This window comes from Rutilus rutilus, assembly GCF_951802725.1.
Source record: "Rutilus rutilus genome assembly, chromosome: 12".
Taxonomy (NCBI): Eukaryota; Metazoa; Chordata; class Actinopteri; order Cypriniformes; family Leuciscidae; genus Rutilus; species Rutilus rutilus.
In genome coordinates, this window is record NC_140217.1 from 13,929,295 (window position 1) to 14,001,383 (window position 72,089).

Here is a 72,089-nt window from a genome sequence, read left to right on the forward strand (position 1 = left end):
CTATAAAATAAGATCTTTATTTCTTAAGAATTTGATTTCTGTTCCACCTGTTATTTCCTTTTGGTATAATTTGTTTGTTAACCTTAATTGGAGAAAAATCTGGTCTTTACAGCAGAAATTCTTTCTCACAAATAAAGTGAAAGAAATTTCCTTTAAGCTCATACACAGGTTCTATCCTGTTAAGAAATTTATACAAAGATTTAAATCTGACATTGAGCTAACATGCTCTTTTTGTTTGAATTCTGATGAAACAGTGGTTCACTTATTTTGGTCGTGTCACTACACTCAGAAGCTTTGGAATGATATTGATGTATTTGTCAAGTGTAAGATTTGGCCAGGCTTCTCAATACATGAGAAACATTATATTTGGGTATTTTGACTCAGACCCCACAAACGAAAATATCTGTTTTGTTATTAATTGAATTATTTTCCTAAGCAAATTTTACATTCACAAATGCTAATTTTCAAACTGTAAACCTGTCTTCTCTGTCTTCTTAAAAGAAATTATCTAAATGTGATTTCAGTCTCTACTAATAAGAAAGCTATAAGGACTGTTAGAATTTGCACTGCCTTTAATCTCTTCATGTGAACATCTGTTTTTTTGTCCTATTTGCTGTTGTCTCCTTTATTATTGTTTTGGTTGATATTATGTGATGTATACTTTCTTTTTTGTATGTTCCTGTTCTCAGCATTAATAAAAAAATAAAAAAATAAAAAAAAACCTTGCACAAGAACAGTACTGGGGGGTCTGAGCACATACATTTGTGGTCAGAATTATTGGCACCCCAGTAAATATGATCAAAGATGGCTGTAAAAATAAATCTGCATCGTTTATCCTTTTGATCTTTCATAAAAAAAAAAAATTGCGAGGAAGTTATTGTGTCCTTTAGAGGAACAAAAATACAACATTTGTATTTGTAACTACTGGTGGCCAGCAGTTACTGTAATACAATAAATAGCAACTGCATTGATAGCCTTCATGGAATGCATGACTTACCTGTTGGTTTGTTGAAAAATCCAGATAATGGAAGCAACGCTTGACCGTCTGAGAATAGGCTGGACTCTTTCACCAGCCTCTCAATGATAGACCATGGTTTAATCACATGGTCTATGATGGTGACTCTTATTTCATCCATGACAACAGTTCTTACTCTCCTTTGAACAGCAGCACGCATTCTTACTCTTCTCCCTCTCTTTCTCCCTTGTCCTGGTCCAACTAGCCCTCTCCCTGGTCCAACTAGTCCTCTCCCTCGACCAGACATATTCTTTCTTTTTCTGCTCCTCTGTGTTGCTTTGAACAAACTAATCCAAAGAGTGCCTTTTTATTGTGTAAGTCTTCAACACTGGCTATGTCTCTGATTGAGATTGGAATCAGCTATTTCTTACTATAATGATCAGTAATTTAAAAATGCTTATCAGCTGTTTGAATATATTTGTTTCAATACTTTTGAGCTGATATTGTTGCAGAAGTAGAGACTTTATACTGTATCTATGGTTTGGAACATTAGGTCTTCATTTCTGGCAAGCTGCGTTAAAGCATTTGTAAAAAAAAAGACCATAAAGATCCATGCTTTTGGTATTGGGTATGCTTATATGTATAGAAAATGTAGGCATTCTAGAAACGTGTTAATTGACTGCATTTTGTGTGAAAACAACATGAATTGTGTTAATGGTATGGTCACAGCAGACAGATGTTGTGCTTATTGTGTTTGGAGTTTTGAAAATGGGACTACAGATTGGACAAAAGGATGTTAGCAATTGAAAAAAACTGTAAGTGGGCAGAAATTTTTCAGAATTCTTTAGCAAAGCCTTTTGAGTACCCAACACCTTGTCTTCTGGAGACTGAGACAGTTCTGGAAAATGGTGGCACAGGAGACTAAAGGGTTCCAGATGGTTTCACATCAAAATGTTCACCTTAATTCTTAAAAGTCCTTTGCAGTTAACCTGTAAGCCAGCACCCCACTTTTGAAAAATCCCCAGAAATGGCATACCCAAACTAAAACAGATACAGTTATGAACCCTTTGCACTAAAAGCACAAGTATGATCTCATTGGAAAGCTGACACTTGGCAGTTTATTGTAAAGTTAATTGGAAATTTTTGTAAGTAGAATAATAAAAAATAGTAGCTTAGAGTATACAGAGCAGTAAAAGAGCATTACATAAACAGGGCAGCACACAGCAGTACAATCAAGCTGAATGAAAAACAGAACTCAGAAAAACAGAACACAACTTAGAATGATAACATTCAGAAAACAAGTGAGTTTTGAGTAGCTATTTGTATTCAGATACATTATTAACACAACAGTGTGACCAAGGAAGATAATTCCATAGTTTGGGTGCAACCACGCTAATGATCTACCCCCCATTAAAGAGAACCTATACCAAGGGACAGAGAGAAGGCCAGAGTCAGAAGAGTTTATCACTTCCGTTCTCTCTCTCTCACACACACACACACACACACACACACACACACACACACACACACACACACACACACACACACACACACACACACACACACACACACACACACACACACACAGTCCACTTTATTAGATACTGTTCACCTTGTGTTAACACAAATCAGCCAATCACATGGCAGCAACTCAATACATTTAGGCATGTAGACAAAAAAAAAAAAAAAAAGCTGAAGTTCAAACTGAGTATCAGAATGTGACTTTGAATGTGGCATGGTTGTTGGTGCCAGACAGGCTGGTCAGAGTATTTCAGAAACTGCTGATTTACTGGGATTTGCACGCACAAGAATGGTCCGAAAAAGAGAAAATATCCAGTGAGCAGCAGTTCAGTGACCGAAAATACCTTGTTGATGCCAGTTTCACATGAAATAAAAGAGCACGTCAACGGAAATTGCCTGGCAATACTCTTTACATTCTCAATCGAATTACAATCTTTGTGTGCCCTTTGTCAGAACTGAACTTGGTAAAACCTTCAAATATGCTGATACCTCGGATTGGAATCTTCTCCAGACTGAGATGAAGCTAAAAAAATTGGTATCTTGTAGTCATTTTAAAATTGTATACGTAACCTTGAGAATAAATGAATGGTGTGTAAATGTTTTTAACTGGTTGTATGTTGCATGTTTTATGTTTAAAAGTTTTTTTGTTGGATAGTGTTGTAACTTTGATGTATAATTGTATATGCAAACTCGCCAGGACACTCCTGCAAAAGAGATTTTAATCTCAGTGAGTCTATTCTCCTGTTTAAATAAAGGTAAATAAATGTCCATAAAAGATAAATTAGTACAAAGTCACCTATAGAGCAAGAAGAAAACCACCTGGCTTAGACAAAATAATTGCAAAATAAAGGTAAACATAAAAAAAAAAAAAAAAAATTTAATAAAAAAAATCAGTTGTAACAGATAATATGGTAGTATGGTTATCATATAGTTTTTTTTTTTTTTTTTTACATTGTAAGAACAAAGCAGTGCTTGAAGGACAGGGTCTCAGAACATAAAAATGCTGTTAGAAAACAATAAGGACTATGGTGAGATATTTGCAAGTAGCCAGACAGTGTTATGGTGGCAGTAATTGAAACATTTTTGTATGTTGCACCACATAAGAGAGGATTCTTAGCCGAGACACAGGGGTCTGCTGCGGTCCATTATTATTATTATTTATATATTTAAGTGTATTGGATTATCTTTTTTAGATGGATCTCTCAATATACCTACATCCTATGTTATTTTTTTCATCTTCACTCTTGACTGAAATTTTGTAATGTTATAAAAAAAACAATATATGATTGGAACGGTAAAATAAAATGAAAGATTTTATTTTTTATACAAAATCTGAATACAACAAAATGGCATAAAACAGTCAATATACAGAGAAAAAATGGAAGGCTCAACACAAAAAGGAAATAAACAATAATAAAATTAAATTATAATAGTAAAAAAAAAAAAAAACTATAACAGATTGTATAATACAAACAAATTATAAAGTTTTATTGCATTTTGGTTTTTCATTTTACTGAGGGCATCTGAGAAGTATTTTAAATCGTTTCTGAATATAATAAACAAATAAAGGGGATTTAAAGAATCTAAATTTATGTATAAAGTATTTTGCCAATAATATAATGTTCTCTAAAAGGAACTAGAAAAATGACATGAGAAAAATATGTAATAACCAACATATAGACTGCCACAATTTTTCAAATAAGAGGGCGAACATCTCATTAAAAATTTTATTCCAGAGGGTATTGCATTAGTAACTGTAAAGAACTGTTTTTGATGACAGGCCAATCCGCTTTTTAAAGTGAAAGCATTGTAATCTAATATGTTACCATTCTCATTCATTAGGTCCAGCACAGACCAAATATTTCTACTTAACCAGTCCTCGTTTGTAAAATATATTTGTTATTCCATATAGGAGTATTGTAGGGGTGTAAAATGATGTGTGTGTGTCTGTGTGTGCCAATTTCCAAAATAATAAAACTTGTTGGTGGAATGCTGATAGTTTTACTGAGAGTTTGGGTAAATCATAGTCACATTTGAGAAGAAAGTGAATTCCACCCAATTTACAAAACAGAGCTGAAGGCACAACATACCAAAAGCTATCAGTGTTACATAAAAACATTTGAAGTCACTTAAGTTTTAACAAAATATTCATACTCGAATTCAATCACATTCAAACCACCTTGGTCATATGCCTTGATAATGTCTGATTTTTTTTATATAATGTTTTTTTTTTTTATGCCTCTAGATAAAGTCATGAATTGTTTTATTACTTGTTTTCATAGTAGCTAAAGAGGGAGCAAAAGCAGGATAAATCAATATAGATAAATATTCACCTTTGGATAAAATAATTCTTCCAAAAAAGTATAGCCTATATATCTCTCTGCAACCAGCATTTCAAGATTCTGTTGACTTTTTGCATTTTATTCTCAAAATTAAACTAAAACCAAACTAACCTTCAAATCTCTGGTAATTGAAATACCTAAATATTTCACAGTCTCTTTAACCGTGATGTTAAACAAAGAAGTAACTTAAATAAATTAAAGATGTCGGTTTTGAAACCAACGGATGACGTCATCAAAGCACGTCCAAAATAACTGAGCGACGGAAGTGCCTTTAGCAGAGTGTGTGTATGTATGTGTGTGTGTGCATCGTTTCTAAAGCGGGAACCGGTTTTATGGGAGTAAACAAATATTTCCGCGGCAGTTAGTGAGTTTAGATGGTTAAGATATTTTGATAGCATATTGCCAATAATTTAGATCTTGCCCAGGCCTATAAGTTAATTGTATTTCCTGAAGGCTATTATTAAAACCCATCGCACGGTTTGTGGTTTAATGCACGTGAACATGATAATATGCTTTTTATAACCTGGCTATGATATTCATTTCAGGCACTTTCAAAATAGTAGCCGTTTGTTAACGTTACCGTTTAATTGACTTGAATCGGTGTAACGTTAGGTATTGTAGATGATCTCTGTTGTCACGTGTTAATACTATATCGCATGTTCCCGTGTATAGGATCTGATTCATTGTTGTTTGATCCGCTCTTAACGGACTGAAATGAGTTTATTCGGGACGAACACGGGTTTTGGGTCCGCGGGAACAGGTGTATTTGGCACCACCACCACAGATAGTCATAATCCAATGAAGGTAAATACAGAAATATAATATCCGTACATATCTTATATTTATATTGTTATATGTGCATGTTAATTAAATTGATGTGTCGTTAATAGGATGTTGAAGTAACATCGCCACCCGATGACAGCATAAGCTGCTTGGCATTCAGTCCTCCTACGATGCCTGGGAACTTTCTCGTCGGAGGCTCGTGGGCCAATGACGTAAGCCGTTGACATAGTCATTTCTCTTATCCTAAATATACATTTTCACTTGTGTTTCTTTGTGTCAGCATTTTTATATTTGTACCACACTGACTGTAATTTCCACTTACAAATATGTTATTGCATCTTTGTAGTTGTTGAATAACCCTTCTTTCAGCTTGCAACTGATACATTTGCTTATGTATTGTTAACTAAGGTGCGGTGCTGGGAGGTTCAAGATAATGGTCAAACTGTCCCTAAAGCCCAGCAGATGCACACAGGCCCAGTTCTGGATGTGTGCTGGAGTGATGTAAGATCATGCGCACACATAATTATCAATGGGTTATTTTAACATCTTAAAGACTTCCAACATTCCAATCATCCAACATTATTCACCATAAAGTCTATTTTAAAGCAAATAAATGGGAATCTTACTCACTGGACACATTTTTGCAAATGCACAAATCGTTCTTGTACACAGTCTCAGAAAACAAGACATGCACTGATTTGCACAAAAACAAACTTCTCATGCTGGTTGCTCAGATTAGGCATTTCATTTACACAATACTGCATATTGACTTCCACAATACTGACTCAGATTAGACATTACATTTGCACAACTTAAAGGCATTAAAACTGCATCTGATCCTAGGCTGTTATGCTTGTTTGCTTTAATTCTGATTTTGGGTCAGAGCTGGCATAGAATTTTACACAGAATTAGTTTTTTCACTTAGCTCTAAACTGTTCTACTGAAATGCACAAGAATTGTTGTAATCCATTTAGGATTTCATAAATTGAATGGAGGTTCTTAATTATTCTAAATAATAAATGGATAGATTGTTTGACTTTTTTTTGGCTTGCATACAATTTGGTACTCCTGTCAGAATCTTGAACCAACAGAGTCCTATTTTCCCATATTCTTTTTATTTCTAACTGACATGATACATCCTCTCACCCAATTCTGCTTCTGTGCTTTGTATTAACAGGATGGCAGTAAAGTATTTACAGCATCCTGTGACAAAACTGCCAAAATGTGGGATCTGAACAGCAATCAGACCATTCAGATAGCGCAAGTAAGAAGTTAATTTGTTCATTTTATATTCTTATGCTTCTGCATAATGGGCTAATTAAAATAAATTATTACCAAAGCCCATACCATACCTTTTAGTATATGTATTTCAGTTGTGTTGGTTTACAGTATGATTAACAGGTTCTACAACTTTTTCCCTTGACCAGCATGAAGGCCCAATCAAGACAATTCACTGGATAAAAGCACCAAACTACAGCTGTATTATGACTGGCAGCTGGGACAAAACACTGAAGGTGCTGGAACCCATCTTTGATGTATTTAGGGCTGCACAGTTGAAATAGTCTAAATCCTCATATGGCCTAGTACAACTTATTACACCACAAAAAGCATGCCAGATTCACTTCTTCACATTCGCATATTTTTATAATTTATGGACCAAGATGTATTTAAACTACAATCCTTTGGTGGAACATTGTCCAGTGACAGTTCTTTTTGGTCAGTTCTGTTTGTCTTGGTTTGAAGATCATAAAAAAAATATTTTCATCAAATTGGGCTTGCAAGTGTGCTTGGATCTCTTTTAGTCCAATGTATCTTAAGTTGTAGTTGTTAGTTAATTGTATCACAGTTCAGTGTAAAATCAGATCAAAAGCACGCACATCCAAAGCAATATGTTGCTCAAATTGGGTGCTCGACAAGAAAATGAATAAAAAAGGAAAAAAAGTCGGCACACCATGGCTCCAAAAATGTGGAAATTTAGCCTAATAGTAGACTCACACAAGGGTGGTAACGTTTCGAGTGCGTAGGCTCTTCGTCAGACAATTAAGAGTTAAACACACCACGCCTTTATACTCACAGGTGACCCCCCCCCCCCCCCCCCCAAAAAAATAAAAAAATAAAAAATAATAATTATATAATAATAATAATACCAATGTCACCCAGAAAAACAAATAAAGGCAAAGGAAAAAATACAAAAGTAATGCATATTAAATGTGAGAATCAAAGTAAACATACAAAAGTACTATCCATTTAAATAATGATGCCTGCATAAACCAAAATAACAACATCAGGAACAAATCTTAGAGAAATGGACGAATATCATATTTTTCATTTAATCCCCTAGGTGCCATAGTATCTAATGTGTAAATCCAGAAGGTTTCGTGTTTTAGAAGTAAATTATTGATGTCCAATTGATGTGACAATTTCGTGCAAAACGGCTAATGTAATTTATATGCTGCGCTGCCCTTGTGGCCTTTGCTATGTGGGCAAAACGAGTAGATCTTTAAAAACCCGCATTTCAGAACATCGTTACATCCGGTTGCTCAGCATTTTGCTACTTTTAGACATTCTGTTTCTACCTTACAATACCTAGATATAGAATTGGTGAAGTGTCCATGGCGCAGAGGGGACATCAATAATTTACTTCTTAAACGTCTAATAATTATTAATAATTACTTCTAATAATTTACTTTATTGTGAGTATAAAGGCATGGTGTGTTTAACTCTTAATTGTCTGACGAAGAGCCTACGCGCTCGAAACGTTACCACCTGTGTGTGAGTCTATTATTAAATTTTCACATTTTTGGAGCCATGGTGTGCCGACTTTTTTTCCTTTTTTTATCACAGTTCAGTGTGCAGTATCTGACAAAATCACAGTCTCAGTGTCATTAGCAAACTGTTTCTCTACCTCTGTTTATTTTTTTGACAGTTTTGGGATACACGTTCCCCAAACCCCATGATGTCCCTGCAGATGCCAGAGAGGTGTTACTGTGCAGATGTGGTAAAGGAGTGCGATTTGAATGATTTGTTATAGTATCAATTTAGAAGGTTATCTGTTTCTTTCACTCTTCCATTGTAATTGATAGCTTGAGTTCATTTTGTGTGTGTGTACTTGACTAGCAAAGTGAACCTCTTTCTATTTTAACATCTGAGTACATGGTACATAAACTATATTTTTTCTGAAATTATTTCTTGAAATCATTTTATGCATATCTCTGTTGTTTTATAGGTATATCCAATGGCTGTTGTTGCTACAGCAGAACGTGGTCTTATTGTTTACCAGTTGGAAAATCAGCCTTCAGAGTTTCGACGTATAGATTCGCCTCTGAAGCATCAGGTCCGTATCAGTTAATTTCTAAACACTACATTTTTGAAGTAATTGATTAGAAAAATTCACGACCAAAAAAAACATCTGAGCAAAATAGTACAGTTAGTAAATAAAAATTACTTTGGTGCGTAAGCTCAAAAAACATATAAAAGTTCAACAAGGAGAGGAGCTCGGACACATAATAGAAGTTTTCTTATAAAAAAAATAAAAAAAACTTTTAGAAGCCAAATGCAAAGATGAAACATTTTCAATTTGAAAACACACGTGAATTAAAAAACGCTTCGTCTTTGCATTTGACCTCTAAATAAAGTATTTTTTGGTAAGAAATCTTCTATTATTATCCGTGCGAGCTGCTCCTTGTTGAAATGTATTACTGTAGCATAGAAATAATAATAAAAATCTTTTGTATTTTGTGACAATGTTATGTGAATATACAATAAATAAATACTGCAATAAATTATACTGCAATATATCTAAAAAGACTGTACATTGATTAGGTCATATGCCATAAATCATTTTTTTTTTCGGCAAATGCGATTTGCTTATGGCAATTCAATTAAAATATACTCTAAGAACTCACTGTGTGTGTGTGAAATGTAACAAATGCACAAAACATGAAATCCTGAAATCTGTATTTTCTGTAAAGTCAGTGTCATTTTAATGCTTTCTAACACCATTTAAGAAGTAACTAGGGCTGGGTAAAAAAATTAATAAATTTGTTTCTCGATTTTATTCGATTCTCATTTTTATGAACCAATATTGATTCTTTGGTCTGCCCGATCAGTTTAAGGTGAGAATGCTGATCCTTGGAAATTAACAATTACAATGCTTGAACCTCTAATGAGTGAATCATTACTCACCTTTTGGTTCTCTCATATCTTGTAACCACCTGTTACTTGCCAAGTTTGAAAATATTGAGAAAATATTCCATGATTTTTCTCCATATAATGGACTTCAATGGCAACCAACTATACCAATGTTCAAATAAGGTTCAAATGTCTGTCTCAATGCAGCTTCAAAGTCTCGACACGATCCCAGTTGAGAAATAAGGGTCTTATCTAGCGAAACAATCAGTCATTTTCTAAAATGTTATGTATGTATGTGTATATGTTTCAAATGCTCAATGCTCGTCGTGTACCATCTCTGAGATGTGATCACGTTGGAAAGGTCACGCTTCACGTCATCTATCTAAGTTATTTGCCTGTGTACTCCAGTTCAAAAAGGTAGGAAAGGGCGAAAAATTTTATCCTCCAACTTCAAAATCGTCCGACATCTTTGTTTTAATTTATTATTAGTATTATTATTATTATTTATTTATTTTTAGTGACCTTTCCAACGTGATGTAATACGTGGCGCATCTCAGAGATGGTACAAGACGGGCATTTGTGGTTAAAAAGTGTATAATTGTTTTTGTTTTTTTAGAAAATGACCGATTGTTTCGCTAGATAAGACCCTTATTTCTCGACTGGGATAGTGTCGAGACTTTGAAGCTGCATTGAGACGGACATTTGAACCTTATTTGAACATTGGAATAGTTGGTTGCCATTGAAGTCCATTCTGTGTAGTTAAATCCTGGAATGTTTTCCTGAAAAACCTTAATTTATTTTTGACTGAAGAAAGAAAGACATGGATATGTTGGATGACATCGGGGTGAGTAAATTATCAGCAAAAATTATTTTGAAAGTGAACTAATCCTTTAATTAAATTTGAGGATTTTAAGATTTTTGGTGGATAACTACTTTAGTTTTAGTTTTGTGTGAGGAATACTATTGTATGGCTTCAGATGACTTTGAATATAGCACATAAGCTTTATGGTCTACAGTACTTTTAAGTTTTTTTTTTTTCGTAACATTTTTCAGTTTTGGGCAGTCTCTTGCTTAAGTTAACCAACCTCTCTGTAGTTGCCCTGCATAACTTCTCTAAAATGTTTTTGTGTTGTTTTATTGCCCATTTCACCTTTTATATTGTTTCTTTCTTCTCTGCAAAATGCAGACACTGTTGCAAACAGTGTATTAAACTTGTGTGTTTTGTTTAACAGCACCGCTGTGTGGCTATCTTTAAGGACAAGCAGAGTAAACCTACTGGTTTTGCACTGGGCAGCATTGAGGGCCGAGTTGCCATTCACTACATAAACCCACCTAACCCGTAAGTCTGTATCTGATCTGGTTTATACATTTAACAGCTAATACAGTAACACAGAATATATTTTTATCTAATATATATCTTTTAACCCAGAGCCAAGGACAATTTCACCTTTAAGTGCCACAGGTCAAATGGAACCAATACTGCAACACCCCAAGATATTTATGCTGTAAGTTTTCTAGTTTTTGTGTACTTTTTTAAATTCAATGCAACTTTTGCTAGAGTATTTCAATTAGTCTAAGGTTGGCCAGTGTTGTATTAAAGACAATATTCAAAAAATAACACCTTTTGCCTAATTTTGCCTCCGTTTTCAAGAAAAATCTTAAGGAAAAATTGCTTTTAACATATACTTTTTGAACACTTTGTAAGTGTTATACTTGTGCTGGGATCGTCTGTTTGTTTGTAGTGTTTGTGTCTTGTTGTATTTATATATTTGTTTTATTTGTGTCTATGGATTGAGTTTTTTGTTTGTATATTATATGTTGTATGTTGTTATTGGGCCCCCTCTTAAAAGCTTTAATAGCTTCTTCGGGGATTCCCCCTTTTCACACAATAACCATTCTATAACTATAACTATTGTACTTTGTATTTGTCTTTAAAATTATGACGTGTGAAATAAATAAATAAATAAATTATTTGCCTGTTGTTCAGCTAACTGAAAATGGTCATGCTGTTTGTTTCTCTGTTGTAGGTAAATGCTATCTCCTTTCACCCTGTCCATGGCACTCTGGCAACAGTAGGCTCTGATGGGCGCTTCAGTTTCTGGGATAAAGATGCCCGCACTAAGCTGAAGACCTCTGAACAATTAGATCAACCAATAACAGCCTGTTGCTTCAATAACAATGGGAACATATTTGCCTACGCCTCCAGCTATGACTGGTCTAAGGTACATTCTCAATTAATATTTAACATTTGTATGTTATTAACATCAGAAATAATATGAGCGTTTTGGGCAGTAAAATAAAATAACTGATTTTTTTTTTTCTAACATCAGATAATTGACTTTAGATTTTAGGTTTGTTTGTTAAAGTATAAAATGTTTAGTATAGTATTATTGTCAGTTAGGATATCTGATAGATTAAGCTTCACTTAAGTTCCAATGGTCAATTTCATAGCAGTGTATTTTTAATATGAAGGGCAAATATACATTTATACAATATTTATGCTTAGGAACCATAATTTTTATGTAATGTCAAAAGTACAGTGCCTTTCTTAAGTTTGCCCCAGATTCTCTTAGTCTCATATGGTTGGATGCTTAACGTTGAAACAGGTTTTATAATATTGAATTCAACAACAGTGTGATGGTTTATCAGCTAGAAAGCAAACATTATTGCATTGGAGAAAGAACAGTAATGGTAAAGTGATCAGGAAAATATGGCATTCATGAAAGAGACTGCAAAGGATTTGCTTTTAATAGGTTTAAAATTGACTAGTCTATGGGTTGCCTGAATGAGTAGTTAACATAAGACACATTCTTGTATTCAAAAATAGCTTGACAGTGCAACGGAATCAAACAGAATCCAAGGATCTTTAGCCACATTTTTAGAAGTTGGTCTTTTGACTTGTTGGCACACTGCCCTAATGCAGCTTTCATGGTAGGACATTAAAGGGATGGTTCAGAGTAATTTCAACCTAGCTCGAGGTCATGGTGCAAAGGACCCTAGGTTGAAATTACTCTGAACCATCCCTTTAAGTGCAAGTAAGGCACAATGCAATGGCCAAAAAGATACGAAAAAAAATTTGTAATCAAGTTGACTATTGTACTTGCTCCTCATCTTTTAAGCATTTTGAGGACTAATCATATACAGAAAAAATTGAGTGATAAAATACAGCTGGACTTGTCAATCCCAGCATTTAGCATCATTGCCTTAGGAGGTGTTCACATCAATTACGATAACTATATTAGCGTCCACACCAATGTACAAGAATGTTTAGTTTATTAGTGTGTGCTACAGGCATGTCATCTGGGGGTATTCCAGATAGCAGGTTATGCGACATTCCCGGTTAAGTTTGTGGATAACCTTAACTTTTGTTCCAGAGTTAGTTTACTTATAACATCTTCTTTATTTTACTCCATAATTTATTTATTATATTCTCATCTCACACTTCAATGTGCATTCAAAATGTTTTTGAATAAAACGGGAGATTGTCTATATAATGTATTTCTATAATAAAATAGATATGTGATACATTTCACAACAAATGTGGAAGTAAAATGGCTAAACATAAAAAATATTTTTTTACAGCCATATCTTTGCAAGCACAGACTGTATTGATTTAGTTCAATCAATCTTACTTTTTTTATTTATATGTATATTTTATATACAGTGAGGAAAATAAGTATTTGAACACCCTGCTATTTTGCAAGTTCTCCCACTTGGAAATCATGGAGGGGTCTGAAATTGTCATCGTAGGTGCATGTCCACTGTGAGAGACATAATCTAAAAAAAAAAAATCCAGAAATCACAATATATGATTTTTAAACTATTTATTTGTATGATACAGCTGCAAATAAGTATTTGAACACCTGTCTATCAGCTAGAATTCTGACCCTCAAAGACCTGTTAGTCTGCCTTTAAAATGTCCACCTCCACTCCATTTATTATCCTAAATTAGATGCACCTGTTTGAGCTCGTTAGCTGCATAAAGACACCTGTCCACCCCATACAATCAGTAAGAATCCAACTACTAACATGGCCAAGACCAAAGAGCTGTCCAAAGACACTAGAGACAAAATTGTATACCTCCACAAGGCTGGAAAGGGCTACGGGGAAATTGCCAAGCAGCTTGGTGAAAAAAGGTCCACTGTTGGAGCAATCATTCGAAAATGGAAGAAGCTAAACATGACTCTCAATCTCCCTCGTACTGGGGCTCCATGCAAGATCTCACCTCGTGGGGTCTCAATGATCCTAAGAAAGGTGAGAAATCAGCCCAGAACTACATGGGAGGAGCTGGTCAATGACCTGAAAAGAGCTGGGACCACCGTTTCCAAGGTTACTGTTGGTAATACACTAAGACGTCATGGTTTGAAATCATGCATGGCACGGAAGGTTCCCCTGCTTAAACCAGCACATGTCAAGGCGCGTCTTAAGTTTGCCAATGACCATTTGGATGATCCAGAGGAGTCATGGGAGAAAGTCATGTGGTCAGATGAGACCAAAATAGAACTTTTTGGTCATAATTCCACTAAACGTGTTTGGAGGAAGAAGAATGATGAGTGCCATCCCAAGAACACCATCCCTACTGTGAAGCATGGGGGTGGTAGCATCATGCTTTGGGGGTGTTTTTCTGCACATGGGACAGGGCGACTGCACTGTATTAAGGAGAGGATGACCGGGGCCATGTATTGCGAGATTTTGGGGAACAACCTCCTTCCCTCAGTTAGAGCATTGAAGATGGGTCGAGGCTGGGTCTTCCAACATGACAATGACCCGAAGCACACAGCCAGGATAACCAAGGAGTGGCTCTGTAAGAAGCATATCAAGGTCCTGACGTGGCCTAGCCAGTCTCCAGACCTAAACCCAATAGAGAATCTTTGGAGGGAGCTCAAACTCTGTGTTTCTCAGCGACAGCCCAGAAACCTGACTGATCTAGAGAAGATCTGTGTGGAGGAGTGGGCCAAAATCCCTCCTGCAGTGTGTGCAAACCTGGTGAAAAACTACAGGAAACGTTTTACCTCTGTAATTGCAAACAAAGGCTACTGTACCAAATATTAACATTGATTTTCTCAAGTGTTCAAATACTTATTTGCAGCTGTATCATACAAATAAATAGTTAAAAAAATCATACATTGTGATTTCTGGATTTTTTTTTTTCGATTATGTCTCTCACAGTGGACATGCACCTACGATGACAATTTCAGACCCCTCCATGATTTCCAAGTGGGAGAACTTGCAAAATAGCAGGGTGTTCAAATACTTATTTTCCTCACTGTATTTAGCATTAAACAAACAATATAATTCGTTCACAGTAATAAAAAAAAAAACTGTTTTAAGAAAATCTTTTGCACAACCGCCCAGTAGGTGGGAATATGCAATAAGAATGCAAATTGCCATTAAATGGATAGCTCACCAAAAAATTTAAATTGTCATTTACTCACCCTCAAGTTGTTTCAAACCTGTATGAATTTCTTTCTTCTACTGAACACAAAAGTAAATATTTTTAAGAATGTTTGTAACCAAACAGTTGATGGGGCCCCATTGGCTTTTTTTTTCTTTTTTCTCCATACAATGGAAGTCAGTGTGGCCTGTTTGGTTACTCATATTCTTCAAAATATGGGTAGTTTCATTTTCCTGGTGTGAACTGTGAACGGGCCTTTAGAATGTTGATTTTATGATTTGGTGTTGTCTTTGTTACTTAGATACAGTTAGGATAAAGGATGAAAGTAAGTTCTATGTCTTTCTACTGAACTCGAGTGAAAACCAGTGTGACCTCTGCTCATTTTCCCCCCCCTCTGTTTTGTTTAACAGGGACACGAGTATTACAATCCCCAGAAAAAGAATTACATCTTCTTGAGGAATGCGGCTGAGGAACTGAAGCCTCGGAACAAGAAATGGTGAGAGCGGGATGTCCATTACTGTGGAGACTTTCTTTCACTGTGCAAGGGCCGGTGTGCTTTCTGACTTGCGCAGACTTTGTGCAGTTGTGATGCTTTCTGAGTTATATGGTATCTCATGATGGATAAATAAGTTGCCCTTGGCTTAGTGGATAAATTCTGAAGGAGCACAATTGTTTTTAAAATGGTGTACAGAAAGGAGATTTTACTTAAGTTCAAAATGAAATGTTCAGGATTGAAGTGTATTACGCATTGAGTATAATGGTGAATCATTTGTTTACTAGTGGAAAGCCACTATATAAATCAAAACCATGTTCGGAAAGTAACTATTTACTAGGAACAAATCTTTTTGTTTTGCAGTAATATTCATAAATCTAGCTGTGATGTTTCCATTCTATTTCATAATTCAGTTTATTTTAGTTGTTCTCAGGCAGAATGCCAGGGCTCCTAGGAGCCCTCGGCAAACTTCTAATTGAGACATAAGATAACTTGAATGATTTAAAACTATTTTTATTAAAATAAAAGAAGCTAGAAATTAGGATGTACAGCATGAGCTAACATATTTTATTTTAGCTGTCCACTCAATTGTTGTTTTACAGAAGAAAACTGTTCTTGAAACTTCTGGGGCCTGATGTTTAAGCATTGGGATAAAATACTCTTTATCGTCTCTAGGACTTAAATCTTATATAAATAATTGAAAAGTCATAAGATACAAAATGGAAAGATTTGTAATGGTTGCTTTACTTTAATGATTTTTCTTCTGGTCTTCTGTAGAGAAGTGTTATTAATGACTTTGGCTTCATGGCTTAATTTTTCTGGAAAAAGTTTTCAGTCGCAAAAATGTCATTACATCAATCTGTGTTGCACATGCTGCCGCACATGTTTGTGAGTCAATCAGACCATTGGTCTTAAGAAACGTCTGCTGTTGGCTGTCTGGATTGGTCTGATGACACTGTACAGCCACACACAGTTGTGCTGTTTTGTGGTAGCATGTCTAGATCTGTTCAGTGCATTGATCTGAAAAATACCATGAAATACGAAAAAGTCAGCAGTGTTTATGCTCAAGTAGGATGCAAAGGAAACTGTATTAGTTTTAGCATTTATAGTACTTTGCATGTTTAAATTTTTTTTAAGTTCTCCACTTTTTATGTTAGAAAACACATTTGTTTCCAGTAAAAATATTGCAATATATTTTTACTGTAATACCATACCAAGGCGGTGATTTAAGAAAATTACATTAACAGTCTCTGTGTTCCTTTTCTTGTGCTGATAAATTGACTACTATCAGGTGTTTGGATGATTGTGTGTGGATATTATATGCAGAGGAGGATATATATGAATTTTGGTCTCTGATCTACTTATTAGATAAATCTCTTAATACAAGAGAATGATCTGTAAAACTTGGAGCCATTGGAATTGGCCTGTCAGAGAATAAAGATGTAATAATTCAGCATTATGCCTCTCTTGACCATGTGAAAACTTTACTTTTGTTCATGGGGAACAGAAAACCAAAAATAAATTTGATTTGAAAAGCAGAATGCTGTATTGACTGACGCCTGCCCCTCCTTGTCTTTAGATTCGTCAAGCTCCACATCACATCTTGGAAGACCTGCATTAGTGTGTAAATATGGGAGAGAGACCTCAATTTGGCTAACACCTGGACCAAAGGCATGGCAATGCGTAATTTTTATGGACCAATCGGAAGGGCGCCAACTGCTCATAAGCAATGGTGATGTGAGCAGTGGCTTTTGATACGATTAAGGAAGCCATGCTTTAGCATTTCTGGTGTAATTGATGTACCTTTTTTCTTCTTCATGAAGTTCTTCATTACTTGCAGCTCTTATTTCTTGATACTGCCTTGCAAAGGAAATACATTTTCACTATTTGCTTTTCTTTCTCTTCTTGGTGTATAATCACATTATGTAACCAATAATAAATCTATCTCAAGCTTTCTCTGCATTTTGACATTGCACTTGTCTTATTGTCTTGCAGGTGGGAAAATGATGCAGACTTTCATAAATCTAATTTTGTAGTTTTGCATAAACTTACTTTTGAAGCAGTAATGTTAATTGTAAACAATTCAACTATTAAAACTTGTTAGTCAAGTGGTGCAACCAACATACTGGGGGGAAAACATCTTAGAATTCCCTGACACCCTCATGACTGTCAAGATCTGTTAAAGTGCCGCTATATCAAAGGTCAAAAAAACCCATGCATTGCACATCACCTAATTTCTTAAATAATCTGAAACCGGTTTGTTCAAAGATTCAGTCTCTCCAAACCCCTCCTTTCCACCAGCCTACTCTGCTCTGGGTCAGATGGCCCTGTCGTGATTGGTCTAACTCTTTCAGCATGTGTCAGAAAAGAAATGTCCATTACCATATCTGAATTTCACCTGGGGCGCTACCTCAACTCTTGCATACACAGTGATATGAACAGTAATGATGGCAACGTTTTTTTCTTATCAATTCCAGTGCGAGTCCTTATCCTTTTAAAGCGCATGCAAAGTGGATTTGCAGTGCTGAAAACAGTGACTAATTGACATAACACAGACCAAGCTCTTCCAGTCCTCAGTTGTACTACAGTGTTTGAGGGCGGGTCAAAGTAGATGTTCGTGGGCAACCATTGAAGACCATAGGCTGGCATTATGCAAATGTGTTACATTATTACGTAGATATGTAACACAGTAAGATTGGAATTGCTGATGACTTTTGCCAGTTCAGAATCGATTCTTTGTTTTAGGAGGCAATAACTTTATTTGTTGTGCACTTTGATCTTTAAATCTTTGCAGACCTTTTACATTCACAAACAGTTATATTACACATTATGTGAAAGGCAATATCTGAAAAAGCATAATATGGGCACTTAAAGGTAGCCTGGTAATACCAGACTCTGCTACTTCACTTTGCTTCGTAGACAGAGTCTGGAATAGCATAATAGAGAAGTGTTTTCTCTCTCGCGGGGGGGCGCTTGTCTGAAGTTTAAAATCATTGGTTACCCGTAAGCCAATCACATAACGTTTGGTTATGCGCACGTGTTATGCGCATGCTCAGCCACATCTAACTTCCACTGTAAACGCATGTATGATGCAAAAACTAAACCATCGAGCGAAATACCGGACTGAACATGGCTGTGAATGACTTTTGCAGATTATGTGAAGTAAATCTACGCATCCACGGTACAATCAGCGTCTACGTCACGGCTCTCAGCCCGCCCTCTGTTCGTTGATTGGCCCGGCTGTTTTCAGGCCGGTGGAAAACTGAAAGACAGGTCGATATCTCAGACTGACTACAGGAGAGAAATGAAATTAGCGGAAGTAGGAAGTCTGACGTAGTCAGGCTAACTTTAAGGCCCGTTCACACCAAAAGATGACTATAACGGCAACTATATCCACACCAACAAACTATATCATTGTTTATTATAAGCGAGCACTGCAGTTTTGTTGTCTTTTATCTTTGATTAGCTGGAAAAAAATCGTTCTGAAAGTTACGTCGCTTCACTGTTCACTGCCATTCACAATCCTCTTCCGTGGCCTTATGGGATAGTAAAGTGTCCATCGTACTCAAACTTCAGAATCTCGCCGGAAGTAGTTGGTCACCAGGGACGAGTACTCTTTTATGAGTACTGTGAATTCTGACCTACTACTTCTGACTTTTTGTCTAGTACTGTGAATGCGAACATATTACTTTTGTCACAAGCTGCGTCCTAAGTCAAGTCAAGTTTATTTATATAGCGCTTTTCACAATACAGATTGTATCAAAGCAGCTTCACAGTATTAAGTGACGCACTATGCACTTATACACTATGTTCTTATGCACTATATACTCAACTCTGTAGTGTATGATTTTTAAAAGGTTATTTTGTCATTGAGCATCGGAGTCTGAGAGCCCCCACTACATAATTAAAGCTGCGACAGTTGCTCACTCACTGCATGAGGTGTCCAATATTCCACACTTTGATTGTTTTTTTTTTGTTTAACTAAGTGCATCATCTGGTAAGCTGGGTCGGTGCATACATGTGGGGTCACTTCCCTGGGGTGTCCCATGGTTTGTGAGGAACCCACCTTGTTTCAGCACTGTTATATCCACACTGTTGCTGTGCAGAAAGTGCCCATCTTGATTCAAGAGGCTTTGTTCTTTCTTGCCAAGGAGGAAGATGATCATGCAGAAATACTTTGTCACACATCCTATAAAATACAGGGAAATGACGATGGACTTCATGAATACATATTTTCAATATGTTGAAATTGCTTGTTTCTGCTAAATGTGCAAGTTCCGAGTCTTTTCTTACAGTTTTCTTACCTCCTCTCACTTTCAAGTCCATGGAGGCGACAATGGCTCTGCTGAGGGTGGACAAGTGATGTTTGTGTTCTTTACTTCTTGGACGACTAGCGAGAATCTGGCAAGGGTTTGCAGACGCTTTCTACTGGCGCATCTAGCAGGTTTGGGACTAGTAAATTGGTGTTTTTACACAGGAGGTGTCCTTTCTGGGGATATAACTTGATTCAAACATGACGACATCTTGCTTCTCAAACACATATTAAATTCACACATATACACCTTCTTTTAGCCAGGCCTCAGGCTGCAACTTTGTCTTTACTAGGACCTCTAGGAATTGGGATCAAGTGTCCTGGCACAAAGTTGTCATGACAGCTGGGGAACTTGTGCAACGGGCAACAAGTATACGGTACCTGGCATGCCATATGGCACATAAATAGCCTAAAATTTCTGGCTGTATTCCTGGCTCTCAAGGCCTTTTGCTACAACTTATGCACAGCTGGTGGAAATGTACACAAAATCTTTGTGTAACATCTGAACATGTTACACCTAAAAAAAAAAGAAAAGCTTTTGTACCTGGGCTACATGTATATGACCAAATTTAAAGGCAAATAATAACATCATGATCTTCTTGAGAGAAAGTGTGTTGGTAGGCCTATACAACATAAAATGGTTTTGAAATAAAAAACTTGAATTAGTAAAGCTTTTGAGGAAAAAGACAAATAAAGGTTATACACCAGAATCAGAAGATGATATTTATAGAGATTTGCTAAAAGCACAATGAAGAACAGAGGATAAAAAAAAGTTCGCTTTTCTGAGGTTAGGCTTTTTATTTCGTAACACGTTATGAAAAATAATGACATATAGCCTGACAACATCTCATCTGACCGCCGATACTAAATCAGGACAACCCGTTTTTCCCAGGCACTCTTTACTGCGTCTGACAGAAGTATAAATATTTTTTATGCACGTCTTTCAAAATAAAAGTCTTGCATCAGAAAAACATAGGCTGCATCCGAAAGTAGTTGGAAAACAGTATGTGACACAAGAAGTATGTCCGAATTCACAGTACTCATAAAAGAGTAGGCAAAAAGTACCTGGATGACCTACTACTTCCAGTGAGATTCACTTTACTATCCCATGAGGCCACAGGAGAGGATTTATGAATGGCAGTGAAGCGACCTAACTAACGCTGTTAGGTCACACGACAATGACAACATGCCAAATCTTGTACGTTCAGATTACATTCATACTATATAGAACTTTTTTAATGGTTGTAAAGTAATTTCTTATGCAAAATAAGTACCTACTCGAGAGTATGCAATTTCGGATGCAGCCACTGAATTACGTTTGTTGTGGTTACTTTGACTGCACGCTCCATGACCCACTCAAAACTGTCGAGACCCACCAGCCACCAGTTGAGAAACACTGATTTATTGGGTATCAGTGAAAGGATACAAGAATATCACCCTGTAAAAGACGTTCTTAAGAACTGCTGGGAATATGAATATTCACAAGTAGCCAGTTTCGGATTGGATGCTAATAATGATGCACAAAGAATGGGAATTTTTGATTATGAAATTAGTCTGACAGTGGCAATATCAGCTATACCTTCTTGGTTATTCCCAATGCCATTGGTCGGTCTGCACTTGCTGGAAGAAATAAATTACCACCAGAGAATGATCTCATAAGATTTGTTGGTGAAACAATATTTAAATCAAGAGTGAGCCTATTGTAAAGAAATATACTGACGGCTCAAAAGATCCTGAATCTGGGCATACACCTGCAGCAGACGTCATTTCACTACTGGACTTTAAAATAGGTAAAAGAACATCTAATTTCTTATCTGTTTACTCTTCAGAACTGATTGCTATTCAATTGGTTCATTTGCTACAAGTTGTTATTTGCTCTTGATTCTTTATCAAGCCTTATAAACCCAAAAAGGAAAATCTGACTCAAGACTGGATTTTCTCAAAGATCCCTGTTCAGATTTCAACATCTATGAATAAAAGTAATCTTTTGTGGAGTGATCCCCCTGCTCACGTGGGGGATTGTGGGAAATGAAATGGTGGATGAGTTGGCAAAAAAGGCTTTAAAGTATTCAATAATAAATGTTAATGTCCGTCTGGGGAAAGCTGGAATTAAAAAGATAATTAACTAAGCATACATGGCAAGAGTTGTGGACACAGGAAGGAAATTTGTGGCAAAAGAAGGGATGACACAATAAAGGGATGACTCCAAATTTTTAAAACTTGCACTTTTTAAAACTTGTTAACAATACAGGATTGTGCAGCAAATGTGGATTACCAGAATCAGCCGAACATGTTCTTCTCAAATATGCTGGCCTGGAAATAACAAAGAAAGATCTCAGCTCATAGAAGAGGTTGTAGAAAAGGCTGTAATGAAAAGGCTGACATTTAAGAACTTAATTAAAAAGTGACCACAGCTTTATTAGAGTATCTTAAGAAAACAAGTTTAATTAGAAGAATTGAGGTGTTTTTTTTTTTGTGTGTTTGTTTTGCTTTTCTTTCTTTCCCTTCTACATCAACGCTTCACACTCCACCCCAGTAGGTGGCGGAAATGCACCAAAGCTAGTTTGCCAACCACCATTAAATCGAAAAGAAGTAGAAGAAAGAAGAAGAACATTTCGCACAGAGGTGGTGCACACTGTGGACAAGATGGTTGCCTCTATGTGGCGGATCAGCGGGGCAGTGAATCGAGCTCTTGTTAAAGCTCGCTACGTGAGTATTTCATGGCTTTTATTTTAATACTGGCTTTAGGAATGTCAAACATTACATTTAAGTACGCGCATATTAAACAGTTGATCTCCATGCTCAAAGCACTTCTTGGCTGTCATTGGCCTTGTCAATGCCGGAGAGCTAGCTGATAGCTCAGTTACACTGAAGGTTAGATCTCTTTCTAGTGTGTGAGAGTTTCGAGAATCAAGACACGAGTTTTTAATAGTTCTGTAAGCAAGTCACTTTGTAACTCTAGAAAGTTGGATATTGCACTTTTATTTTTATTTTTATTCTTCGTTAGGGTTATGGAACATGAAATTTTACTTGACAAGGTCATTGAAAACTTACGTCATCCTGATCAATAGAATATTTTAATCGGTTTATATTGCTAAACAGTATAACGTTACCTTATTAATTTTTGTGACTTTTCCCTTTCGTCAATTTTAATAAAATAACAAAAATACGTTAGATGGAGCGCTGTCTCCTCAATGCAGCATCACACAATTACAACAAAACAGCATAGAATATGGTTTGACGAAGAGCTAATTTATTTTGATTATTAGACTATTAGAACATTCTATTATTATGTGAGTCCGTGACCTAACGTTATAGGAGTGTCAATTGAAGGAAACTGTTTAAAATAAATATAAAAAATATATATACAGTGAGGAAAATAAGTATTTGAACACCCTGCTATTTTGCAAGTTCTCCCACTTAGAAATCATGGAGGGGTCTGAAATTGTCACCGTAGGTGCATGTCCACTGTGAGAGACATAATCTAAAAAAAAAAAATCCAGAAATCACATTGTATGATTTTTAAACTATTTATTTGTATGATACAGCTGCAAATAAGTATTTGAACACCTGAGAAAATCAATGTTAATATTTGGTACAGTAGCCTTTGTTTGCAATTACAGAGGTCAAACGTTTCCTGTAGTTTTTCACCAGGTTTGCACACACTGCAGGAGGGATTTTGGCCCACTCCTCCACACAGATCTTCTCTATATCAGTCAGGTTTCTGGGCTGTCGCTGAGAAACACGGAGTTTGAGCTCCCTCCAAAGATTCTCTATTGGGTTTAGGTCTGGAGACTGGCTAGGCCACGCCAGAACCTTGATATGCTTCTTACAGAGCCACTCCTTGGTTATCCTGGCTGTGTGCTTCGGGTCATTGTCATGTTGGAAGACCCAGCCTCGACCCATCTTCAATGCTCTAACTGAGGGAAGGAGGTTGTTCCCCAAAATCTCGCAATGGCTGCATGGCCCCGGTCATCCTCTCCTTAATACAGTGCAGTTGCCCTGTCCCATGTGCAGAAAAACACCCCCAAAGCATGATGCTACCACCCCCATGCTTCACAGTAGGGATGGTGTTCTTGGGATGGTACTCATCATTCTTCTTCCTCCAAACACGTTTAGTGGAATTATGACCAAAAGGTTCTATTTTGGTCTCATCTGACCACATGACTTTCTCCCATGACTCCTCTGGATCATCCAAATGGCCATTGGCAAACTTAAGACGGGCCTTGACATGTGCTGGTTTAAGCAGGGGAACCTTCCGTGCCATGCATGATTTCAAACCATGACGTCTTAGTGTATTACCAACAGTAACCTTGGAAACGGTGGTCCCAGCTCTTTTCAGGTCATTGACCAGCTCCTCCCATGTAGTTCTGGGCTGATTTCTCACCTTTCTTAGGATCATTGAGACCCCACGAGGTGAGATCTTGCATGGAGCCCCAGTCCGAGGGAGATTGACAGTCATGTTTAGCTTCTTCCATTTTCTAATGATTGCTCCAACAGTGGACCTTTTTTCACCAAGCTGCTTGGCAATTTCCCCATAGCCCTTTCCAGCCTTGTGGAGGTGTACAATTTTGTCTCTAGTGTCTTTGGACAGCTCTTTGGTCTTAGCCATGTTAGTAGTTGGATTCTTACTGATTGTATGGGGTGGACAGGTGTCTTTATGCAGCTAACGAGCTCAAACAGGTGCATCTAATTTAGGATAATAAATGGAGTGGAGGTGGACATTTTAAAGGCAGACTAACAGGTCTTTGAGGGTCAGAATTCTAGCTGATAGACAGGTGTTCAAATACTTATTTGCAGCTGTATCATACAAATACATAGTTAAAAAATCATATATTGTGATTTCTGGATTTTTTTTTTTTAGATTATGTCTCTCACAGTGGACATGCACCTACGATGACAATTTCAGACCCCTCCATGATTTCCAAGTGGGAGAACTTGCAAAATAGCAGGGTGTTCAAATACTTATTTTCCTCACTGTATCATAACTCATGACAAGTTCTTAAATATGTGCTGTTCGTTCATTTTGGTTTCATATAGTTTTGAAAAAATATACTATGATAATTTTTTGTTTTATGACTACAAAAATGTAGTGAAAAGAATTTTTCTTACAGCTTAAATACATGTGTGTACATGTTAATCATTTAAAAATAAGGCCCCCACACCACATTTTTGACATTTTTATCATTTTTTTACATTAATACATTTATAGACAAAAGAGGTAAAAGGTATGAGAGGTAAAAAGGTGTATGGGGTAAAAATAAAGGATATAAATAAATCTGTTTTCAGTCCACTTTGTTCTGTTTCTCCTGATTATATTTTCTTTTTATGAAAAAGAATCTGAAATTGTAAGACAACAGATACTGTGCACTTTTGGTCTGTTCTCAGTTTATTAAACAATATACCCCACGAATGGCTAATTTACTGAAATTCCTTATGAATCTCTAGATTTTCTCCATAAATTCTCACATCTCTTTTCAAGATTTTTTTTCTTCCACTTCTATTCCCTGTTTACTGTAATGCTTCTAAAGTGGTGAAGTGCAATCAGAAAACAGGAATGTATGAGTACAGAAACAGCCGAATCAAATACATAAATCTTAAACATGAACATAGTATAACGTTCATATTCAGGGCACATCTATATGCAGTATACTTAATTTAAAAATACTTGAGTTGAATTTATATCACTTTTTCTCTCTCCTTGTACATGATTCATTTATTTTATATGACAATAAAATAATAAAAATGGTCAGTGTGTCAGAAGTAGGGAAGCATAGCTATTTTTATTTTATCTTATTTAAAACACTTTCATTAAGTCATTGTTACATTTATAATAAAGACCTGTCTTATTTTACATTGAGTGAAACATTTTCTTTCATGTTTCATTTTAAAAGCTAATGGCTGATTTATCTTTTATCGACTTGTTTTCTTATAAAATCCTTAATTGCTAAGACACATTACTTCTCACTGAAAAGTGTAAACACAAAACTAATCTCTAGCTATAGGCCAAATCAAACACTTTATTCAAATCTTGTTTTATCGGTCAACCTCTAGTTCATTGCATTATTCTGTGAATTATTATTATTATATATATTTATTTCTTGCTTTTTAAAATTGATACAAGAATGTGCACCATATTCTTATGTCTATCTTTCTTTTTATTGTAGCCTCTTCTGCTGTCTCTGAGACGAGGACAGGCCTCTGTATCATATGCTCAGAGCCTGCTCGGAGTTTCAGAAACTCGGCTCACTACCTTAAGCAATGGCTTGAGGATTGCCTCTGAAGAGACCAACCAGGCCACTTGCACGGTGACTTGCTTTTTTATAGGCTAATATAGTCTGTGTGTTCATAAAAATAACAGGAATTGAAAAAAGCCTAAGTAACTGTCCTTTTAACTTTTCCATTTACAAATGAACATGTTTAACTAAAAGGAAATCAACCTCAAAAGTACTGAGCACTGCTAACTTAATCCTTTGTGCTTTTCATTTGTCTGCCTTTTGCAGGTCGGCCTTTGGATTGGTTGTGGGAGCAGATATGAGTCTGAGAAGAATAATGGTGCCGGATTTTTCCTGGAGCATATGGCATTTAAAGTATACATGATATTTTTACTCGTTCTCTCTAAATGAATAATGTTACTAGGGCTAGGGTATTGCTGCTTCACAATACGAGTTATGATGCGTGTCAGAATCATATCACGGCATAATGCATTATAATATATTCACATCATATTAAATCTTGATTGTTGCTCAACAATTTTTTTATTACTGTCTAAGTTAAATGTTTGCATTCAAAAGTGCAAATTCATTGAAATGACAACTTTTGAGGAATGGGGCTGGGCAAAAAAATAGATTTTTCGATTTTAATGTGGTCGATTCAATATCGATTATCAATAGCCACGAATCGATCTTTTCCGTATTTATTTCCGTGAACATTGAACATAATGGGTGCTTCTCATTTCTTATTTGTGCATCCTCGCTTCCTTTCCTTGCCCTTAGGATGCTAGGGAAGGAGACACCTGTGTATCCTCGCTCATGACTCCTCAGGAAGCTTCCTTGCTCCTCAATCCTCATCTCCTCCCCTCGTTTGCATGCTATTTCAAGCATTCAGGCGAAAGAGAACTCTTGTGCACTGTGTGTGCACTTTTGTCTGTGCAGTGCGGTCTCCCTGCGCTTAAACAGACAAATTCACACAAATTTCTCTCAAAATGCCCGCCTTTGCGAGTATCCAAGTAAACATAAGTCGGTTATGGCTTAAGTAAAGAGCGCATGTTTATCATTATATTGGGTCTGTGCATTAGTTTTAAAGCAACCTAATATTCCTGCAGCTGTCGGTTATTTAATGTTAATCAAACTACAAAAGACAAGGAACTCGCTCCCTGCTCTTCACTGAATAATGTTTTTATAACTTTTATAAGGATTAACCTATAATTAATTTGTACAGTGAAGATTATATGCAGTTATTTTACATTTGATTACATTATTCAATTTCTGTACCTGAAAACTACTGTTTTCAAAAAAACTTAAAAGCACTTATTTCATTTGTACCTTTGTTCTATTGTATTTATTTGTGTTAATGCCTTGTATTTTAAGTCTTTTTTTTTCTTTTTTCTTTTTATTAATGACTGTTTACTACTTTTTAATAATCTTTGAAATTTATATTTGTAGTTTTAGCTGTGGTATAAAAATTGGAATAGAGAATTGTTAAATTTCACTGGTATCTAAAATGATGGGTGTCATAACCTTATTTATTACAATACAAGGATCCATGGGTCAAAAACAGCAAAAACAATAACTATTTTATTCATTTATTACTTTCTTTGTAGTGGGGCCAGTGAAAATGGAATGATTGAATTCAATGAATCGAATGAAAAATCGAATCGGATTGAGAATCGAATCGAATTGAGATCTTGTGAATCGGAATCGAATTGAATCGAATTGGGGCATCTGAATCGATACCCAGCCCTATTGAGGAAAAGCATTAAGTTAGTAACCATAATAAAAAATATTTAAGTAACTTTGCTAGCACAGTATCTCTGTGTGAACATTTAACTTTTGGAATTGCATTAAAGGGACTGTGTGTAGGAATTTCTCCCATCTAGTCGTGAAATTGAATTTTGCATTCAAACGAATAATGCTCTCCAGCGCCTCACTTTTTCAAATGCGCGTTGCATCTACGGTAGCCGTTATGTACTAAAAAGCTATGACAGGATGTCTTATAATAGCACTTTCGAGTTTTTCTTCGGGTGAACAGGTTTGTTATTTAAAACAAACTGAAACTTGAAACAACGAAAAAAAGAATGTTACAGTATGAATTACTGACTGTGAAAAACATTAACTATGGTAATTAGTAGTAATGCCTTCTTTACTCGTTATATTTTTTGAAGTACGTGCATTGTTAGATATCATCATCATCATCATCATCAGAGCCTTCTCTAACCTTACTTTACTCAATAGCTGCATGGGCGTCAGTTTGGTTTGAAATGTGCTGGGTACAGACAGAGACCCATTCGGAAGTGCATTTTCAGAAGTGCTGGGTACAAAGACGCATTTTTTTTTCTCTTTTTCGCAGGTCATGTTTTGAAATACGATGTCCTGTAGCTAAGATTACTAATGAAAATAAATCAAAATGTATACAAAAATGTGATGATGTCCGACTCGTTTTATGAAGAAGAAAGCCTTAAGTTTTCAAAAAGCATTAGACATATATGACCCACTATTCTGCTTCAGAAACCATGTTGACAATATGACATGACGCGGTTTAATGTACCTAAACAATGATTACCAAATTTCTCTCTCATATTGCTCCTCATAACCACTGAAAACGGTAAAAAAATCGAACCTAAAGTCAAATTATTATGGATGTTATATGACACTAAGCGTTTCAGCTTCACATTTTCAGCAGAGCAAAAAAAAAAAAGTGTGGGTTGACTCCACACAGTTCTCATGGGCTTTATACTAACGTGAAAAAGCTTTACGTGGTTTAATGTACCCAAACAACGAGCACCAAATTTCTCTCTCATATTGCTCCTCAAACCACTGAAAACTGTCAAAAAATCGAACCCAAAGTCTAATAATTATGGACGTTATCTGAAAAAAGTGGTGGGTACAAAATGACTCATGACGAAATCTGGTGGGTACGCGTACCCACCGTCCCCCCCGTCCCCCTCCGAAATCGACGCCTATGGCTGCTATTCATCAAAGAGCCTGTTTAACTTTTAACTATAAATGTTCTACTGTCTATATAATAAAGTACACAACCAAGCAATGAAAAGAAAGCTTGTAATTAAGACCGTAACATTGACTTACCTGTCGAGAAGAAAGCAGGCAACGAAGTTCAGGGTCTCTTTTGAAAGCTTTCTCCTGCATTAGCTATCCCGACATTAACCCTTGTTTTTGTAATCTCCGGTCACGTTTACTTTTACGGTCTATTTTGGACTTTTTCGATGACGAGGACTCATCCTGTGACTCAGCATATGTATGAATGAACGGTGTATAAATAACCGTGCAGTGCAGCCTTTTAAACTTGCCGCGGCAGTGACAAACGCCTCTCACTGCTCTGCTCTGCTCCTCCGCTTCTGCTGGCTAATATTGATTTTAGATAATAAAATACCTAAAAAGCTACACATAGTCCCTTTAAAAAGAGATGGAATGCTAAAAGTTAGTTATATTATGCATTTAAGACTCTTGTTCTAAAACGGCAGCATATGCCGCATCAGTTGTCAAAAGAAAAACTCTCTCTGTAATATATCTCACTAAATGATTGTTATAGTCCTAGTTGTTTCAATTTTCTTTTATGTTCTTCCTGAATGTTTTTTCTTCCTTAATGCTGATTAAACGCATTTCTACTCAATGAAAGCTATAAACGCAAAACTAAAAATACAAATCTCAAGCTATTGGGACAAATCAAACAGTTTTTTCAAATGAACACGCATCAGATATTTTGTATACATTTGCAATATTTACTGTAAAAAGATTTGAATGAACAAATATAGAACCATAATTGAGGGAAAACTACTGTGACTGAAATATTCAACCAAATACAGTAAGAGTCGGTCAACATATTCTAATGCGGAATTTCTGCTCAGTTCAACGTGTATCGTATACATGGGAAAGAATATGGTCAATGAAAGAGCAGCACAGGTCTCATCAGAGGCTAATGTTCTTCTTGGCCTTCCTTCCCCTCCTTTTCCTCATTCACACTTTTATACATCTTAAGATTCTAACATTTGTATTTTGCTTACAAGTTTTCACATGGTGATAACTGACCTGTGCTCAGGTTGTTGACATTTGCAATAATTATTGAATGTAGTACCTCCTATGAGCACATGGTGTATAATTCTAAATTTCTGTTTATAGTGGGGGAAAAAAACATGAATATTGTTTTGTGAAAATAGCCTTTCCTTTTAGAATGCTTGCACACCACAACCCATTCTATTAGCCAAACAATTAAAAACCGTTTCACTAATTTGCATGCTTTCCTTCGTATTCCAAACTATTCTTGGATCAAGGGCACAAAGAAGCACCCACAGTCTGCTCTTGAACAGGCAGTGGAGTCTATGGGAGCTCACCTGAGTGCATACACCTCTCGGGAACACACTGCTTACTACATGAAGACCCTTGCCAAGGACTTGCCTAAAGGTTAGAGAACAAACAACTGAACTATTAAATAGACCCATTTCTCAAACAGACACAATTTATTTATGCTAATGTATATTAAGATCTAAAATGGTATTTTAAGATCTTACTAATGGTGTCTCTTTATTGTGTTGTTCCCTCTAGCGGTGGAGCTGTTGGCAGAAGTAGTGCAGAGCTCATCTTTGAGTGAGGCTGAGATAGAGCAGCAGAGGAGTGTGGTGCTAAGAGAGCTGGAAGAGGTGGAAGGTAGCTTGCAGGATGTTTGCCTGGATCTGCTTCATGCTACTGCTTTCCAGGGTACTCCTCTGGGCCATAGTGTTCTTGGTCCCTCTGTCAATGCCAGGTATGCACACAGCTTCCAGGATGCAAGATATTGTATTTCATGTTTCAAATGCTTGACCCGTGTGTCATTCAGATTGAAAGACGTCATGTAAATACCTCAGTCGATCGGATTGAGCTTGATCCAAATTAATTTGATCGGATTGAAAGGTGTGTGTGTGTGTAGACCTGAAATAATCCAATCAATAAGAAAACTACTATCTTCTTAATCGGTTTAAAAAATACCTTGAGAACATGCGCAGTGCTGTGATGCGTATATGTTTACAAGAGCCCTTTTATAATAAGATCTGTTTACATACATTTGACTTTTTACGAGCATGCATGTTTATTTATGTGTTATGAATTGGTCAGTGGAGGAGACAGTGCAAAAAATCTCTTGACATACAGTGAGGAAAATAAGTATTTGAACACCCTGCTATTTTTCAAGTTCTCCCACTTAGAAATCATGGAGGGGTCTGAAATTGTCATCGTAGGTGCATGTCCACTGTGAGAGACATAGTCAAAAAAAAAATAATCCAGAAATCACAATGTATGATTTTTTTGTAACTATTTATTTGTATGATACAGCTGCAAATAAGTATTTGAACACCTGAGAAAATCAATGTTAATATTTGGTACAGTAGTCTTTGTTTGCAATTACAGAGGTCAAACGTTTCCTGTAGTTTTTCACCAGGTTTGCACACACTGCAGGAGGGATTTTGGCCCACTCCTCCACACAGATCTTCTCTAGATCAGTCAGGTGTCTGGGCTGTCGCTGAGAAACACGGAGTTTGAACTCCCTCCAAAGATTCTCTATTGGGTTTAGGTCTGGAGACTGGCTAGGCCACGCCAGGACCTTGATATCGTCGCTGCCCGATGAAACTCACGTATGTCCAAAACGGTTACTTTTCAGGAAGTGAAAAAAAACATAATTTCAAAAGCAGTTGAACGTAGCGTTGTCATACTTGGTACGGCATCTTTAAATGTAACCATATTCTTGCCAGTGTAATGATATAGTCCACATTTGACCAAAATCGAGTTTAAATGGACATACGTGCATATTTTACAGTAACGGTGGTCGATACGCGTTCTTCTGATCATTAGAATGGCCAAGTCGCGTTTCATATTGACAGATGAATAGGCTACGCTCAGTTTATTAAATACGTCTCAGTTTAAATGTCTCTTGCAAACTTCATATGATATATGAAGGGACAATGAATAAATACACTCATTGCTGACCGGCCGGCGCGTCCATATAGCCTATAGGCGAACTATAGGCAATTGCCTAGAGCGGCACTTTTGTAAGGGCAGCAAAATGTGTGCCAATGCCAACCGGGAATGAACAATTCACAAAATAGGCTAGGCTATGATCATATAATCATACATAATCAGAGAGTAGCCTTTTTCTTTTCGTTTTGAATTATTTCGTTTAAAGAATTTTCTAGCTTTGTGTATTGATGTCATTCTCATGTCTGTGTGAGGCATACACTGAGTTTCGTTAAGTTAGGATGAGATGCGCTTAACGTGCAATGCAAGTGACCGCGCGGGCGCCTCCATGATTATATTGTCTGCTATACATTTGCTTCTTATATATTAAATCCACTACAGGCAATTGGCTGATGAAAAATTTATTAAAAATAAGATACAATTTATACAAAACGAAATTCACTTTCAAAATTCACAAAACAAAACTTGATGAAGTGGTCAAAATCATGTCTGACCCGTCTCAAATGTGGCATCCTATTAGGGTAGAGTGGGGGAAAACGCCCCCCTTATGGAAAATGTGACATTACAGTGAAACAAAACATAAATGTGACTAGAATTGCCATCCCGGTTTTGAGTGACTATGGCAGGAGTTATTCACCAAATATTAAAATTGCTCAGCCTTCATAATTAATTAGTATTTCCACTGAAAATATTTTTGTACAAAGGGGGCGTTTTGCCCCAGCGGTGGGGTAAAACGCCCCCCAAGGTGGGGTAAAATGCCCCCTTTCTTACCAACCAGTTTGCTTCATAGATAAACAGCAAAATTAACAGACAATAGTTTTTAATCTCTAAAGGTAAAAGGCAAGTAATGTATCAACATGTATATATATTAATATTTATTTCAGAAATGTTCAAAATAGGCAAAATTAACTACCTTCCATCAGTGAGCTAACTGTGCTAGCAAGCTAGCTAGTTAATGCTCACTTGAGGTATTTTTTTCATGTTTTGTTCAAATATTTTGATTTTACCACCTAGTTATACTGCATTAAGTGTAAAACAAAGGATTTGATAGACAGAAATATTTTATTATAGTAATTATGATAGAGAAACTATGCCCCCCGGGGGGGGTGGGGGTGGGGGGTGGGCGTTTTACCCCTCAAGCTATGAGTTTTTTAAAATAATGTTTAATTTTTTAAATATAATTATATTCCTTATAAATAATATATGATCTCAAACTACAGACTTCACTATTCATCTATCATACATCACTGTGATATCCTGCAGAACAATATTCTCTTAAACACTTATTTACTAAAATCTGAAAATTATAGCATTTACCATGTAATCCTCTTCTCTTCAAATGTGTCGCTGGTGTCAGCTTCTCCATAGAGATTTGTATATCCCCGTTATCAACGTAGTGCATAGCAACAGTAAAAACCTATATTGACTACTTTTAGTGGTTATTTTGGGAAAAACAGGTGGGGGGTGTTTTACCCCAGGGGGGCGTTTTCCCCCACTCTACCCTACTCGTGCTGTTCACTTTTCATACTTTCAACAGTATAGTAGTAGACCTACAGACTCTATTTGTACAAATTGCTGCACATTCATTTAATTCTGAATTTTGCACAAACAAGTTGAAAGGCTTCAAATCAAGTTCACGGATAATTGTGCGTGCATTTATTAATAATGATACTAAAATCATAACAAAGTAGGCTATGCTATGTACAAAATAAACAGCCATTTCTGTTTTTTTTCTTTTAAACAAAAAAAAAAAAAAAAAAAAAAAAAAACAAGCTGCACCTTTTTTTTTTACATTTCATCTTTCATTCCGAAATAGAATAATGAATGAACGAAAAAGTACACGGACCCAACATGGCTATAGCCTTTTTAGCCGTTATCAATCTAAATTAATCTCGTTTTTAATTTTATTTAATTTTATTTTTCTTTATTTAAATTTCGGGTTTTTCTTTATTTAATTTTCGTTTTTTCTTTATTTAAATGTCATTTTTATTTATTTAAATTTCGTTTTTTCTTTATTAGGCTAAATTTCATTTTTTCATTTTTTTAAATTTAGTTTTTTTCTTTATTTAAATTATGTTTTTCTTTATTTAAAATTCGTTATTCTTTATTTAAATCTACCCTTTACTGTGTCAGTAATTTATTAGTCAGAAAAATATTAGACTATAGTATTGCTTAAGTTAACAGACCCGTGCGTTAACATCTCCACAATAAACAGTGACAATTACTTCGTCTAGACCATTTACCGGTAAATAACAGTTGTGAATATATTGCGAATATATAATGAACTTGAACAGTTGTCAAAAACAAACGTTTGCTGATACTTTACCTCACAGAATTATTCGGCTATCCAATGCGGAGCTTCCAGAGACGCTTAGACCGGCGAGATGCCTCCACAGAGCGGGAGATACGCGGCGTGATTGACAGCTTTGACACCAAATGGATATACGTGAAAATCAGATGACATGATTTCACAACTTTTCATTGGTCATTTAGATATGTGAAGCATACTGTATATGGAAATGAACCTGGACATTCTATCCGTCGAAAAATCTCAAAATCGGCAAAATGGACATACGCGGTTTTCATCGGACAGCGACGATATGCTTCTTACAGAGCCACTCCTTGGTTATCCTGGCTGTGTGCTTCGGGTCATTGTCATGTTGGAAGACCCAGCCTCGACCCATCTTCAATGCTCTAACTGAGGGAAGGAATGTATCTCGCAATACATGGCCCCGGTCATCCTCTCCTTAATACAGTGCAGTCGCCCTGTCCCATGTGCAGAAAAACACCCCCAAAGCATGATGCTAACACCCCCATGCTTCACAGTAGGGATGGTGTTCTTGGGATGGTACTCATCATTCTTCTTCCTCCAAACACGTTTAGTGGAATTATGACCAAAAAGTTCTATTTTGGTCTCATCTGACCACATGACTTTCTCCCATGACTCCTCTGGATCATCCAAATGGTCATTGGCAAACTTAAGACGGGCCTTGACATGTGCTGGTTTAAGCAGGGGAACCTTCCGTGCCATGCATGATTTCAAACCGTCTTAGTGTATTACCAACAGTAACCTTGGAAACGGTGGTCCCAGCTCTTTTCAGGTCATTGACCAGCTCCTCCCGTGTAGTTCTGGGCTGATTTCTCACCTTTCTTAGGATCATTGAGACCCTACGAGGTGAGATCTTGCATGGAGCCCCAGTCCGAGGGAGACTGACAGTCATGTTTAGCTTCTTCCATTTTCTAATGATTGCTCCAACAGTGGACCTTTTTTCACCAAGCTGCTTGGCAATTTCCCCGTAGCCCTTTCCAGCCTTGTGGAGGTGTACAATTTTGTCTCTAGTGTCTTTGGACAGCTCTTTGGTCTTGGCCATGTTAGTAGTTGGATTCTTACTGATTGTATGGGGTGGACAGGTGTCTTTATGCAGCTAACGACCTCAAACAGGGGCATCTAATTTAGGATAATAAATGGAGTGGAGGTGGACATTTTAAAGGCAGACTAACAGGTCTTTGAGGGTCAGAATTCTAGCTGATAGACAGGTGTTCAAATACTTATTTGCAGCTGTATCATACAAATAAATAGTTAAAAAATCATATATTGTGATTTCTGGATTTTCTTTTTTAGATTATGTCTCTCACAGTGGACATGCACCTACGATGACAATTTCAGACCCCTCCATGATTTCCAAGTGGGAGAACTTGCAAAATAGCAGGGTGTTCAAATACTTATTTTCCTCACTGTATTTGTCAGCTTTCCTTTAAGGCATGTCATCAAAGGCAAAAAAAACGATCATGCTCGCGGTAGCTGCGGTGACATTTATCTGGTTCTCAATGCAGTGACTGGGGCACTGTGCTGAAGTTTTTTTTCCGAAATGCATAAATGCACACACAAATGAAAATATGTGAAACTGCAAAGTTTAGGGTTCATATAAACAAAACTTTTAGTATCTGAAATCGGATTGGATTAATTCGGATTGATGAAAATAAATGCATGTAAATATGGTTGTCAAATGAACCAGTACTACCGGTACCAGTCGATACCGGGTATATTCGATAGATGCTGCATTCAAATACTGTCATTTGTGTTTGTTTGAGTGCTCTCTGAGCATCAAAGATTTCTATTTACAGCATGATTTTGACAAGCGTTGAGCTTTGTAGCCAATCACAATCATATCTGTTCAGACCGTGAACACAATGGCCTATCAGAGGAGCTAGTCAGTGTGTTAGTATGTCAGAATCCACTTGTTACCACTGAAAACGTACAAGTTTTTGTTCAACACGAGCCACACACTGGCAAGTCTTTTCACTATTTCACTACCAGCAAAGTGTAAACACAATGTAAATGAGATATTCATTGTACAATTAAAAAAGTTTTTTTTTTTTATATATATAACAGGAGTTTTTGATAGTGCAGAATTCAGTGAACTTGCACTTTAGAGATTGACAGCCTTATTGATTATAAAGAGAGGGCTCTTCTCTTGCTTTTATTACCCATTCACAATTTGAGTTTAGTTTAGTTTTCATGCTGCTTAGTACACTGCAAAGTTTAACAAAAGGATGACACGAAACAGGACAACATTATTAAAATTACTTAATTTAACATTTTTGCTCTGATACCAAGAACAACCCTACTTGTAAACATACCCAATGAAACATGTTCCTAAAGGAAATAATGTTTTTTTGTTTGTACTCTTGAATTTTCAAGGACACTAACTCGTAATGATTTGGTGGAATACATCAATAGCCATTATAAAGCTCCTCGCATGGTCCTGGCTACAGCTGGAGGTACTGCTCTTGAACTATTATCAAACTTGAAAAGCCACAGACAGCAAAGTTTATCGCTTAAATACTGTCTTTCTGTTCCTCTGTAGGAGTGAACCATGATGACCTTGTGGCTCTGGCTAAGCAGCATTTCAGTGGTGTTTCTTTTGAATACGAGGGTGATGCTGTACCTGTTCTGTCCCCTTGCCGTTTCACTGGGAGTGAGGTATGAATTGCGTGTATGTGAGAGAGCCTCATTTTTTGCCATTACTTGACTTGCCATTGGTCTGATCCTGTCTTGCTTTCAGATTCGTATGCGTGATGATGCAATGCCACTAGCACATGTTGCTATTGCTGTAGAGGGAGCTGGAGCTGCAAGCCCTGATATTGTGCCACTCATGGTTGCCAATTCCATTATTGGTAGCTATGACATCACATTCGGAGGTGGCAAGGTTAGTTTATTACATTGGTTAAACTTCTTTCTCCTTAACTTTTTTGTTGTTGTTGCATGTATTGAGTAGAAGTGGGATTCTAGGTACCTTGTGATTTGATTCTGATTAACTTAAGGGATTCTTGATTTCTCTAGCAATCTTTTGCAAGATGGCTCCTGGAAAATTCTAGTATGAGAGGCTTTCTTTCTGTTTTAATGAAATGCAGCATAGAGCAACCTTAAACTTGGCCATTGTAAATCAGTTTGTCTCTCGATTTCTCCATGCACAGGAATGATATAACTGATTATTTTCATGCCGTTATACTATTTTGTCTAAATAGAAAAAATGTATATAAATTTTTTTATTATATTTTTATAGCTTTTTATATATTACGTACTACCAGTGAATTTGGGCATCACAACATTATAGTGTACAATATGAAAAAAAAAAAAAAATCATGTTTTTAAAGAATAAACTTGTAAGTTCGATGACAAAATTAATCTAAGGGTAAAAATAGGGAAAATTAACAATCAATTAAATATCCAGTATTGACCAATGTATGTTCAATATCAGTACATTGTATTGTTATTGGCAACATGCAAAATAACTGATATGGTACCAATGTAAAAGCCTGAGCATTCAAATACTGTCAATTACATCATGAAATTGATGCCATTCAATGTCCATATCTTGTTAGTCTACTAGAAAAAGTAACTTGAGCGAAGCATTTTGCTGAATATATTCAATATACCTTTTACTTAACCTGTTAGTGATGTCTTATTTGTTTATATTGTCATGAAAACAGGTTTTTAATGCAGACACCTTTTATAATAGTGTTTGTTATAGTTTTTATTTTACGTACCGTCTCTAGTTTAAACTCTAATGCCGGGCATAAACAATGGAAATAATTTTTAATTGTAAATTAGCTAAGCATGGTACAAATTGTAATTTATCAAGTAAAATGGTGGTTGCATTATGATCATGTCTTTATTTGTATGTTGTATACAGAACTTAAGCAGTCGTCTTGCTCGCCTGGCTGCAGAGCTGAACCTGTGTCACAGTTTCCAGGCTTTCCACTCTTCATACAGTGACACTGGACTGCTGGGTATTTATTTTGTTACAGACAAACATAAAATAGAGGACATGATGCATTGGGCTCAGAATGCCTGGTAAGTCACTGGCATGCCTTCAGCTATTCCTGACAGTATATACAATTGTCATCTGATGTGTTATAGTCCTATTTGAAGTGATTAATACGTGCTGTTGATGTTTCTGTATTACAGGATGAATTTGTGCACCACAGTGACTGAGAGTGATGTGGCTCGAGCCAAAAATGCTTTGAAAGCTAGCTTAGTGGGACAACTCAATGGTAATAAACTCAAACATACTCATTACCCATACACAGTCTATACATTCTCTCTCTTTGCATCAAATCTATGTATTTAGCACAGATTCAGTTGTATTTTAGTACAAGTGTGGGTATCTGCAGGTTGGAGTAATGAGCATGATGATATGGAGAATCTTTATCATTGGTCTTAAAAGCTGTCTGTCAGGGTGTGGGGTAGGGTTAGGTTTTTTTTTTTTTTTTCTGTAGCAGTTCACTTTTTGGCACGACCATTTAAGGTCCTTGCACACTGAGTCTGACATTTTCGCACGTTAAAAAATAAATATGACCTCACGTTGTGTCAATCATGTTTGCACACTGCCTCCGAAACTTTCGCCCGTCTTAATTCGGATCGAATAATTCGGATCGGGTTCGTTTTTTTTTTTTTTTTTTCGCATCCGTAGCAAGCATTTAGAGCCACCGAATGATGAATACGAAAATGAAAAAACGCATACCAAAATTTGGGACTCTGTGTGCAAGGACCTTTACTCCGACCTGCAGCTATCCCTGTCTCTTTTAGTACGGTGATCATTTTGTGTTTTTTAAAGGTGTAACCTCTGTAACTCGGGAACTATGTAACTTTTTTTCCATCTAGCGGTTAAAAAACAAAACTGCATGCATTTTGCGGAAAAAACATTTTGGTTGTGCTTCAGCTCTGCGTGACTGCAGATGATTATGGTTATCCTACTGTTCATTAAGACATTCACTAATATGCCTTAAGAGATATAACCAGTTTAGATGGAAAGGATCTCAAGCTGACTCGCTGAAGACATTACTGTAGCCTACAGCCATTAATAGACAGTGCATCTTTGAAAATAAATTCCAGCACAGCGCTACAACAACCATAATGAAATGACTTCACAATAGATAATGCTTTACAACCAACTCTGTTAGAGAGCTACATATGGTAATGTAGAATATAATCCGTGCAATAAAATACCTTACTTGCAAAACAGCATCTCCGTTTCACAACGTGTACAACATTTCAAATGCCACTCAGTTCTTGCCATCTCTGTAAAGCCAAACCAATGTTGATTCTTGTTTTATTATAAAGTCTGTCATGTTCTCTTCTGTCCTGCAGACTAACCTATGCCACTCCCTCATCACACAACTATCAAAGTACCTGTTTGGTATCTCAGAGTCAGACAGCTGCCTTCTAAAAATCAGCATCCTTAGAGACAATTTGTACAACTAGTAATGTCAGTGGAGAAAGTCATAGTTCATCGTAATATACATAATTTACATAATTCACCCGCTATATTGATACATTTAGCAATATTGTAACACATAGTAATTTGTAATTGTTGCTTAACTGGTCAAGAAAAAAAAAAAAAAAAAAAACAGAAATGACATTGTTATTGGCAGATACAGATTACTGTATCTATCTATATTGGAAATAAAGTGGTATCGAGCCATCCTTACTACTCAGGGCTCGCAAAATCGCCTGCCCGACGTCCCGGGGCTATTGTGTTTTCCAGTCGGGCTACCAAAATGCATAACCGGCCTGCCCGACGGGCTATCTGAAATAGTGTTCGCTTCAGTCTCGTTATAATCAGATTCAGCGCGTTCTTCATCTTCAATCCGCAGCGACGCCGAGCAGAGCGCACGTCAGAAACAGAGGCCTGTGTGTGTGTTCATCTGAGTCTCATTGGTCTGTGGTGCTCGTCAATGTCAGAATATTTGAGATGACCAATCAAATCAAAATAGGCGGGCTTTATGTTCACAAGAAGCTGCTGAGCGCAAATTTGAGCAGAGCAACTCGACGCTTCAGTTTACGGTCAAGTGCGAGATAAGATGTAAGTAGCTAAACTAAACATTTCATATTTGACAGCTTTTTTAAGTCATAAATGTGAAACGAATGACAAAAATAATCAGGCAAATGAACATACTTTTGTCGAATTTCGCCATTTTGAACTGAAAATAGGCCTATGTAATGTGACTAATAATTAGTTTACTTTCATTGTGAGGGGACATTAACAAAGCCGTTTTCATCATAGGCACAAGATTAATAATGAATGTGTACATGTTGAGAATTAATATACAATTTGTAGCCTTCAGTAAATGAAAAAAGTTCAGCTTTAGGTGGGGAAGAGACAGGGCAAGAGAGAAAAAAGAAAGAGTGATGGATAAGAAGTGAGAGCAGGTATCATCTACTGCCTGCTGACATGGTTTTAAAGTTATTTCTTATCCTTTTTTGGCCTTCAAACGTCTTGAAATGGACATATCTGAGAAATAAAAAATTTGAACCCCCTAATAACCTTAAATGTAGGACCTCTTTGATTATAAAGCCCTGTCTTCGGCCCTGTATTAGGAATAAGATCAATAATGAATGTGTACATATTGTGAATGAATTTAATAAACTTAATTAGGCTACCTAGCTTTCCTAGTAGCTTTCAGTAAATTAATGCATCTGAGAAAATGATTCATAAATCAACCTATCAGTTGACCCTTTGTTTACTTTCTTCACTGACAGACAAAAATGAAAAGACTATATCAGTCAAAGCTCAGCTTTAGGAGGGGAAGAGACAGCAAGAGAAAAACAAAGAGAATAGGAGTGTGATGCTGATGAGGAGAGAAAAATAATCAGTTGCCCACTTACATGGTTTTAAAGCTATTGTTATCCAATTTTTTAGGCCTTCAAAACATCTTAAAATGCATATATGTAGATCAGAGAAATCAAAATTTTCTCGGGGGTGCCCCCGAACCCCCCTAACTAGCAAGAACCCTGCCATCTGCATGTTAATGAAACAAGTTAATAGTGAGTATTAGACCCTAAACTAAAGAGTTACTTTTTTTTTTTTCATACCCTCATTGGGGGCTAAGCCACAGACACAGACCGATTCATGTTCCATTCTGGTCAGTTCAGTTAGAACCAGATGCATATTTGTTGATATTTGTGTTTTGAAAAAGTTTTTGATTCATTGTTTTGACTCATAACCAATATTCTACATAAAAAATTGTAGTCTTTTTATATGGGCTAGTAAAATTAATTTCGGGCTACCAAAAACTGAAGAGTGTCTGCCCGAAGGGCTACCAGCGATTTTGAAATTTTGCGAGCCCTGCTACTAATATGACTCAATTAGTTTTACTAATACAGTTTTACTCAAGCTATAGCAAGTATTTGTGTGACAAAATACTTTATTTTTTATTTATTTTTTAACCAAGTTAGTCTCATGTCACTCTGAGGATTATTTCAAAATCTAATCTACATTGTAGTTGGGCTTGTTTCATTGTGATTGTCTGATATTATCACAAGTAATCGCTTACTACTACTTGACACATAATCTGAATATTTAAAACTGAATATCTTTACTTATCACTGTTGAAAACAACCCCAAAGACAACGTAACACGTTGCCTCACAGTGTGACGTAACCTATCTTTGCAAAACACACGCTTTTCTTTTTGGTCAAATACTATACACGCAAGTAATTTCTGGTGCTCACATGTATTCTATAACTAATTTTCAGTTAAAGGGATAGTTCACCCAAAAATGAAAATTCTATCATTGTTTACTCACCCTCAAGTTGTTCCAAACCTGTATAAGTTTCTTTGTTCTGCTGAACACAAAGGAAGATATTTGGAAGAATGTTTGTAACCAAACAGATCTCGGTCCCCATTGACTACCATAGTATATTTTTTTCCTACTATGGAAGTCAATGGGGACCGAGATCTGTTGATTACAAACGTTCTTCCAAATATCTTCCTTTGTGTTCAGCAGAACAAAGAAACTCATACAGGTTTTGGAACAACTTGAGGGTGAGTAAATGATTTTTGGGTGAACTATCCCTTTAAGGTATTGGAGAATTATTTTATCCATTGTCCAATAATATATCATGTGCACCAACAGTAGGGCTAGTAATACAGATTCTTCACCTTTTTTTTAAAGGTGCCCTTGCATGGATTTTATTATTTTAGAATGTTTCCTGGGGTGCCCTTATAATGTTAGTATGTTTTTTAGATCAAAATTTGTTATAATTTAGAAATAAAAGGCATTTTTTCTAGCCTGATTTTAGCCTCTGATTTGAACACTCTGTTTGAAGGGGCGTGTCTGCTGTGAGACTTCAGTGTAAACGCCCACTGCTGTGATTGGCTGCTGTGAGACTTCAGTGTAAGCCTGTTGATCACGTGAATGAAGATCTTATCATTGCAACACAGTTTCTGCACTCTTCACTAATGATTTCACCAATGCAAACATGATGTACGTACAGTAAGAGCTTCGTTGTGCAGTGTAACAGCGTCATTGATTTCATAACGAGTTTTGGCAAGTGTCCAGATAAACTCGCGCTGTATGATTGACAGCTTGGGCGACTGGAAAGGGATTGTTCTTTGATCGCTATCTGTATATTAATCACAGTTTAAGTAAGATTATTTTCATCCTACTAAGAGAAACGACGTGAAGTTGATCGTTTAGTCACTGGCTTGATTTACTGATGCATAAACAGTATTGAACGAATTTGAGAGAAAGATTATCTGTCTGAACTTGAACAATTACACATCAGACATTCACATAACCCACTGGGTCTTCAGAGGCTCGGATGAAGGAACTAAAAAAAATACCTTTGTGTTCATTTGTACATCCAAACACTGAGCAACTGCCATGCTTCGCTCGTTTGCAAGCCATGATGTCTCGAAGAAAAATGATTCGGACGATGATTCGTCTGCGCAGTTCCGCCTGGCCTTGAACATGGGCTGGCATATGCACATTTTTGGAGGCGTACATATTAATGATCCCGACTGTTGCGTCACAGTCGGTGTTATGTGGAGATTCGCCTATTTTTCAGTTTTTTTTTTCAAAAACGAGATTTAAATAAGGAGAAAACAATGGTGTTTGAGACTCACTATATGTTATGTCCATGTACTGAACTCTTGTTATTTAACTATGCCAAGATAAATTCAATTTCAAATTCTAGGGCACCTTTAAACTAATAATAATTATATACATTTCCCCTTTCTATCAGACTACTTCTATCTATAATATCCTTCTTTCTGTTCTCAGGAACTACACCTGTTTGTGATGACATTGGCAGGCACATATTAAATTATGGTCGCCGCATCCCATTGGCAGAGTGGGATGCCAGAATTGAGGTAAATTGTCCACGTTTACAATCCCACAGTGGATGAGTGACTGCACTGTTTGAGATTAATTTGAAGATTTTAAGAATGCCATTTTGTTTTTGTCTTGCTAGGCTGTGACTCCCAGGATTGTCCGTGATGTCTGCTCTAAATACATCTATGACAAATGCCCAGCTGTGTCTGCAGTCGGTGAGTCCATTTTTTTTTATATTTAATATACATTTTTATATTTTATGCAATTCTACATTGAAATGAATAATGTGTGCTGCTTTTTTATTATATTAGCATGTCATATAACTGATGTCATATAACTGATGTCATATAAATGTTTGCATATGTTTTTTATTTTATCATCTGCTCTCATGATTCCTGAACTTTTTGTTCTAAACTTAATCAATAGATAAGCTTACCATTTCGATTATCAGATTAATCAATTTCTAATCATTAACATCCCTAATATGGTTATTTTCTGGATCTAGCTGCAGCTTATTTATGGACAGTCAGTTGGTCCAATGATTAATTCTGCTGTCAGAATTTAATAGATAGAAATTGCTACACATCCAACCCAAATGCTGTGGTATTGAAATTAGTGTTAAGAGTCATGAAAATTCACTTTGTTTTTTTTGTTTAACCTTTCATACTTTTCTTTCTCTATGCAGGTCCAGTAGAGCAGCTGCCAGATTATAACAGAATGAGAAGTGCTATGTACTGGCTCCGATTTTAAATGTTCCTTGGGCTGTCAGCTCTGCAATTTTTGTCCACTCATCTTATTCATACCCTTATCTTGTATGAATTTGATGGGTAGCATATTTGTCATCTCTTTCCAAAGCTCAGATGAAGAGGAATAATTTGGTACATATACATCTGGAATGTCTGACATGGGGCAGAGCTATTTATGAATTTGTGGTTTTATTTGTCCTTTTTGTATATAGCAATAGCTCTCAAACCAACTTCAAATAAAACCCTGTCACATCTAGTGTTTATTTGATTTGTTTCAGTTGCTTCATGAAAAAGTAACTCATTCAGCTTCTAAATGGGCTGTAAACTTATTTGTGGGTTAAGGAGAGAAGGGAAGGTGTATTTGTTAAAGAAATAGTTAATGAATATATAGGACGTTTACATGACAGCTTTTAAAATATTATAAGGATTAGTTATTTTTGCTACTATCAACATACACAAGCACACATACCCTTTAAGTTTTGCATTGGGGAGCATTCTGAGGATGTCAATCTAGTGATTCTGTCAAAGGAGCTACAGTTCAAAAAAATCTGATAAATTTTTATGCAAACTTGTCCACACTTTTATTGTACAGGGACTGCAATATTTGATGTGACAGAAATGGAGTGACGTAATCAAATATTTGTGCAACCGCAGATTACACAATCTGTAAAGCAAACACTTTGACTATCGATTTATTTAAATAGTTCATTCTAAACTTAGCTTAATTTAACAGCGAATCCACAAGGTAACGCTTTAAAAACAATGGATTTAAAATCAACAGTTGACTTGGTCTCAGGAGGTCTGGTCCATGTTTCCTACTTTTTTCCTCAGAGTAAGGAAAGTTAAACATGTATAACTTTGAAAAAAATTAGAACTGCTTCTCTATAATCAATCACACTATAGCCTGCCACATACGAAATTGAGTCAAAACCAGTGACTGCTTTTTATATAGAACTAGTCTGACTCAATTTTGCATTTATGCATCATAAAACATTCTAATATTTTTAAAATCAAAATCTAATCAATTCAGCAAGCTTGGGTGTAAGGATTACACACAAATACATGTGAAGGGCAGTTGATTTACAATAAATAAAGGTACAGAAAAACAGCAAAAACACCAGGATCGGTCTCTCACGTTCAAAATTTACTAATACTATAAAACTCTGTAATCATAATTCTGTCACAGCAGCATTATTTCCAGCAAACAACGATGTTCGGATCATTCTCCAAACGCTCATCTAACTCCCTGTAACTCATCCCTGAAAATGCATGAAAGGAATAATGTCACTGGTTTAATGTCACATTTCATGTGAAAAAGCAATAACATAGCCTACTTAATACTTGCCAGTTTTGCAACAGATTTCATCATAACTATGGCAACCAGTGTAAAGTCTCGGTGGACGACTCCTATCATCTCTAACAACCTTGACTGGATACTTCTGCAGGCGCCGAATCAGACCTTTCATCAAGCCAAACTGAATCAACTTCCTGTATAAAAGAAAGAAAAGCAGAATATTTTATATAGCAAATTTTCTTACAGCTCAAACTGGTACTTAACAGCTAAATGAGCCAAAAACATTCTTAATATATAATCTTTACATATTGTTCTTCTGTAGTACAGAAAACAAGACTAGCATGCCTTATTAGTTGCATGTTAATTTGGGGAATTTAAGCGTGAACCACAACCAAATTCAAATGGCCTTGCCTTTCATCCACCCTCTGTAGCTGGTGAGAATAGCGGGAACAGAGGTCACGCACAGTTGTACCTGGGGTCAAACCACAATACAACTGGAACACATCCCTGAGACTTGTCCTCTGGCCTGGTGACATGCACATAGTAAAATGTCAACTGTGAACTAAAACATTTCAATCTCATACACATACATGTATATTTACAATCTCTACTTGCTCACCTAGCTTACTGACGTAATGTAGACACTCTTCCTGAAGGCACTTCTTATCTATCAAGTTTTGTACTTTAGGTGTTGTGCAGTAAACATTTGAGTACTGTAGAATATGAAAACCAAAAACCAAAGTAAGAAAAATAATTTAGAATAAAATTTAGAATAAACAACAAAAACTTACCTGAAATATGGATACCAGAGTTACCACTTCATAATACCTGTGAAACAGTACCATTGTTCAGTCCATTACTCTTTAGCTGCTATTACATGTAAGAAATGTGTAGTTTTTGCAACACAACTATTGTAATGATCTATTAATGGTTTTAGTGCATTTCATTTTTAACTTCATCAGGTGCTAGATTTTCATGCATTCATCATTGTATCATTCATCAGTGATGCCTTATGTCAAGAGGTATTTCCAAATTACAAGAATAATCTGGGTTAAATACAACATGAACTCTATCAGCAGCATCTATGGCATGCATTTGTATCAGAGTTTAAAAGCAGAAATGGCAAAATGCAAAGCAAAACCAAAGGTGCCAGAATTTTTTTTTTTTTTTTTTTTTTCTTATCTACAATCCACTCCACATTTTACACTTCCTCCTCCGCGTTCACTGGAGAGAAATTTTGCAACAGGCTCGAGCCATGAATGTGTTGTCCCAATATATGATTATCAAAAAACATGTTAAACTTTGAATTTAGCATAGCTACGCTGGGCCAAAATGAAAGTAGTGGCTGTGCCATGGTGATTTAAATGGTAATAAAAATTTAGAATCATAAAGATGGCTCTATGAGGGGAGATTTATATCTGATAACATATAGCCACTTAGGGGTGAGCAATTTTAATTAAACTTAATGTTAATGAAAATTATATGAGAAAAATAACCCTGCTAGTTATTATTAATAATGCATTAGTGTTTTTGAAAAAGAAACATCTTTCGTAATGTTACATGTAAATGGGAACTGCCATTTAAGCTGCGCGAGATGAACAGTCAAACACTAGTAAACTGAAGCGCTTTGGAAGAGGATTCACTAACTCAACCAATCACATCTTATAAGAGATTAATCAGAGTTATACTATAGGGCTGTTGAATGCTTGAATCTGACTGGTTGACAAACGTTCTAAGGTGTGCAATTATTTTCAGGGAAACGTACGGTTTAAGTAGTTCCAGGCAGGTCTTGATCGCATTACAGTTCCGTATCACTTCTCCAAATGATTTCAGTTATTTCAAAGGTCCTTACAGCTTGCAAAAGAACAAAAACCCACAACAACACTGACCAAGCAAATAAACACAGGATAAAAACGACAAATTACTTCCATGTTTTTTTGCCACAAAATTACATTTTATTATGTGCGGAAAGCACATACTCTCTTTCTCCCACTTGGACGATTTTATCAGTAAAATAGTTTAACAATTTAAAAGCTTCATGAATTTCTCACTAGCGAGGTAATAACGGCTATGTTCTTGGAGCAGATAAATTTACAGTTTTGCTATTAGTAGAGACGCTGCTTCCGTTGAGAGTAAAAACGGAAAAGTTTTATGTACAGATGACAACTTTATCAAAACGATCCCCAAAATTCAGTCTATGGCACTTCTCATTCATTTCTATGGTTTCTGCAAACAGTCTTATTTTGAAGGTTCTGCCCCCCGGAAGTCACATTTGTGGAATTTATTAACGAGACAATCTTGACATATGTGGCGGACGAATGCAAGTGCTCCTCCAAACATGAATCAGCACTGTGTATGCGCACATATTTCATGTCCTCTTCAAATGAAATATTTATGTGCAAATAAGGAGACTGATACAACGCTATGACTGACTGATCATGAATGGAATGACACGATGAATTATTCTGATATACAGAAGACAATGATGCAAACCGAAAATTCAAAGAAGATTGGAGGAAAAAACTATGCCTTTTCTTTCTGTTAAACTGTTATTTGTTCAGAGTGCTTGTAAACATAATGAAAATATTATTAAAATGTGCTTCCTCATTTTTCATATAGACCAATAGCTCTGGATAGTTATAATGCTTATTTGTTGATATTTCTAAGAATAATTTATCAAAATGTATTTGATTTGTTAATGATAGTTTTTAGTAGTCTCTAATGATTTTTTTTTTTTTTGTGTGATTTTGTTGTTATAGGATTATATATTTTTTTAATTTATCAAAGTGCACCTAGCTATGTTGTTTGTTTTTCTCTGCTCATATTAATATTCATTTGTTTGTATAATGTGTGTGTATGTTTACTATGTTTAATTGGTTGTTGTCTCCTCTCTTCCCACCCCCATACTCCCACTTTTCCACAGCTTTACACACCCATTTCTGTCTTTTTTCAAATCTGAGGTGTGAATGACAAATGATAAAACGGGGGTTTTATGACACTTTAAAGATATTTTTGTTTACTTATGTACTTTTATTATACTTTTTCCAAAATAAAAACTGAACTGAGCCAAAGCCAGCAGAAAACAAATGCAGTAGAGAGTTAATCTGTATTTAACACAGAATATTATTTTTAATAAGTTATTATTGAGATAATGACCGCAGCTCAAAACAGGAATAATATCATACTTACAATAAATTCTGAACAGCAATCCGCACCAAATTAAGCTCAACATCGGCCTCAGCAGAGATCTTTTGAATGTGTCGATACCCATCTACAAAGGGTAGGATCTGCAAACAAAGTAATCAAAATAATTATAAAAAATGATATAAATGAACAAATTATATTTGAAGACAGTATGCCAAATAAAATAATATTATACCTGTATCACACTGCAAGTGAGGGGCACACAAAACAATGGCTATGGTCAGTATTACTAACAAAATTTTTGTGAAATCTTATTTGTAATATATCTAAATTGTAAAATCAAACCATGTTGTATAACCAAACCTTGAGTCTTATAAACTGCTCAGATTAGTCTTGTTTCAGTCACGCTGTGATAAAAAGTACAGTGTAATGTGACAGTGTGTTACTTTCTCCAAGCCGGACAATAGAACTATTTCAAACAATGGATACAATTTTCTTCTTCTTTTTTTGTTTTCAGACTAAACACACTACAATACAAAATGCAGATTTTAAGAAATGTATAATTTCTCCTGCTTCCAATGTGAACACTCTTGTATGGAAGCTTGTTTACGCCACAGAATAAACCATTTGAAAAGATAATTGCGATTTTTTTATCTCACAATTGCGAGTTTAAATCTCGCAATTCTGACTTTATTTCTCAGAATTGCGAGATATAAACTCGCAATTGCATGATATAAACTCGCAATTGCATGTTATAAAGTCAGAATTGCAAGATATAAAGTCGAAATTGCGAGAAATAAACTCGCAATTCTGACTTTTTATCTCGCAATTGCGAGTTTATATCTCGCAATTCTTACTTTATAACATGCAATTGCGAGTTTATAGCATGCAATTCTGACTTTATATCTCGCAATTCTGAGAAATAAAGTCAGAATTGCGAGATTTAAAGATAAAAAGTTGCAATTATCTTTTAAAATGTTTTATTCTGTGGCGTAAACAAGCTTCCATAGCTTGTTTCCATAATAAAGTCAGAATTGTGAGATATAAACATGCAATTCTGAGGGAAAAAAAGCCAGAATTGCGAGTTTATTTCTCGCAATTGCGACTTTATATCACGCAATTCTGAGATAAAAAGTCAGAATTGTGAGATAAAAAGTCGCAATTACCTTTTTTATTTTTTATTGTGGCGGAAACAAGCTCTTGTTTGTCAACATGGGTGGCAAAAACAACAACAAAAACACCACGCTGCTCATGCATCACTAACACGTGCAATATGAAACAGGGCTTCATTTTCCAGGTCTGATTTACTTTTACTTTTTTTTTTTTTTATTAAGTCAAATAAAGACAGTAAACAGTGGGGAAGATTTTTTGTAGACCTGTTGTGTGGTGAGATCCCATTGTGACTTTATAAAGTGTTCTTTATTCTTGGTAAATACTGGTACATCATACTCCTGAACAACCTGAGGATCTTTCCTTTGTTCAATTAGCTTCAAGTGGATGGTGTTAGAGTCATCTGTTATGAGAGAGGGAGATAGGGTGATTATAAAAACTGCGAGAATCACTGACAGGGAAACAGAGAGATAGAAAATACATATATAACCAATAGGTAGGGTGCAGGCTCCTGTAACATTAAGTTCCTCAAGAAGTGTGGACAGGATAGGCAACAGCTTCTGTTTACTCTCCTCGTTTGAAATGAATCCACTCTCAAGCTAATCAAAACATTTTATGAAATGGTTAAGTGTTAGACCAACTTTTGAAGTACAGAAACTATAACAGAAATACATATTAAATGATTTTTTACCTCCAGAGTTGTGAGGTAGCCAGACAGTTTTTTGACAATAGGTTCTAAAGCACATGTTTTTGTCCTGGCATCACAGACTAAACCCAAATTGAAGAGCAAGGCATTCCGGCTGTACTTCTTATGCTCAATGCACACTGGACAGCCAATCAGTTTCTTCTCCATGGCAGTCCTTAATCAGTTACACAGATAAAACACAACCAGGTCTTTATCGTTAACTCTAAAAGGCAATTTACACCAAATGTAAAAATCACAGATGTAAGGTGTATTTAAACCAAGATGTAAACCAGGAACACACACACACACACACACACACACACACACACACACACACACACACACACACACACACACACACACACACACACACACACACACACACACACACACACACACACACACACACACACACACACACACACACACACACACACACACACACACACACACACACACCAGGTTCAATGGTTGCAGCTAAATACATTTAAAGCAAATCAGTTTACTTGTCAGTCAGTTTAATTCATAATGTCCCCAAGTGGGGACAATGTTTAACCATAGAAGTAAAGCTCCAATATACATGAATGAGGAAAGACTGAAATCTGAAAACAATGGTTTCAGAATTTATTGCTAAGCTTGAAAGATTAATGTAGTTTGAGTAACTTCTGCTGTTGAACCTTAAACATGCAAAATTGCAAATTATCCCTTATGTTTTTGCCATACTAGGATAATTGTCTTATTGAAATGTGGATGTTGCCACCACCTAAGTAGTTTTTGTAAACATTTAGTAATTTACAAAATATTTTTGTAAATGGTCTGTATATATACATACATATATAAATATATATATATATACACACTCACCTAAAGGATTATTAGGAACACCTGTTCAATTTCTCATTAATGCAATTATCTAATCAACCAATCACATGGCAGTTGCTTCAATGCATTTAGGGGTGTGGTCCTGGTCAAGACAATCTCCTGAACTCCAAACTGAATGTCAGAATGGGAAAGAAAGGTGATTTAAACAATTTTGAGCATGGCATGGTTGTTGGTACCAGACGGTAGGGATGGGGAAATGAAGCCTCATGAATCTCTGAGGCTTTCCCCTGACTGTTCCGGGAAAAGATTCAAAGCTTCGAGAGTGTCGAGAACAGCGCAGAGAACAGCGCCATCTGGTGCTTATTTAAAATAAAGCAGCCAGAAGCCTGTGTTAGAAGCTCTGGCAGATGAAGCAACCACAACACACTCCATAGTTTCAATGTTATGTGCACAAATAAAAGCCTTACATGTTTGTGTTTGATTTGTTCATTAAATAAATAAATTTTCCCATTAAAGTGTGACAATAAAATATAATAGCTTATAAGTTTATGATTCAATAAAATTTAATGTAGGCCTACTCTCTCTCTCTCTCTCTCTCTCTCTCTTTCTACACACACACACACACAATGAATAAGGACATTGTCTGATAGGATCATCTGTTATTAAATGTCAATATCAATAATTGAAAATATCAACCAGACTGAGGCAACAATGACTCGTTAAATACGATCTGAAGTTCGAGCCTTCTGACACCCGAAGCGAAACGCGCACGTGACTGGACAGAAAGTGAGGCTTCGTTTGTCATCGATCACGTGACTCTAGTAAACCAATACACGTCTCGATACGGGGCTTCACTAGAAATTGTGTCGCTTATGTGATACGCGCATCGAAGCTTCAGTGTCATATGTAACATCACTACCAGACGGGCCGGTCTGAGTATTTCACAATCTGCTCAGTTACTGGGATTTTCACGCACAACCATTTCTATGGTTTACAAAGAATGGTGTGAAAAGGGAAAAACATCCAGTATGCGGCAGTCCTGTGGGCTAAAATGCCTTGTTGATGCTAGAGGTCAGAGGAGAATGGGCCGACTGATTCAAGCTGATAGAAGAGCAACTTTGACTGAAATAACCACTCGTTACAACCGAGGTATGCAGCAAAGCATTTGTGAAGCCACAACACGCACAACCTTGAGGTGGATGGGCTACAACAGCAGAAGACCCCACCGGGTACCACTCATCTCCACTACAAATAGGAAAAAGAGGCTACAATTTGCACGAGCTCACCAAAATTAGACAGTTGAAGACTGGAAAAATGTTGCCTGGTCTGATGAGTCTCGATTTCTGTTGAGACATTCAGATGGTAGAGTCAGAATTTGGCGTAAACAGAATGAGAACATGGATCCATCATGCCTTGTTACCACTGTGCAGGCTGGCGGTGGTGGTGTAATGGTGTGGGGGATGTTTTCTTGGCACACTTTAGGCCTTTAGTGCCAATTGGGCATCGTTTAAATGCCACGGCCTACCTGAGCATTGTTTCTGACCATGTCCATCCCTTTATAACCACCATGTACCCATCCTCTGATGGCTACTTCCAGCAGGATAATGCACCATGTCACAAAGCTCAAATAATTTCAAATTGGTTTCTTGAACATGACAATGAGTTCACTGTACTAAAATGGCCCCCACAGTCACCAGATCTCAACCCAATAGAGCATCTTTGGGATGTGGTGGAACGGGAGCTTCATGCCCTGGATGTGCATCCCACAAATCTCCATCAACTGCAAGATGCTATCCTATCAATATGGGCCAACATTTCTAAAGAATGCTTTCAGCACCTTGTTGAATCAGTGCCACGTAGAATTAAGGCAGTTCTGAAGGCGAAAGGGGGTCAAACACAGTATTAGTATGGTGTTCCTAATAATCCTTTAGGTGAGTGTGTGTGTGTACATATATATATATATATATATACACACACACACATACATATACACACATATATACATACACACACACACATATATATATGTATATACCATTTATAAAATTACATACCATTTATAAAAATATTTATTATTGAACATTTGCTTGTGGATTTTCTCTTTTTGAGTATGCACTTTTTCGTTCCTTAACCAATCAAAATATTTTTTTATTTTATTATACTTAATAATTAAATTTTAGATCCACTGAAGCAAATAAAAAAAAAATCAAAAGCAGAAAAAAGAAAACAAGCAGTACGTTCAAACTATTTTAACGTTTTATTTTTTAATGTGGAGCATGTTCGCTGAAGACAACAAGTCATAACGGAGTCTGGTCTAGTTTAAGAAATTATTTTTTAAAACGCACACGCATATAGCGGATAGTTTTTAGTTTATTTGTGTTTGTGCTCTAAAACAGTCTAAAACAACAATGCAAATACAAATAAAATTGCAGTGCAGCAATGAGATGACTTAAGTAAAGTTTAGTACGTACACGGTTATGAGCTTGTTCTGCAGTTCAGGTTTGGTGATGATGTACACCTGCACAGTATCAAAAAGTTCCCTCGAAATATATTCTTCCGGAACCTTCGATCAAACACATTGTATATAATTTGTTCCAATATAACCGGATAAACATTCATTTGCTTGTATGCATAATGGCAGTCTCGTTTGCAAACACAAAACCAAGCTGTAAAACATGCTGTAGGCCTACTTATTCTGTTTCGCTCAAAAATATTTATTTCTATGATGTTACCTGATATGTGATCTTTGGTCCCAACGTTGGATGAAATTCACTGAAAAATATACAATCTATTCGTCTGTATGTACCCATGTTCAGTAATGTTGATGTACTCTTCTTCAGTGTGTTCACGGAAGGGTAACAAAATAACAAATAGGTGCATACCGCCACCTACTGTGCTCCTCCGCCACTGATTTCAGTGACTACTTTAAAAAAAAAAAACATTGAACACCAAGAACGTAACAAAAACATAATATACATCTACAATGGCATTGAGAAATACAGATAAATGAGTATTACGCAAGGCACATGTCAGTCAAATAAATGGATAATGACAAAAGAAAATTAGCCTACATATATTTTTTAAAAAACAAAACAACAACAACAACAACAACAACAAGAAGGGGTCTCTTCATTCCTCTTCTAAGAGATCAAGGTCTCTTATTATTCTAGCCAATTTCTGGGCCTTTTTACTTTTCATACATTGCAACGATGGAAAGAAATTACAAATAAAGTCTATTTTAAATACAGAAAAATAAGGTTTCGTCTTCATACATTTGCATTTATAATGAACAATTTGCCCAAAATCAACATTACATTAATAAAAAATGCATTTTTTTTCACATCCAACAGCATTCCAAACATAATATGCTTCCTAGCAAAAGTTGGCAGTGAATGAATCTTTGTCTCCAACCAATAAGACATATTTTCCCAAAAAGTATTTGAAAAATGTGAACAAATGGTTTATCATAAGCTTGCAAAACACAGTTATTATACAGAAATGTCAGATATAATATAGAATTGAAACAAGAGCGAATAAGTTTGTTGGGAAGCATTGCCCTGAGGTCATTACCATTGAAGACAAGGGATGGGAGTTCACAAGATCCATCTGGCATGTTGACAGAAGCGTTTTGTACAAAATGTATAAAACTTTTTGGAATGGCATTTAAGATCAATCAAATTGTTTGCGTTCACATTGTAAATTATATTTAGTACAAAAGTCTCTAAAAGTTAACAATCTCCCATCTTCATCCATTAAATGAAGAACTGACCAAATACCCCTTTCAAGCCAATCAAGAACACATAGAGACTTGTATCTAGATACAATAAATCTATTGTTCCATATAGGGATTCTATGTGGAGAAAAGTTGTGGTTATATAATAACTTCAAATATAACAAAATCTGCTGGTGAAAGGAAGATAATTTGATTGGCAGTCTGGAAACAGTAAAATCACATCTCAGTAGAAAATCAATTCCACCCAATTTTCTAAATATACCTCTGGGAATGCAAAACCAGAAATTTCATTTGTTATAAAAATTTTAAGCCATTTGACCTTCAACATACCATTTATACAATAGAAGTCAAAGGCTTGTAATCTATGGAGAGAGAATTGTGTCTTTATTACATGCGAGAAAATAAATGATCTGAGAGAAAAAAAAAGTTTGAGAGAAAAAGTTATCACACTGATAGCAAAAAAGCATTTCATGAGAGAAAAAAAAAATATTTGAGAGAAAAGGTTTTCATACCAATAGCAAAAAATAATAATATTTGAGACTAAAAAAAGTTTTGAGAGAAAGTATTTTCTCATAGAACATAAAAAAATTATTTCTGAGAAAAAAAATCTCTCTCAAAATATTTTGAAAAAAAAAACTCAAATATATTTTTTTTGCTATCAGTGTGAAAACATTTTCTCAAAAAAAAAAAAAAAAGTGTTTCTCTCGAAACGCTTTTCTTTGCTCTCGATGCAATTTCTTGCTCTCGTGTCAGGATTTTGCTTTCACTGTGAGAATTGTGTCATGGGCGGGGCCACGTTCCTATTGGCCAGTCGGGTGAGCATCGTCTTGTCTTGGGAGTCGAACTGAATCATTACACCATTGTTCGGTTCACCGGCATAGATGCCGCCTCTGCCTTAGTTGAGCACAGACACTCCAATGTCTGGGTAAGATGATTCACGGTGATCATATGCCTGGTTCAGATTACAAGATTTTTGTGTCTGTTACGATAGTCACGGTGATTACACGATTTTGACTCCTAAAAGTTTTGTCATAGTGGATGGACAAGAAATATGTCAGACTACACGTTGCTTTCCGACCAGTCACCGCGAGCCGTCTCACGCACACATTCACTCGCACATACAGGCACTCGATCACTCACATACACACACTCTCACTGTGCTCGCTCGCTCACACACACACACACACACACTGTAGCTCGCTCACACAAAATCGCTCACTCGCACACACACAATTGCTCTCGCACGCGCGCACACACACACTCGCTGTCGCTCACTCGCACACACACAATTGCTCTCGCACGCGCGCACACACACACTCGCTGTCGCTCACTAACGCTCACAAACAGGAAATGTATCTGTAAAATGTAGTTTTTAATTAGGAGAGCCAACATCTCTGTAGCCAGAATAAACAACGAGGGTGAGACGGGGCATCCTTGTTTAACTCCTCTCTTAATATCAAATCTGGGTGAAGTACCTGTTGGTAGGTCCACTGAACTATTGGTATTTGTGTAGAATAACTGAATAATATTACAAAAAATTTCACCAAACCCATACATTTTCAAACATTTAAAAATAAATGAATGTTCTAACATATCAAAGGCTTTATAGAAATCTAAAAATAAAATAACCCCATCATCCTCTATTTCTTGATTATACTCCAGCAAGTCCAAAACCAGTCAAATATTGTTATGTATAGATTGGCCTCTAATGAATCCAGTTTGTGTCTCCCCAATAATTTTAGATAAACCAAGTTTTAAGCGATTATTATATATGTGGGTTAGTAATTTATAGTCATTGTTTAGCAAAGTTATAGGTCGTAAATTGTCCAACAATCTAGAGTCTTTTCCTGGTTTGGGAATAAGCGTGATTAGGCCTTGTCTCATTGAATTAGGCAAAACCAAGGTTTTAGTAATTTCCTTAATAAGTCCCAAAATGGTGATAAAAAATAGACGTAATACCGTCTGGACCAGGTGATTTATCCAATGACAGACACATAACAGCAGAATCAAGCTCTTCAATTGTTAATTCTGCATCACATATCATTTTGAACTGTTCATCTATATGAGGAACAAATTCTCCATTTTTTTCAAAGAGGGAATTAGGGTCTAATATTGAAGAGGACGAAGAATATAAATCCTGATAAAAGTTGGCGATTTCTTTAGCTATTACTTGTGATTTAGAACACTCTGCACCATTAATAATTAAAGTTTTAACAGAGTTTCTTTCTTGACGCTTTTTTTCTAACTTACAGAAATAAGCTGAGTTTTTCTCCCCTTTTTCCATCCACTTGGCTCTTGATCTAATATATGCCCCCTTAGCTTTTCTCATATAGATTTCATCTAATTGTGATTGCAAAAATAACAATCTTGATCTATCATCCTCCGTTAAACTTGATTTGTTAGAATATTCATTTATTTCTTTAATAATAGAGGTCTATTTTAAAGTATAAGATTTGCTTAACTGTTTACTATAAGAGATAGATAACTGTCGAACTTTGTATTTAAAGAATTCCCATTTACTTGTCCAGGAAACCAGGCTATTATCATTAAAAATATTTAAAACAGTATCCTTAACCAATTTCATATAATCTTCATTTCTGAGAAGGTTAGAGTTAAACTTCCAATAACCCTTGTTACGGAAAGGTTTATTTTTATGATATATCATCAATTCAATTGAACAGTGATCTGTTAGGAGAGCTGCCGATATACTAGATATAGTTTGATAAGGCAAAAAACTATGAGAAATTAACCAAAAATCAATTCGGGACTTGCAAGAAGCATCAGGTTTAAACCAAGAAAACTGTCTTAGATAGGGGTTTGACTCACGTCAGGGATCAATTAAGCCTTAATTATTACACAAGTGTAATAATAATGAATTGTAATGATTTACATTATATTTAGTTGGTGACCTATCTAACCACTCATCATACATCATATTAAAGTCACCACCCAATATAATAAAATCAGTAGCATACTTTGCTTTCATTTCCTCTAATATCAGTGACATTTCTGAAATTAAAGATTTGGTTTGGGATAAATTGTTATAACCATACACATTTCCTAAGACAATGTAACAATGTAAAAAATTTTGAATGCAAAATAACCAATGTCCATCCAAGCTAGATCTTGACTCAACAAGTTTCCCAGGGAAATTGTTAAACAGAAAAGCAACACCTCCTGAGCGAGTTGTGCCATGAGCAAATAAAACTGGTTCACCCCACTGATTAGACCAAAAAGTACAATCACTGCCAATTGAATGAGTTTCCTGCAAAAAAACACATTGAGCTTTTCTTTCTTTACAAAACAGAAATGTAGCTTTTCTTTTTATATTGTCTCTCAGACCCCTAACATTTAGTGAAAGAAAAGAAATGCAGCTACCAAGTTTAAACATAGAACAAGAAAATCAGTATTAACAAAACACTATAACCAATCCCTATGAGAATAGAATAACTCTGGTTATTAGGATTTAACCCAAAATCAAAACAAAATAATATGAACTGATGCTCTGGCAGATGAGTTTCATATTCAGTTCTCACAACTTATAGCCTCTTCATTGTTTCATGACAGTAATCAGCCCACGCTTTGATTTGTAGTTGAGATTAAACGGCCGTCGATGTATCCCAAAGGACCGCGATAGTACGCCTTCTTTCCGGTGCTTCTGGCTTCCTGGATGAGCGGCCAAAGAGCTGCATGAGCACTCCGGTCCTCGGCTGACAGATCCTCCGCGAACCTGATTCCACGTTCAGTGCACAGCTGCGAGTTCTTTGTAATCTTCCAGATTTCGTCTCTATATCTACGCATGGTGAACTGAACAATCATTTGACGGTGTCTTCCACTCTCTTTTTTTCCAACCCGGTGAACCGAATCAACGACATCTTCCAGCTTCTGTTTCAGATGTGGGGCTATGGTACCCAAGAGTTCAGTCACCTCTTTCCGTAGATCCTCGTCAACATGCTCTTTCATCCCTTTAATATGAAGATTCCATCTCCACTTATAACGCTCAAGCTCGGACGTTTTCAACCTTAACTCCTCATTAGACTTCTCGAGAACTGCGGTTTTCTTTTCCAAGACGACATATTTTTGCTTGTATTCCTTAATCTCCGCAGCATTAAACTCCACTGATTTGGAGATGTTTGTAATCATGATGCTGTTTTGTCTAATTTTGTCTGCGATCTCCTCCAGCTTTCTATCTTGAGAATCGAATCTCGCCGTTAAGGAGTTAATCGCCTGCAGCAAAGCGGCATTGGAGATTTCACAGTCGTCTGGCTTCACCTTTTATTGAAGAGTTTTGGTTGGAGTAATGTGAGAAGCATCCCGTCGTCTTTCCTTTGGGTTCTCTTGGCCGTAATTGTGATCCATTTCCATGGGTACCTTTTGGGATCTGTTTGCTGAATGGGCCATGTTCCCGTCAAAATTTGTACTCGTTCGATCTAGAGCGTATCAAAAGAAACAACTGAAAGCAATAGAAACGTGTTTAATTGATCACTTGAGTTTCTTAGACTGGTTTATGAGAAAGCGACAATAAAAAGTATAAATTGAAATAGTTCTGCCAGAGCTCAGCAAAACATGTGCGCCTAGCTCGCCATCTTGCCGGAAGTCCCCTTCAGTGACTACTTGCTACTTGCCATAGACAAGGTTGTAGATGCCATGCATTCTGGACCATGTATCTTGTGTAAACTGGATTAATTGTTACGTGTGTCTATGTTGAATTTGTTTGTCTCCTTGGTGGAAAACTCTGCTATTTTCGATATAGCTGCAGTAAAAACCATGTACAGGAGAACAAGACATTTGAAATCTACAAAGAGAAACAGCTAACATGCATCTCATCAATCCTGAAACAAAAACCTTTTCATATTCAAAGTTCCAGAGACTCTTCAGAGAACGCACAACTCTTTCTCCCCATTCCATGGGAGCTATTTAGCCACACAACAGGGTTCAGTAACTCTGAACTCTGAACACAATTTATACATTTTTTATAAATTTATAAATTGTTAAGTTTGAATTCATTCTGATTTCCTCTGCAATTATTCTCCCAAGTAGATTAAGTGTATTCGTATGCTACTGAAAGCCTTGCGTCAGATCAGTGACGACGACTGATATTTGGCATTAATTCAAGTGTACTTGGTTTTGCAGAGGCAAGTCATTTCCGTTTAGGGCAGCAAACGCTGCTTGACCAACCTAAATTTGGGTGTGTCTAATTACTTCTGTTTTAATTTAATGTTATTTTAGATAAGTGTACGTGAGAAATCACAGGAGTGGCCAAACCAAGCTATTATAAGAGAAGTAAGATGGTGGGCTTGTATCTGTAATGGTGATCATACCGCTACTTAAGTAAACATTGAGTTAAATTCAAGTGTATGCAATTCCATGGGGGCTATACAAAAATATATTTGATTGTGTATGTGTGAATACGGCAAATCTCAGGTATATAGCGAATTACCTCTGTTTATTGACCAAAACTGACAAGCTTTGTGATCGTGAGACCCACGCAGAAGACGTGAGGACCTCTGAGCGGCATAGTTTCCTAATCTAAAACGCGAAAATATAAAGGAAAGAGAAAATAGAATAATCAAACGTTAAAATGGCCACGTTGCCTTCATATAGTCTTTAAAGAGACTAAATGTAATGAAAAGGCATTTAAAATCTAACAAAGAAAAAAGAGAAACAGCGAATGTGCATCTCATCAGCCCTGAGCCAAAAAACCTTTTCATATTCAAATGTATGACATGAGAATGAGCAGAAATTTGACCATGCGTTTAGCATGTGCTTTCGGTTCATGGGGTGTTAACAACAAGAGATCTGCACTAACTAAATGTGTGAACGACACCATAAAACAGCAAATGCTAAGTAGGCAACACCGGAACAGGTGAACTACTGCAATTCCTTGGAGGATGGATGCCAGGATGGGCTGGACCCAACCTGGATCAAAGCCAGGACAGCGGAATTGTTAGAACATAACCTGAGACTCGGGAGATGGGTGAAAAAGACACTTCAAGAGGACGTTCACACCTCACAGTAGCACACCACTGCATAAGTATGGCCTCCCAGTATAGAACTTGAACTAAATTTGCAACATAATTGTTACAGATTATATTCCACCCATCTCCTAGACATGAACACTGAACACACACCTCCATCACTACACCCTTACAGCATAATCACCTGGAATAGATCAAATCTATCCAGGCTGAACACTACACATCATAAGAAGATAAAGATGACATAGACTCCAAAAGTGTCACTTCACTAAAGATCTATTGTCCATCTTCACACTAACATTTCCAGATAGCTTCACACACATAGTATGGTAAAGCTGATCCCATGACATAGCATACGCTATTCACAACACTCTGCCAACACATGGAAAAACACTGTAATATATATGAATGGCTACAGTCACAAATCGATAATGCAAATTCTAAAGCAGAGGCAGCTATTAAATTTCAAAATGTTAAACTTTCTGATTGTTATTAGGGTGGTTGGAAAATCAGAGTGCCCCTGATTTCTCAACATACCACTAATAACAGAAACATAATAAAAACGAATAGATCAGGGGCCCGTTCTTCGTACGTCGCTAACTCAGTTAGCTGGATTTAATTGTTGACGATTTGGCATGATCTTGGATTGTTTGGTTCTTCGAAGCTCATCCTGGACTTGCTGTCATAGCAACAGGTGCGCAAGCTTAAACCTGCTCGGGAGCAGGCTTATTTCATGTAAACAGGATTAGACTGCGGCTTCATAAGCGGAGCTGATGCGGGAAGTCCAGCGCAGCACGATAGTGCACTTTCTGAGATACATATTTTTTCTCGTGACTTGTGAGATTGTCGTTTACATTTTGTTGGAAACGCACATTTATTTTCGACTTGTCGGAGTCTGACTTTAACTACAGCACAAACTGTTTGCATTGCCCTAAGATTATTTGCGAGTGGCTCTTTCCTTTACACTATTGGAGATGCGGAGAACTTGATGGAAAGTGCTGTCTGTCGTGTCATTCGGAGTTTACCCGGTGCTTTTAGGTTTAAAAAACAGTTTTAGTTTTTTTTTGTGGCATTTCCAAGCCACTTAAAGGTGAACTAAGTAACTTTTTTATCTTAACCGAACAGCTTCGGAGTCATTGGAATGGTTATATGACTGTTTTCGGGTTGAATGGTGGTCTTCTCGCACCCCTCGAGCGCCTTTGAGACGAAAAACCACCCTTGCAACGGCGGGCCGGGTTCTTTGAAAACAAATGCACATGACCAGCGGGAGAAGATGGGACGAGCCAACGAGTTTTGACGACAGTGTTGTCAAATATCTATTCCGAAGCTGTAGGGGGAGCTCTATAGAGAAACCCGCGAGCAAAAATCGAAAAAACAGCGAAGAAATCGGAAAGCTGCATAATGCAGCTTTAAGACCCAATGTTGTAAAGCAGTTTTTTTAAATCAGTTTTTTTTTAGGCTATCATATTTTTTTATGAGGATCATGAAATCATGGCCATGCTGATTACAGTAGCCTATATGTCACTCAGGCTTAAAGGGATACTCCACTTTAAAATAAAAATTCTGCCATCATATACTCACACTCATGTTGTTTCAAACCTGTATGAATTTCTTTCTTCTGTTGAACAGAAAGGAAGATATTTAGAAGAATGTCAGTAACCAGACAGTTTCTGGTGTCATTGACTTCCATAGTAGGAAAAAAATATACTATGGAAGTCAATGAGACCAGAAACTGTCTGGTTACTGATATTCTTCTAAATATCTTCCTTTCTGTTCAGCAGAATAAAGAAATTCATAAAGGATTGAAACAACATGAGGGTAATGACAAAATTTTCATTTTAAAGTGGAGTATCCCTTTAACTAACGTGATTGGTACCATAGACTATAGACTGCCATCAAGGCCTCAATGAAGGGGATTATGTGAACAGAAAGGGGGTTCACAATGTAAATGTGCAGCCCAGTTACTGTGATTCTTAATATTCCAGATTATATCAAATAAAAAAGGCAGTTGACTAAAATCTTCCATATCACAAATGTGAAAGCAAAATGGCCAGGATCTGTGCATGACTTAAGAATTTTCAGAGATTCACATTTATGCACATTATTTGAAAGTGGTAAGGAAAGTTCCACTATTAAATATCAAGCTCACTGTATTACATACACTTACGCTGATCCTAACAGAACTGCATTTTTTCATAGGTGATTATAACATGTTCCTGCCTGCAGACAGGTGTTTTATAACCCCATTCCCTGACCAAAACCACCAACTCTAGCCAGGACAAGGGCACACAATGAAATGAACTTTGGCTAACTAAAGGGAAGATTTCAGTGTCTGAAAAGTCTGAGGGTTGCACACCTGACAGGGCCTGTGACATTGTTGCATGTGCCATATTACACAACATTGCCAAAAAAACACTTTTCATTAAATGTTTAATAAAAGACAAATATGCTTAGTTCCTTGAGTTTTATTTCAATTGTTCTTTGTAAAGAAAAGCCAGTGGTCAACTGATATTAGACACATGCCTCATGCAACAAATAAAAAGGAAAAGTTGGCTATACACTGCCCACCTGTAGGCCTATGTCTCCTCTGTCTGTGCAGACTATAGGCCTTTCTGAAGATGTGAAATCCTGCAACTTATATTGCAGCCATAAAGCATACGGCTTTATGTTTATAAAAAAGTATAAATTAAGTAAAGTTATTTATGCACTTGCAGGTAGGCTAGTTCCTCCATATGACAGTTATCTGAGAGGGTTTGTTCACTGTCCAGTGCAATGGAAACAAATGGACATTACAAAGTCTTATACTTTCTTTCCTTTGGAAAGTTAGAAAATGTCCACTTACTGCACATATTTCAGCCACCACTTTCTTGGGAACAGATACAAGTGTTGGTGTATTATGTAAAAGTGCACAAAAGAGGAAAACACAATGTCATTACAATGAACTACACTCAGGAAAATGTGATCAATAACTCATGGCAAAATATTTTTACATTAACATAAGTTTATCAGTTTTCACTTTCACAAGTCAAAGCAATTCATCATTACTCAAGATTTAACAGTTGAAATGACTATACGGCCTTAATTTGATGCAGCAAAATTTATTTTACAGTGTAGGCTACTAAGATCTTTTCTTTCTTTTTTTCTCAGCCTTTTTCTTGGTTGCTTTTATAAACAGACAACCATTTATTTAACAGTGCCTTTTATAAAAGAGACTATAATATAACTAAAAATTACCATTATGTAGAATATTTGTGTACTTCACTTTTATTTGTTCCCATGTTCTAGTGTGGTGACTGACATTACAATTGTAAGAATTGAAATGGGAAGGTTTAAATAAAGTTAGATGGTACGCGAGATATCGCAAGCGTAAGAAACACGCAAAAAAAGGGGAGGAGTTGAAAAAGAGGAGGAAGAGAGTTGATATGGATGGAGAAATGGACGAGGTAATCGGGTGGAACGATGTAGAGTCATAGTTAAGAGAAATGTTGAAATAAACACTGAGTTCTGAGCACAGAAGTCTTGGTCTGACTCCTCTATCAAGTGACCACGACAGATACAGAAAATAGCCAAGAACCCACGCATAATACTCGGTAAGCACGGATTCCTCGAGACTCGCAAATCCGAGTATTACACTGGTGGCAGCGCTGGTTGGCTATTTTTATCTTTCTGTTTTCAGTATGGACATTTTCTACTTGACTCTGAACGACGTAAAATAGCCACATTAACCTGCAGGCACGTTAATATTGACCATAATATTTTAAGTGCTATATTTTTGCAAGTTCAGATCACGTGCCATTTTATTTTATTTTATTCCTCCTCTAGCCGTTGCTCGCACACACAAAATGTCTGATGGTGAGCATGATATTGTGGAGCAGCCGCAACCACATAACGTGATGGCTGGTACAAATTCACATGTGCCTTTCAGAATTGATCTTCCTGCTCCCTTTTCGGGTGATAACACTGAACCATTCAGCTCCTGGATTCAGAGATTTGAAGTTGCTCTTAATGTCTCTGCCACACCACCAGATAAAGCTAAACTTCTCCCTGCTAAGCTCTCAGGACCTGCGTTTGCATATTGGCAGTCTCTCTCCCCTGCTGTTAAAGCGGACTATGATCTGACTAAGGCCAGTTTAGGTGCTGTTTTTGGAAGTGCCACATTTTTGGCCACATTCCAAACATATTTGAATGCTCGTCCCCGCAAGCATCAGGAGCCTCTCGAAGTTTATGCAGCTGAGCTCACCAGTTTAGTGACGGAAGCTTTTCCTCAGTATGATGTCACAGCTCGAAATTGTGAAATTTTTCGTAGATTTATTACTGGCTTAGATCCTGCACTTCAATTGAAAATACATGAGCATGGAGCAGTGACCTTGGACAATGCTTTAAAAATAGCCAGTCAATGTGAACGTGCACAGTTGGCCATCAGCGTAGCTAATCCAACGGCTATCATGCCAGTGACTGTGCATCAGCAGCCTTTATCTGCCACAGTGACGCCAACGCCCATCGCAGATCTGGCCTCAGCCATCGCTGACCTCCGGATGGACCTGCATACTTTACGCCAGTCTCACGAGCGTCGGACTAACGACCGCCTGGATGTACTCTCACAACAGATCGCCAACCTTCAGCACAAGATGACAGAAACTACACACGCCTGCGCAGCTGTTGACTACAACATAACACCACGGACTCGCCAGCCTGAGTGGGATGACCGTCACCATCATCGTCAGGACTGCCGCTGCCCGTCACAGCACCTACAGAGAGAGCGACGACAACAACCTTATGATGACTACAGCTCCTCGCACCGCCGCCGCTCTTCTCACGATCACACTACATCTGATGAAGACCCCTGTCATCAGAGCCGTCGCAGCTATGGTCCCCCTCCCCTGTGTTGTGAGTCACACACCCCATGTCATTCACATCCCGATCAACATAGCCCCCATAGACACAATTATGCACACCCTAGACCAGACCGCTCCCCCTCAAGAGAACCCCGATCCCATTTGGTCTATGATGACAGACCACACGCCACTCGCTCGCCCTCACCAAACTCACATTACAGGTATTCTACTTATCGCACCCATCGCTCACCAGCTCCGCGTTACAAACAGTCACCACACTCTCATACATCCCCTACCCGCCATGTACATTTCTCTCCAGTCAAAAGAGATACTGCCCCTCCTTCGCCACATCAGGGAAACGAGTAGAAGCTGTCATTGGGGACCAAATGTCAGCTCCAGCACACTCGATGGTCCACTCTGATAATATGCACTATACATCCACCCCACCTACACCATTCATTCAAGTTACGCTGGCTGGCACCGAAATCTACGCTCTAGTCGATACCGGTTTGGGTTTATCCCTCATTATCGACGACTGTCGTAGATCGATCCCAGCCTTGGCATCTCAACCTATTAATAAGTCATTCGTGTTGGCCTCCTCAGTCACAGGACAACCATTAGACATACTGGGCTCTGTAACAGCCCTTCTGCATATTGGGGATGCCACATTTTCTCACATTTTTCACATAACACGAACAGCAACCCATCCGGTGCTTATCGGATGGGATTTCATGGTCAAACACGCAGTTACGGTCGATATACCACACAAACAGCTACGATTGTATGACACTACAGTATTTCTCTCACCGCCACAGTCATTCATTCCAGTACAGGGCACAGCGATCACTATCGCACAGGTAACTGTGCCGCCAATGTCAGAAATGACGATCTTAGTTTCAATTAAAGACGGTGCTGTCGCAAACCCCTTCACAGACTCATATGTGGGTATTTTAGAGCCTCAGTCTCCCCAGGCTGTGTCTTTAGGCATCGCGCGCACTCTAACGTCGATTCAAAACGGTAGAGGCATCGGTAGAGTCGTTAATCCGACGAGCCAACCGGTTATTTTAGAGGCGGGATGCCCCGTTGGCCAGTTTTTCTCCATAACGGGGAAAACACAAGATGAATACGTACTAGTTTCATCTGTATCCACCTCCACTGACAAAACACGCACTGTTCAGGACACGCTTTTAGCAGACACCTGCTTAGATGCAGACCAGCAGTCGTTACTTAAGGAGTTGCTGACAGAATTTGCAGACATTTTTAGTTCACATCCACACGATTACGGACGGACCGATTTAGTCACACACACCATTAACACAGGAGACGCAGCACCAATCAAACTACGCCCATATCGCACATCACCAGCGATGCAGAATATTCTACAAGAAGAGGTGTCTAGGCTTTTGGAGCGTGACATCATTGAGGAGTCACAGAGCCCATGGTCAGCCCCGGTTGTACTTGTTCGAAAGAAAGACGGTACATACCGGTTCTGTGTGGACTACAGACGACTCAATGCAGTCACAATCAAGGACTCACACCCTCTTCCTCGGGTCGACGACACTCTAGATAGGCTGTCTGGGGCACAAATGTTCAGCACGATTGATTTGACTGCGGGTTATTGGCAAATACCCCTTAACCTGGCAGACAAAGAAAAAACTGCGTTTTCAACGGGAGCAGGGCTTTATCAATTCCGTATGATGCCCATGGGTATATCAAACGCACCGCCTAGCTTCCAGCGCTTAATGGAGTTGGTGCTCCGTGGTCTTCATTGGAGCATTTGCTTGATCTATTTAGACGACATAATCGTTTACAGTGCAGACTTCGCACAACATCTGAAACATTTGCGCAACGTCTTTGGACGCTTCCGTTCGGCTGGACTTAAACTCAAGCCGTCTAAATGCCATCTGGCATGCTCCTCGGTTACGTTTTTGGGCCATCGTGTCTCCAGCGCCGGAGTTGAGCCTGACCCATCAAACATCGAGAAAGTTAAGACGTGGCCAATTCCAACATCCGCCACGCAGGTCAGGGCTTTCTTAGGCTTATGTTCGTATTACCGCAGGTTTATAAAACACTTCGCTCATACAGCAGAGCCCTTACACCGGTTAACACACAAGGGTGTTGCGTTCACTTGGTCAGTTCAGGCGGATGAATCGTTTTGCGTCTTAAAGGAAGCATTGACGTCGCCGCCTATTATGGCGTTTCCGAACCTTTCGATACCTTTCCTACTTTACACAGACGTGTCCCTGTATTCAGTCGGCTCTGTCCTCTCACAGCAGGTGGATGGCAAGGAGCATGTTATTGCATACGCCAGCCATGTGCTGTCTGTGTCGGAAAGGAAATGGTCCACTTTCGATCGAGAACTATTCGCCATTGTGTGGTCAGTGCGCCATTTCCGCCACTACCTTGCGTGCCACCCATTTACTATCATCACGGACCACAAGCCATTGGTCGGACTAAAAAAGCTCCCTTTGGACCACGATCCAACGGGTAGACGTGCACGTTGGGCAGTCGAATTGGATCTTTATGATTGGTGTGTGCGCCACCGCGAAGGTGCCAAACACTTGAACGCAGACGCTATGTCTCGACGGCCACAGGGTGAGGTTGTTCAACAAGATAATGGCAACGAACGGGAGTCCGCCAAGTTTTCGGTCGCCACACAGACCACATTGTTCGAGCCTGAGTTAAACCCTGCGTCGACACCTCTGCAAACACCAAAAATGGATGTTAATCCTCTCGTAGGCACGCCTGTTCCAAATTATGTCACAGCGAACCTAATTCAAATTCACTGGAAAGTAGCAGAACAACAACGGTCTGACCCTGATTTGGTCGCTGTCCACTCATGGGTAGAAACGGGTCATAAGCCCCCTTTGTGGAAGCTCCGGAAGGCATCACCATACGTTAGGAAATTGTGGTCACAATTCAGTCGGTTAACTATACATGACAATGTCTTGTGTAGACTGTCGCGCGAATCTCCTGCAGACGACGTCCTCCAAATTGTAATTCCGACGTCCTTGGTTCCAGACATACTGACCCATGTGCACGGCGATCCCTCAGTTGGCCACTACGGACATGCTAAAACCTTGAATAGGGCTAGGCGGCTCTTTTATTGGCCCTACATGTCTGCAGACATATCTAAACATTGTTCTCGATGCGCGGCCTGTCAGTCCCGACGTTCGCCTGTGCCCCGACCACAAGCTCCGCTCATTTCCATTTCTCCTGATCGACCATTCGAAATTGTCGCCGCGGACATAACCGAGCTGCCTTTGTCGACTAAAGGCAACCGTTACGTTTTAGTGATGATGGACCTGTACACTAAATTTGTAAATCTGTATCCTTTGAAGGATCAGACAGCTATCTCTGTGGCAGGTTGCATTTTTGATCATTATATACCGCAACATGGGGTTCCGGATGCCTTGCACTCCGACCAAGGCAGACAATTCGAATCTGACCTCATTCAAAATCTCTGTAAGTTATTGGGCATTAAAAAGCTCCGCACATCTCCCTACCACGCCCAATGTGACGGCGCTGTGGAGCGCTTCAATCGCACCTTAAAAGATGAGCTTGCCAAATATCTCTTTGAGTCTGGTAGGGAATGGGACGAACACCTCCCACATGTCGCATTAGCTTACAACACCATCAATCATTCCAGTACCGGGTTCACGCCATTCTTTTTAGCGCATGGACGCGAGGCCCGCGTTCCCTTAGACGTGCTATTTCAGGATGGCACCTCTGTCACTTCAGCCACATCGGGCACGCCTGCAGCGTTTGCTAATTCATTACGACACAGATTATCCTCTGCTTATCGGTCAGCAACTGCCTACCGGGACAAAGCGCAAGGACAGCAACAGCATTACTATGATCGTCATGTGAAGTACACTCCATACAAGGCGGGCGACTTGGTACTCCTTGATGACCCAGCCAACAAGCATAATAAACTACGTCCTCGCTGGGTGGGTCCTTATGAGGTTTTACATTCAATAGCACCTCTTGGTAGTCTTACCCCCGTGGATTTTGCTGTTCGTGATACTTCCAAACCACACGCCAAGACCAAAGTCATTCACTATAACCGCATGAAGCCATACATCACTGAGCAACACACACACCCCCCTCACCTCAGTTCACCGCCAAACCAAACACTCTGAACACACTATCAGGTCTCCTTCCACCTCATGTTACGCCAATAGCCCCAGGACCTCCCGCTGGACCCCCCAGGCCACGTTTGCCGCCAGCACACCAACCTTTGCCGCAGTACGGCCCCTTACCTGATGTTTCAAAGGACAATGATAGAGACATTTGCCCCGCACCTTCCTTGGTACAGCCCCCCCAAATGCCACCTTCGATGGTAGTGGGAGTACCCGCTGGTTCCCCAGTGTCCCCTGTCACGCAGTCCTCCACTCCACACGAACGTCCAAGGTTGCGTCGAATGCCAGCTTACTTGAAAGACTTTCAATTGTACTAAATAGTGTACTTTGAGGTTCTGATGTGACTTGGTTCTATCATTATACAGTATGCATAGTGTAATGAGTATTTTGTTTAATTTTTTTTTTTTTTTATACCACTGTAAGTTGTTTAACAGTATGACGAGTTCATTGTTCTCATGGCCTTACAGTAGTGGAAAAAAAGATATATATAATGTGTACGTTTCATGACATGCATTGTTATCACATGTTCTCTTATGGGTTTTGTGTCGACATACATAGAAATGAGGACATTTCTTATAGGAAGGGGAGTATTATGTAAGAATTGAAATGGGAAGGTTTAAATAAAGTTAGATGGTACGCGAGATATCGCGAGCGTAAGAAACGCAAAAAAAAGGGGAGGAGTTGAAAAAGAGGAGGAAGAGAGTTGATATGGATGGAGAAATGGACGAGGTAATCGGGTGGAACGATGTAGAGTCATAGTTAAGAGAAATGTTGAAATAAACACTGAGTTCTGAGCACAGAAGTCTTGGTCTGACTCCTCTATCAAGTGACCACGACAGATACAGAAAATAGCCAAGAACCCACGCATAATACTCGGTAAGCACGGATTCCTCGAGACTCGCAAATCCGAGTATTACACAATGAACAAAGTAATTATGCATTTATTAAAATACAAAAATATAGGCTAATAAGTGATAAAAACATCTAACATGGCCACTTCTAACGGATTTAAATTGTCTGCTACCTTTTGCCAGCCCTCTCTCCTTGCTTTTGCAGACTTTGAGGTGTTCCCTGGCGTTTTGATTAAACATTAAAATTCCGAATAAACTTCGACTATTAGTTCTTGCTCTGCTGAGGAGAAAAACTGTGCGCGCTCTTTGGCCACGCTGAGCAGCCAATAGCAGCGTTGCTGATCAATGTTTCTACTATCGATACATATCCCCTTTTAAACCAGCGCATGAACGCGCAATTATCTCAGATAACTCAATCCAGCTATACTAATCATATACGGCAAGTGTGTTCGAAGAACCCAATTAGCCGGATCATGATTAGCACGATGATATCATCTTGGATGTCTCATTTGATCTCGGATGTTTTAAGCAACGTACGAAGAACGAGCCCCTGAAGTGTGAGCGCTTCAATTACAAATCACACACACACACACGCACACGCACACGCACGCACACACACACACACACCAAACTGTTGCAAAGAATGAACAATCTCTATTCTTGTATGACTAAGCATGTTCCAAGTCACTTCTTAGATCTGCATAGGTGGCTTGCATTAGTAGATTCCTGAACAAACAAAGGGATTATTATATATATGCAATTCGTCATTATTGTGATTGAATATTATTATTATTGTGGCGAAGCGCTCGTGAGAGGGCAACTCTATTATATGTGAAGTTGGGCGGAGCAACAAATTATACACATGCTCAATTTCAGATTATTATTTCCGACTACGCCACCTGGGGAATTTCACCCCAAGAATTTAACACAACCTCTAAACTACTGGCACACACAGGTTCTAATCACTGTTGGAATCAGAGACCTAGGTAATGGGAAAGATTTGATTAATTATTAAG

General features: G+C 37.4%; 3 protein-coding genes across 9 annotated transcripts; 2 read left to right on the forward strand and 1 right to left on the reverse strand.

Annotated features, from left to right (window-relative positions):
- Positions 1-5,040: 5,040 nt before the first annotated feature.
- Positions 5,041-17,582, forward strand: rae1 (ribonucleic acid export 1; the record flags this gene model as incomplete). 6 transcript variants are annotated; one of them, XM_084425026.1, is made up of 13 exons in its annotated part: positions 5,041-5,103; positions 5,491-5,622; positions 5,709-5,813; positions 6,010-6,102; positions 6,779-6,865; positions 7,029-7,115; positions 8,528-8,599; positions 8,828-8,935; positions 10,965-11,071; positions 11,162-11,237; positions 11,760-11,954; positions 15,538-15,623; positions 17,200-17,582. In XM_084425026.1, coding segments are annotated over exons 2-13 (1,107 nt in total). In that variant the 5' UTR covers positions 5,041-5,103; positions 5,491-5,532. The 6 variants fall into 6 exon arrangements, with proteins under 6 accessions (XP_084281152.1, XP_084281151.1, XP_084281153.1 ...); XM_084425025.1 differs by having other exon boundaries at positions 5,073-5,182; XM_084425027.1 differs by having other exon boundaries at positions 5,073-5,099.
- Positions 17,583-22,475: 4,893 nt separating this feature from the next.
- On the forward strand, positions 22,476-44,742 carry uqcrc1 (ubiquinol-cytochrome c reductase core protein 1). The gene is made up of 13 exons (XM_084425587.1): positions 22,476-22,641; positions 26,100-26,240; positions 26,436-26,522; positions 30,440-30,569; positions 30,711-30,909; positions 36,814-36,893; positions 36,980-37,095; positions 37,178-37,321; positions 38,309-38,469; positions 38,584-38,669; positions 43,683-43,771; positions 43,873-43,948; positions 44,419-44,742. The coding sequence occupies exons 1-13, from the start codon at positions 22,579-22,581 to the stop codon at positions 44,481-44,483; spliced, it is 1,437 nt and encodes a 478-aa protein (XP_084281713.1). The 5' UTR covers positions 22,476-22,578; the 3' UTR covers positions 44,484-44,742.
- Positions 44,743-44,889: 147 nt separating this feature from the next.
- Positions 44,890-54,429, reverse strand: nprl2 (NPR2 like, GATOR1 complex subunit). Of its 2 annotated transcripts, XM_084425588.1 has the most exons (11): positions 54,267-54,429; positions 54,006-54,097; positions 50,719-50,887; positions 50,518-50,626; positions 50,294-50,430; positions 48,963-49,060; positions 46,565-46,601; positions 46,393-46,486; positions 46,185-46,299; positions 45,825-45,967; positions 44,890-45,738 (listed from the first exon to the last, which is right to left on the reverse strand). In XM_084425588.1, the coding sequence occupies exons 1-11, from the start codon at positions 54,342-54,344 to the stop codon at positions 45,671-45,673; spliced, it is 1,140 nt and encodes a 379-aa protein (XP_084281714.1). In that variant the 5' UTR covers positions 54,345-54,429; the 3' UTR covers positions 44,890-45,670. The 2 variants fall into 2 exon arrangements, with proteins under 2 accessions (XP_084281714.1, XP_084281715.1); XM_084425589.1 differs by lacking the exon at positions 54,006-54,097 and having other exon boundaries at positions 45,024-45,738; positions 54,267-54,391.
- Positions 54,430-72,089: the final 17,660 nt, after the last annotated feature.

Excerpts from the sequence above, each read along its gene's own strand:
- nprl2 (XM_084425588.1), bottom strand. The coding sequence starts at position 54,344 with ATGGGTACATACAGACGAATAGATTGTATATTTTTCAGTGAATTTCAT. Across the intron at positions 50,888-54,005 it reads CAGAACAAGCTCATAACCGT|GACTGCCATGGAGAAGAAAC; the intron begins GTACGTACTAAA and ends TAACTGATTAAG. Across the intron at positions 46,300-46,392 it reads ACATTACGTCAGTAAGCTAG|GCCAGAGGACAAGTCTCAGG; the intron begins GTGAGCAAGTAG and ends GCATGTCACCAG.
- uqcrc1 (XM_084425587.1), top strand. The coding sequence starts at position 22,579 with ATGGTTGCCTCTATGTGGCGGATCAGCGGGGCAGTGAATCGAGCTCTT. Across the intron at positions 37,096-37,177 it reads GCCGTTTCACTGGGAGTGAG|ATTCGTATGCGTGATGATGC; the intron begins GTATGAATTGCG and ends TCTTGCTTTCAG. Across the intron at positions 43,772-43,872 it reads AGTGGGATGCCAGAATTGAG|GCTGTGACTCCCAGGATTGT; the intron begins GTAAATTGTCCA and ends TTGTCTTGCTAG.